Source organism: Haliotis asinina, chromosome 7, assembly GCF_037392515.1.
Source record: "Haliotis asinina isolate JCU_RB_2024 chromosome 7, JCU_Hal_asi_v2, whole genome shotgun sequence".
NCBI lineage: Eukaryota > Metazoa > Mollusca > Gastropoda > Lepetellida > Haliotidae > Haliotis > Haliotis asinina.
The window spans coordinates 14925842-14991849 of NC_090286.1; the positions used below are offsets into that span (position 1 = coordinate 14925842).

The 66008-nt window shown below is 43.0% G+C and overlaps 2 protein-coding genes across 2 annotated transcripts; one reads left to right on the top strand and one right to left on the bottom strand.

Annotated features, from left to right (window-relative positions):
* Positions 1 to 3771: 3771 nt before the first annotated feature.
* LOC137291424 (uncharacterized) lies at positions 3772 to 34016 on the top strand. The gene is made up of 2 exons (XM_067822760.1): positions 3772 to 3819; positions 29335 to 34016. The coding sequence occupies exon 2, from the start codon at positions 29335 to 29337 to the stop codon at positions 30793 to 30795; it is 1461 nt and encodes a 486-aa protein (XP_067678861.1). The 5' UTR covers positions 3772 to 3819; the 3' UTR covers positions 30796 to 34016.
* Positions 34017 to 61022: 27006 nt separating this feature from the next.
* Positions 61023 to 63521, bottom strand: LOC137291331 (unconventional myosin-XVB-like). The gene is made up of 2 exons (XM_067822635.1): positions 63468 to 63521; positions 61023 to 61412 (listed from the first exon to the last, which is right to left on the bottom strand). The coding sequence occupies exons 1-2, from the start codon at positions 63519 to 63521 to the stop codon at positions 61023 to 61025; spliced, it is 444 nt and encodes a 147-aa protein (XP_067678736.1).
* Positions 63522 to 66008: the final 2487 nt, after the last annotated feature.

The window sequence follows — 66008 nt, forward strand, 5'->3', positions numbered from 1 at the left end:
GAGTGGGAAGTGAATGGTGATGATAAATTAAACGAGGTGACTGGGAAATGGACGGTGATGATAAAGTTAGAGTGTTGACTGGGAAATGAACAGTGATGATAAAGTTAGAGTGTTGACTGGGAAAGGAATTGTGATGATAAAGTAAACGAGGCGAGTGGGAAATGAATGGTGATGATAAAGTAAAGAAGGTGACCGGGAAATGAACGGTGATGATAAAAGTAAACAAGGTGACCGGGAAGTGAATGGTGATGAGAAAATAAGCGAGGTGAGTGGGAAGTGAATGGTGATGATAAAGTAAGCGAGGTGAGCGGGAAATGAACGGTGATAATAAAGTTAGAGTGCTGACGGGGAAATGAATGGTGATGATTAAGTAAAGAAGGTGACCGGGAAATGAACAGTGATGATAAAGTAAACGAGGTGAGTGGGAAATGAACGGTGATGATAAAGTGAACGAGTTGACTGGGAAATGAATGGTGATGATAAATTAAACGAGGTGACTGGGAAATGAACATCAGTGAAGAAACAATCATGATGGCAGTGGATAGCGATGAAATAGTAGATGCGGTGAATCAACTCTAGGACTGGACAGCTAGGACCAGGAGACTCTTCACGTGAATTAACTCATCCATGCCGGTATGCTTCAGGGCAGTCCTAGTCAGAGCTACAGTTGTACAGGCTCAGTTTCAACTTCAAAGTTCACATCTTCGCAGCCTACTCCTTCATCATTTCAAAATCTGGAATCCTTCCAGGACAGCATAACCTGGCTATGGAAAATTTGGAGAAACAGGGATTTACGACATCGGAGTGGCGTGGAACCTTATGCTACCCATTACCTATCGTTATCTACCCAGATCTGGGTGCACTGACCCGATCAACATGAACGAAATGTATCAAATGAAAACCTCATTACGTCATTGCAGGAACCGTCTCTGTGAATAAATTATGCCGATATCTATGCCAAATCCCCTTTAAATTCTTGTACGTTCCTAAATACTAAAAAACACTGATGGATAATATCCTGTTTAACAGATGAAGTAGGTTTGGGAAGTTTGGAAATGGGCCTGGACATTCCTATGTCGACTGTCTGACGGTGTCAGTGATAGCACACGTGTGCTGCCCGTTACTGCAGGTAGTGACTGAAGTGTGTTGTGTGGGGGTAGATAGGCAAAAGTGATATGCTGGAGATAAGACTATGTCGTTCGTCAAAGTTGTGCATAAATATCCACAGCTCTCACACTCCTCACGTCACTTTTTATCCATGCGCCAGAAAAAAACGTCGCAGGTTTTCCTATCCCGATAGCGTGTTGTGTGTAGGTGATTTGAGTGCAGTTCTGCAGTGGAAAACGGAATAAAACGATTTTAAAGTCTCCGTCATTAAGACGAAATGTTTACGTGCTGAATAAACACATTGCCCCATTCAGAAGAGTAATGGCGCTATCGTCCACACATGTGGCTATACTTGATAGATTACGACTTATAGAAATGCAGAAAGCAGATAAACCAACACATCATGGAATGAAAAAAGTGGGGTTTTTTTTAAACCTTTCACAGTTTGTTTTGATAAATATTCGTCATGTTCTCAAACCTGTCATGGTGTATTCATTGATATCACAGATTATTTCTCCATACAACGCCCCAGTCTTCAGTCAGTCAGTGAGCATTACAATGGTGAAAGAGTAGAGACCCTTCAACGGCCACATTATATACGTCCTTCAAATATTATTCTGGTCTAAAACTAAACAAAGACAAATTATGGTATCATTAAATGATCTTTTGTGTGTAAAACACATTCAGCAGTATTCGGCGACAGTATTTAATGGATAACAAGAAGAATAACAACGCAACTCGTGATATACTGGCACATGAATGACATTGGAGACATTGTCCTGCATTCGATAACCAGTGAAGAATGGACTGGAAGATTTTACCACTATCTGGGCAGCACATATTGTTCAATATAAGTAGCCACCCCAAGCAGTGATACAGGCCAGAACCCTGCGTCGAACTGACGTCTTAATTATAGATCCGACGCCATTCCTCTGCCAAAGTGCCGAAGTGTTCCTCGTGAGGAAATGATTTTCGCGTTTCCAACACGATGTCCCAGTTGGTCAAAGGTTCTCAGATGGGGACAGATCGGGCGACCTCGTCCGTCAGACTTGAAGAGGTGGAACCTGCTTTGGTCACTAAAGAGCATTCTACGCCAGTTTCGCTGCTGTCGGTGTGGCACGTCTTGCCAGTCAGTCTTCTCGTTGGATAATGACCTTCAGTCTACCACTCCTTGGTTTGTCTACAGTACTGCCAGTCTGTCGTAAACGTTTGGCAGGTCTAGCGATGGTGGATTTGCAGCATTTCATGGTCCTAGCCACATGCTCTTGTATTGCCACTAGCTGTGGCATTGCTCTCTCCCTCTGCCCAACGTATAAAAGAGGCATGTCAATCATGTCAGTCCTGGTTATCAATCAATTGACATGATGAAAGAGAACAAACCTGGGCAATTTTGTACCCTAATTTGATACGGGTAACACTGTGCACATTTTCCAATTTTCGCATGTAAATTCGTTTTCGTTCACTAAATACGAAATGCACGTAAACGTCTTCACTGGGAATAGACATGTTGTGTTCGAGAGAAATATTTTTAGCTATTTTCGAACAGATTGACAACTATTTTGAAACTAAACAATCATTTTCATAATGGTGGGGTTTCTTTAAGACACTAGTTTACTACTCACTGGTGATGTAGAAACATATGCAATGCACTGGTGCTTTGGACACATTTTCTACATACTGGTGATGTGGACACATTTTCTACATACTGGTGATGAGGACACATATACTATTTACTGGTGATGTGGACACATTTTAGTTACTGTCGAAGTGACCACCTGCTATTACCGTTGGTGTGGACACATTCTATTTACTCGTGATGTAAACACCTGCCATTTAACGTTAATGTGGGCTGATATACTATTTTCCGGGATGAGGAAACATGCTATGTAAAGGTAATGTGGACGCATATACAACTTACTGGTGATGTGGACACATGCTATTTACTGGTGATGTGGACACATGTGTTACTTGCCGTTGATGTCCACATGCACTATTTGATGAAATGATTGTAAAGATGTCATGACGATAAATATCTGTGAGAATAATTGAGCGGGTACTGGGCTACTGCTGTGCAGATAAGTGAACGTGAGTCAGGTGGATAGTAAGGATGTTCAGTGGGTAGTGAATGGCTGTTAGATGGGTAGTGAGAGAGTGTTAGGTGGGTAGTGAGGATGTGAGGTTGGTACTGGGAGTGTGTTAAGTGAGTAGTGAGCGGGTGCCAGGTGGACAGGGAGCGGTTGGTTGCCAAGTGGGTAGTGAGAGCGAGTGTTAGGTGGGTAGTGAGAAAGAGTGTCAGGTAGGTAGTGAGCGATTGTCAGGTGCTTAATGAACAGGTTTTTGTCATCGCCGCCATTGTGAACTGATACGTTATTGCGTATTGTGTCAGTGAATTCAGATTGTCTGTTAGATAGGTGAGATGAACGTCAGCATGTGGATGCATCTCTAGTTACCACTTCACTTCCTTTAATCATCATCGTACATTCCCTCCTCCCCCCTCCCCTCCACACACACACACGACCAGCGTGGCAGCAGTAGGGGCACTGTAGTCAACAATTACCTGTAACCAGAACCACCCACCAGCTGGTCCAGATGGTGTTATGTAAACTAGAGTTACCTCCCTTCTATCTATTCCTGGTTTCTGCGACTGATTTTGGTCGAGAAAATGGCGTCTTGAAGTTCTAAGACAAGACGGATGAAGTGATACTGTCTAAGGTAAGTTTGACTGTCTGGGGCTTCCCTTCACACATCAGCCAACATCTACCATCAAACATTTCCTAGATTGGACTTCTGTTTGACAAATAAACATGTAACACCCGAATAGTGACCCAATGGGCCATCTTTGTTTACAAACAAAACTCAGGAAAAAGTTTGTAAAGTCTGCAAGTGCTAGCTCCAGTAGCCTCCCATCGCGATTCCAAATGTCCCATCATTTAATGAGCGTTAGTTGAATCTGGGGTAAATACAAGCGCAGATGTCTGCTAATTCAAACATAGCAGGCCTTTCTTCCCTGTGTAACGCGAAATTTACTTTCCATCTACAACGAAAATACGGAATCGCTACAATAATCAGAATGTGATTATTTCGTATATGACATTGAAAATGTTTTAGACGAAGATTCACTCGAGTGAATGCAATCGCAAGAATGTTACGCAAACCATTGTGTTCGTCCGCCATTCTGCACGTGATTCTGTTGCACTGCAGAGGAACTTGAGACAAGATGACCTTCCAGTTGATGTGACCTTTCTAAAAATACGCACAAGGAGAAGAGTAGCTGATGATATTCTTGCGAGCACACGTGTTTTCTATAAACACGAAAGAGGGACTACGCAGGATGAATATACACTGGGGAACTATCTTGTGTGATGTTAGCACATATCCTTCGTATCGGCAAATCACAGGAAACAGTTTGACAACGCATGATATACATCCGCGAGCCCCACCATCTGTTAGATGTGGCTATTATAATGCAAGTTCGCAGGTACGCGCCATTAGAGGCTGTTATCATAAATGGCCCGACTGAAGTTGTAAATATCAATTTATTCTTGAGAACACGTGTTATGTGAGGTATTAGCCAGTAGATAGGGATCTCCTGGCGATCCACACACAGCGACTGACAACTTTCAAGGAACCACTTGGAAGACTGTTTATTATATTTATCGTTATTCTAAGCTGATCCTATCTGAGACCTGCTTTTAGCCAAGGTAGTAGTCATAATAACATGAGGAGATCTAGTCTCAGCTGATGACCAGGTCTTCCGTAAGCAGCAACTGAACGGAGCAGCTGCATGCGGTGTGTTCTGGCAGTCGGTGTACTGGTGATCCTGTGGGGACGTTAATGTGTATAGCTGAGGGGGGTCCTTGTCGCCCAGCTACTACAGACATATGTACCCCATTCTCAAACGAAGTCGAAATACAGAAACGTACCACGTACCCTAAATGGTGGACGAGTCCATATTCCACAACTCCAATCCCTTTCAACTAATTGTGAGTGGTATTGCGCATCGCGAAATATAACCATGTATGCTCCTTTGTTAAATATCGCAATGTAATGCATCTTATACAACAGAATGCCAGTTCTGATCAAGGAAAGGGTACAATGCAGAATGACCACGTCATCTTAAGTTTCTGTATTTTGATGTTGGTTAGTGAAGCTGTCTGTATACAAACAGCCGAAGACAACGCGCAGACGACGACCCCTTCAGCGGTAGCTTGATCTTACTATATGATTATTTATAAGTTGAAGTCATTTTCCAGACTCTGATTATTTCGTGTCAGAATCCATTTTATGGTGATTACAGACCCCTAGGACAAATTTGGTGAGTTCATGAGACCTCTACATTAAACAGTAGTTCAACTCTGTCACGGTTTGTCCTGTTGTTGAGGGAAGCCCATACCTGCAATGTCATTGACCCCTGACAAATGGGAACATCCGTGCTTCGGCTGATGCTGACTCCAAGAATCAAGCTCAATGGGAATCTATGAATCGAAACATCGTACCTTGAAGGGTCGCAACTCTGTGCCATTTTGGAGCACAGTCCTCTAATACATCACCCGTAAAGATCCGGGTTAGAACTGGTCTTCAGCAACCCATGCTTGTCCTTAGAGGCGACTAACGGGATCGGATGATCAGGCTCGCTCGCTGACGTGGTTAACACGTCATCGTATCCCAATTTGCCTCGATGCAAATGGTGATAGTCACTGGATTGTTGGGTCCAGACACGATTATTTACAGGTCGCCGCCATGTAGATAGATTTTGCTGTGTGCGGCGTAAGACAGGAACCCAACCCCTAAATCACACGAAACACTGTCATCTGTTATTTATAGGAAAGCCTGTTTCCACGTATACATACGTATGACGTTTTCATGATATTAAGGAGCATTGCTTCACTGTGCGAAATAAACATAATAATATGGCTTAGGGGTAGTGACAATGTTAATGGATAAGCATATTCAATGAACACACAGCCCACATCCATCCGCCCACACCCTGTTAATCCATAAATTAAGAACGGTCCCTGAAAACACTCAGTGTTCATGCTTTCAAGTACAAGTGTTCAGATATACCTTGTTTTCGTGTACATGTATTTGGAATAGAAAAAAATGTTTGATGCGAACGAGGTGTACATGGAATGACAACTTTATCAGGGTGCGGAACACTCCTCTGCGAGCATGGGTCTGCGAGGCCAGATGTGTGTGCGTGTGGGGGACCTCACAGGCCTGCACGACATTCTCCTCAAGTATTACATACGTACAGATTGCTACCCCGGTGTGGCGTGCGGCAGAGGTATGGAGCAACCATGTGCTGCGCGTCTCTCCGCCGGTAACAATGTTAGGTAACACACACGCCATTTCGCTTGCCTGGCTCACTGGTTGAAGAGGTTCTTTAAGTGTTTCTCTTTTTTCAGGTTACAATAGAATACATGAGACTTGCCCATGTTTTGTTCAGGTGTCTGTTTCAAATGTATGCAAAATGGAGGTAGCAAAGTGAGTTTTGTTATCTCTATGGCGCTATTGATTGTCAATGAGGTGATGCCGCCAGTCACCGCTTCTCTGGCGCCTGGAATCAGGGGAGAGTGCATGGGTTCTGGAGGCAGGGAATTTACAGATTTCTTAAAGATTCTAAATGTCACGAGTCCGGTAATTTCAGATCGTCTTGATCGATGGCAGCTATACTGGGCATATACTCGTGTTGTACACAACATATGTTCACTAAAGTTCAAACAAACCATCGTAAATCAGAAAATACGACTGCTTAATAAAAGAAGGCGTCATGTTTCCAATTCTTGGCCGCCAAGACTACTCCGCCATCACCTGTCCCTTGTTTCTGTGAAATGTGAGGGCAGGCGGAAGTTTGTTGTTGGTAGACAGGAGTTTCAGCTGATACGATTAATAAACCAATGGAGTTCGTACCACCTAACACAGGCGCACGTACGCTACGTCTGTGTCTGGATGTGTCTGAGATGGCTGTCGCTCGTTTTGAAATGAACTCAATCTTCCACAATAAAATTACTAGCGACTACCATTTTCCGCTCAAGCAGGGGAACACGGTGATCACCAAGGTGTTTGACCATAGGTTTTCACTATATATATAGGACTGTGTCAGATGACCTTCAGATACGGCACATTGAATGACACAGGGAGTGCACTCGCTGCGTAACTTACAAAACTACTTACGAGGACAGACGTTGTTGAGCTAGGGCAAGGTGACAGACTATTTCGTGAATGATATAAATGGAGCGGCAAGAGACACTAAGTATTTAAGTAGTGAAACAGTTTCCCTCTCTGGCGTTGCGTGTCAGCAGTACACTCCCTCTGTCGACGCACCTAGCGGGGATGCTGGGCCATTAAGAGACCTCAGCGCTGGTGATGTAACGATGCGAAAAATTGCCTAGAAAAAACATATTTTCGACACTTTCCTATGTGTACCATTTATCTATTTCACTGTCATTTCTTCATCGCTCTCTGAAAAAACTGCCACGTAATCCCGTATGACAGAGAGGTAATATGTCATCCCGACACCTCAGCGGAACCGACAGACAATGGCGTTTGTTTGCTGCTGTGTGGCAATGATGGGAAAACAGTCGAGTCAGAAAGGGACACACACTGATGCTATCAATCGTGAATGTTATAAGTCCTAAACTTGTGGCTTACTCAGGTTAGAGACAGGTATAAGTCATATGTCTCTTGTAATCGTCACTGAAGCAAACACAGCTTAATCATTTTGGACACAGAGAATGGTCTTTTTATTCTACTCAGACAAATGATACTATTTCTGTTGTACATTACTGGCTTTCTGGCATTTTTGTTTCCCGGTTATCAACTATATAATCTGTGGTAAAAAGAGCAAGGAGAAATCCATTTCCTGAAATTATCATGTGATCTCTGAAAGGAAGTCGTGAAAACATACGTTATGGCACGTCATGTATATAGGAGATCGTTCAATCGGCGGTCCAGTCTCACCGGCATGCTTAGCTGAAGGAAACTAATAGCTGAATGAGGGATTGCATTGTTTTGTTTTTTTCAAGTGCATTTGTATGTCATCAGATTTTATATATAATCTTACATACTTATTGTCACTGTCACTGCTTAGACTGAGGTGTTATTCGCCGGAAGTGCATTTTCAAATGCACATTTGCTAAGTTAAAATGTGGAAAAGAGGAATAATTATGCATGCCAACAACGTGTCCTTAGTAAGTGTGGCCTAGTTGCTTCGCACGTATGTCTGTAATAGGAGTAGTATTTCTACAGTATATCACTGGGGGTAGGTATATGGTATGTTACAAAACTCGAAATAACAAAGAGTCACGTGACGTCAGGCAAGACTCGGTGGGTTACGGTAGGTGTTGGGTTTGGTGGGGTGGAGGAAAGGGTTACCTGGCTATATCTGTGAGTACTCGACTATTACAGCATCACTCTAAAGAACAGACAGTCATTGGTCAACCAGTCACACTGCACTGAACAGAGGGGAATACAAGATTCATTAAGTTGTAATAGTAGGATTGGAAAGGGAAAGACTGAACGAAATCTCAGTAGTGTTCCTGTCTGACCATGACTGGTAAGACTGGATATGCATTGAAATATTAAGGGCTCATATTTGAATTCATTTACATTACATTTTAGGGGAAATATATTTGTGATGATATATTAATTGTCAGTATAATCAAGCCCCTCCCAAGTCAAGCAAGCAACACAACGCTGTGGTTACTGAACGCCGGGTTGCCGGCGAATAACCCTTCCACTCGTCACTTTGCCGATGGATTGCATCCTGGACTACAGTCCACAGATTCTAAGAGAGTATGAAAGATAACATCTACACAGTCGGACGTGAGGTAGCAAGGACCGACTGCTCATTCTGTATACTGGAGTACACTGAGTGTAATTGTCCAGTCAACAGACTTGGAGGCGCAAAGTCATTTCATTTCGGTCACGTACGGGAGGTGTATTTTCACAAGTTAAACTATTTACCGAGGCGTAATATATTGTAGATGAGAGACAATTTGGTTTTCGTCATTCCCATGCGATTCTTATTCACTAAACAATTGTTTTGTCGTCGCGATGTCTCGAATTGGTTTGAATTATTGAAACTTGCATGTATTGAAAGGACGACGGATCCTGTGTGCCTTCTCATCTACACTCGACAATTAATGCAATTTCATTAAGAAGTTGGCGTCTATGTTAATAAATACCTCTCTGCTCTGGCCCGAAACTCCATGACGCTAATATGGGTGACTGGACCGAGAAAATAAACTGCCGGGCAAAAGAAAGTACACAGGTTGTGTTTCTTCCAATAAGATTTAAATATCAAAACCTTATGATGAAATGGAAACTGTATGTTGAAGCACACGGCAATAGACGTGTTTTATCAACAAAATGACATTGTAATAATAAACAGTGACGTAGTGGCGACCACTACAGACGGTGCGTACGATGCTGGAAGGTCAAGGTCACTCGCCAGTAGCACGAAGTCGTCTGGTCACTGTGAATGGGCTCACGCGATGACCCAGTTATGTTGCAGCTGATGACATCACCGTCAGCATCCGATTGCATAGGTGGATAACCCGCTGATAGCGACCCTCGTGGGGTGTTGTGACTTAATGACGTCCACTTTTGGGTCGATCACATGTCTGGCCTGTCATAGTGACACGGTTAATCAGCCGAATTATGGTTTGTCTTGTGCAACCCAATGTCCTTGGAAAAAGCCATTTGTGACATTCTTTTAGTCCATTCTCGTGGCGCATACGTCAATATTGGAATTTTCCCGTGAGATTTTTGTCAAGTAATTGTTCAGTCTTCACGACAAACATGTTTTTTACCCTTCGTACAAAATTGCTCGTGCATGGAACAATAATCACAATTTTTGAAAACTTCATGCAAAGTACGTTTAAATGTTTTGGTTGCATTTTGAAAAAAAAGTATCATGGTAGTTGTGTTCTATACAATCAATGTTCTTCGATCATTTTACTCGTTAGAACGCATATTTGGGATTGCCGCAACAATAACACCTGTGTACTTTCTTTTGCTCGTCAGTTTATATTTGACCGATCCCCACTGGTGTAGGTATACATGTAAAGCACCTGCTCCCTGTCCCTAGGTGACCTATGGGCAGATAGATGAAGACCAGTACCCGCTTAGACCTGTGTCCAGCCAGTATTATGGACTTCTAGGTGCACACCACTACCGCCAAATACTTTCGGAAATCGAACTTTTTGTTTGGTGAAAGCACACATAGTGTTTTTTATAATTTTTTTCGCAAAGATGCTGCATGTTTTTGTGTCTGGATGACGTTTCTTTGTAGGTTCGTGCAATTTAGCGTATCTTCCTCCAGGCATGACAGACGTCTCTGTCAGGGGGTCTTAAGACGCCCACGTGTATATCTCAAGTTACTTATGTTCACTGATTAGTAGAGATCCCAGGGATTAGAAGAAATGGGATCAAAATTAAAAATTAAAAAGGTGTTGTATAAATGTTACAAACGTTGGCTTAGTGCACTTGTTGGGGAAATGAGGTACACAATGTTATCATGAAGTCTCGGTTGTTAATTAACTATTCGTGTCGTGAAGCGAGGCACACTACTGTTGTCTATGTTCATATTACGTCTAGTTTTAGATATAGAGGGTGAAAAACATTTTGAATCGCAAGACAGTTTAACTGTACTGTGTGGTGTAATGATCTAGATATGGTTGTTCTGATGGTGGTGGAGGTGTTGTGATAATGGTGTAGATGATGTTCATATGGTTGTGGTGGTAGTTGGTGTAGATGTGATTGTGGTGGTGGTCGGTGTAGATGTGGTTGTGATGACAGTGGTCGATGTAGATGTGGTTGTGATGGTGGACGGTGTAGATGTGGTTGTGATGGTGGTGGTCTGTGTAGATGTGGTTGTGATGACAGTGGTCGATGTAGATGTGGTTGTGATGGTGGTCGGTGTAGATGTGGTTGTGATGATGGTCGATGTAGATGTGGTTGTTGTGATGGTGGTCGGTGTAGATGTGGTTGTGATGGTGTTCGGTGTAGATGTGGTTGTGATGGTAGTCAGTGTAGTTGTGGTTCTGATGGCTGTCGGTGTAGATGTGGTTGTTGTGATGGTGATCAGTGTAGATGTGGTTGTGATGGTAGTCAGTGTAGATGTGGTTGTGATGGTTGTCGGTGTACATGTGGTTGTTGTGATGGTGGTCCGTGTAGGTATGGTTGTGATGGTGGTCGATGTAGATGTGGTTGTTGTGACAGTGGTCGGTGTAGATGTGGTTGTGATGGTGGTCGGTGTACGTGTGGTTGTGATGGTGGTCAGTGTAGATGTGGTTGTGATGGTGGTCGGTGTAGATGTGGATGTGATGGTGGTCGATGTAGATGTGGTTGTTGTGACAGTGGTCGATGTAGATGTGGTTGTTGTGACAGTGGTCGGTGTAAATGTGGTTGTGATGGTGGTCGGTGTAGATGTGGTTGCGATGGTGGTCAGTGTAGATGTGGTTGTGATGGTGGTCGGTGTAGATGTGGTTGTGATGGTGGTCGGTGTAGATGTGGTTGTGATGGTGGTCGGTGTAGATGTGGTTGTGATGGTGGTCGGTGTAGATGTGGTTGTTGTGACGGTGGTCGATGTAGATGTGGTTGTGATGGTGGTCGGTGTAGATGTGGTTGTGATGGTGGTCGGTGTAGATGTGGTGGTGATGGTGGTCGGTGTAGATGTGGTTGTGATGGTGGTGGTCGGTGAAGATGTGGTTGTTGTGACAGTGGTCGATGTAGATGTGGTTGTTTTGATGTGGTCAGTGTAGATGTGGTTGTTGTTGTGGTGGTGGTGGTGGTGGTCGGTGCAGATGTGGTTGTTGTGATTGTGGTCAGTGTAGATGTGGTTGTTGTAATTGTGGTCGGTGTAGATGTGGTTGTGATGATGGTCGGTGTAGATGTGGTTGTGATGGTGGTCGGTGTAGATGTGGTGGTGATGGTGGTCGGTGTAGATGTGGTTGTGATGGTGGTGGTCGGTGAAGATGTGGTTGTTGTGACAGTGGTCGATGTAGATGTGGTTGTTTTGATGTGGTCAGTGTAGATGTGGTTGTGGTTGTGGTGGTGGTGGTGGTGGTCGGTGCAGATGTGGTTGTTGTGATTGTGGTCAGTGTAGATGTGGTTGTTGTAATTGTGGTCGGTGTAGGTGTGGTTGTGATGGTGGTCGGTGTAGATGTGGTTGTTGTGATGGTGGTCGGTGTAGATGTGGTTGTGATGGTGGACGGTGTAGATGTGGTTGTTGTGATGGTGGTCGGTGTAGATGTGGTTGTTGTGACAGTGGTCGATGTAGATGTGGTTGTTTTGATGTGGTCAGTGTAGATGTGGTTGTGGTTGTGGTGGTGGTGGTGGTGGTCGGTGCAGATGTGGTTGTTGTGATTGTGGTCAGTGTAGATGTGGTTGTTGTAATTGTGGTCGGTGTAGGTGTGGTTGTGATGGTGGTCGGTGTAGATGTGGTTGTTGTGATGGTGGTCGGTGTAGATGTGGTTGTTGTGACAGTGGTCGGTGTAGGTGTGGTTGTGATGGTGGACGGTGTAGATGTGGTTGTTGTGATGGTGGTCGGTGTAGATGTGGTTGTTGTGATGGTGGTCGGTGTAGATGTGGTTGTTGTAATTGTGGTCGGTGTAGATGTGGTTATGATGGTGGTCGGTGTAGATGTGGTTGTTGTGATGGTGGTCGGTGTAGATGTGGTTGTTGTGATGGTGGTCGGTGTAGATGTGGTTGTTGTGACAGTGGTCGGTGTAGGTGTGGTTGTGATGGTGGACGGTGTAGATGTGGTTGTTGTGATGGTGGTCGGTGTAGATGTGGTTGTTGTGATGGTGGTCGGTGTAGATGTGGTTATGATGGTGGTCGGTGTAGATGTGGTTGTTGTGATGGTGGTCGGTGTAGATGTGGTTGTGACAGTGGTCGGTGTAGATGTGGTTGTTGTGATGGTGGTCGGTGTAGATGTGGTTGTGATGGTGGACGGTGTAGATGTGGTTGTTGTGATGGTGGTCGGTGTAGATGTGGTTGTTGTGATGGTGGTCGGTGTAGATGTGGTTGTTGTGACAGTGGTCGGTGTAGGTGTGGTTGTGATGGTGGACGGTGTAGATGTGGTTGTTGTGATGGTGGTCGGTGTAGATGTGGTTGTTGTGATGGTGGTCGGTGTAGATGTGGTTATGATGGTGGTCGGTGTAGATGTGGTTGTTGTGATGGTGGTCGGTGTAGATGTGGTTGTGACAGTGGTCGGTGTAGATGTGGTTGTTGTGACAGTGGTCGGTGTAGGTATGGTTGTGATGGTGGTGGTCGGTGAAGATGTGGTTGTTGTGACAGTGGTCGGTGTAGGTGTGGTTGTGATGATGGTCGGTGTAGATGTGGTTGTGATGGTGGTCAGTGTAGATGTGGTTGTGATGGTGGACGGTGAAGATGTGGTTGTGATGGTGGTGGTCGGTGAAGATGTGGTTGTTGTGACAGTGGTCGGTGTAGGTGTGGTTGTGATGATGGTCGGTGTAGATGTGGTTGTGATGGTGGTCAGTGTAGATGTGGTTGTGATGGTGGACGGTGTAGATGTGGTTGTTGTGATGGTGGTCGGTGTAGATGTGGTTGTGATGGTGGTCGGTGTAGATGTGGTTGTGATGGTGGTGGTCGGTGAAGATGTGGTTGTTGTGACAGTGGTCGGTGTAGGTGTGGTTGTGATGATGGTCGGTGTAGATGTGGTTGTGATGGTGGTCAGTGTAGATGTGGTTGTGATGGTGGACGGTGTAGATGTGGTTGTGATGGTGGTCAGTGTAGATGTGGTTGTTGTGATGTGGTCGGTGTAGATGTGGTTGTGATGGTGGTGGTCGGTGAAGATGTGGTTGTTGTGACAGTGGTCGGTGTAAATGTGGTTGTTTTGATGTGGTCAGTGTAGATGTGGTTGTGGTGGTTGTGATGGTGGTCGGTGTAGATGTGGTTGTTGTGATTGTGGTCAGTGTAGATGTGGTTGTTGTGATGGTCGAAGTAGATGTGGTTGTGATGGTGGTCGGTGTAGGTGTGGTTGCTGTGATGGTGGACGGTGTAGATGTGGTTGTGATGGTGGTCGGTGTAGATGTGGTTGTGATGGTGGTCGGTGTAGATGTGGTTGTGATGGTGGTCGGTGTAGGTGTGGTTGCTGTGATGGTGGACGGTGTAGATGTGGTTGTGATGGTGGTGGTCGGTGAAGATGTGGTTGTTGTGATTGTGGTCAGTGTAGATGTGGTTGTTGTGATGGTGGTCAGTGTAAATGTGGTTGTTGTGATTGTGGTCGGTGTAGATGTGATTGTGGTCAGTGTAGATGTGGTTGTTGTGATGGTGGTCGGTGTAAATGTGGTTGTTGTGATGGTGGTCAGTGTAGATGTGGTTGTTGTGGTGGCGGTCGGTGTAGGTGTGGTTGTGATGGTGGTCAGTGTAGATGTGGTTGCTGTGACAGTGGTCGGTGTAAATGTGGTTGTTGTGATGTGGTCGGTGTAGATGTGGTTGTGATGTGGTGGTGGTTGGTGAAGATGTGGTTGTTGTGATGGTGGTCGGTGTAGATGTGGTTGTTGTGATGGTGGTCAGTGTAGATGTGGTTGTTGTGACGGTGGTCGGTGTAGATGTGGTTGTGATGGTGGTGGTCGGTGAAGATGTGGTTGTTGTGATTGTGGTCAGTGTAGATGTGGTTGTTGTGATTGTGTACAGTGTAGATGTGGTTGTTGTGGTGGTGGTCGGTGTAGATGTGGTTGTGGTGGTGGCGGTCGGTGCAGATGTGGTTGCTGTGACAGTGGTCGGTGTAAATGTGGTTGTTATGATGTGGTCGGTGCAGATGTGGTTGTGATGTGGTGGTGGTTGGTGAAGATGTGGTTGTTGTGATGGTGGTCAGTGTAGATGTGGTTGTTGTGACGGTGGTCGGTGTAGATGTGGTTGTTGTGATGGTGGTCAGTGTAGATGTGGTTGTTGTGACAGTGGTCGGTGTAGATGTGGTTGTTGTTGTGAGAGTGGTCGTAGACTAACAGCTAGTCTCAGAAATGAACATATTTTACTGAAAAAACGTCCATAGTGAAAAAAAATATTATAATGAAATGGAGCCTTGAGACTTTATTTGGAAATCTAGACTTGCCACATTTTCTAGACTTGCGTGGGCTTTCTTGGATATTTATACTTCAGGGTCTGTACGACAGACTAAAGTGGTCGGTGTAGATGTGGTTGTGATGTGGTCAGTGTAGATGTGATTGTTGTGTTGATGGTCGGTGTAGATGTGGTTGTTGTGATGGTGGTCAGTGTAGATGTGGTTGTTGTGACGGTGGTCGGTGTAGATGTGGTTGTTGTGATGGTGGTCAGTGTAGATGTGGTTGTTGTGACAGTGGTCGGTGTAGATGTGGTTGTTGTTGTGACAGTGGTCGTAGACTAACAGCTAGTCTCGGAAATGAACATATTTTACTGAAAAAACGTCCATAGTGAAAAAAAAATATTATAATGAAATGGAGCCTTGAGACTTTCTTTGGAAATCTAGACTTGCCACATTTTCTAGACTTGCGTGGGCTTTCTTGGATATTTATACTTCAGGGTCTGTACGACAGACTATAGTGGTCAGTGTAGATGTGGTTGTGATGTGGTCGGTGTAGATGTGATTGTTGTGTTGGTGGTCGGTGTAAATGTGGGTGTTGTGACGGTGGTCGGTGTAGATGTGGTTGTGATGTCGGTGTAGATGTGGGTGTTGTGACAGTGGTCGGTGTAGATGTGGTTGTGATGTGGTCGGTGCAGATGTGATTGTTGTGTTGGTGGTTGGTGTTGATGTGGTTGTTGTGATGTGGTCGGTGTAGATGTGATTGTGATCGGTCGGTGTAGATCTGGTTGTTGTGATGTGGCCGGTGTAGATGTGGTTGTGATGTCGGTGTAGATGTGGGTGTTGTGACAGTGGTCGGTGTAGATGCGGTTGTGATGGTGGTCGGTGTAGATGTGGTTGTTGTGACAGTGGTCGGTGTAGATGCGGTTGTGATGGTGGTCGGTGTAGATGTGGTTGTTGTGACAGTGGTCGGTGTAGATGCGGTTGTGATGGTGGTCGGTGTAGATGTGGTTGTTGTGATGGTGGTCGGTGCAGATGCGGTTGTGATGGTGGTCGGTGTAGATGTGGTTGTTGTGATGGTGGTCGGTGTAGATGTGGTTGTTGTGATGGTGGTCGGTGTAGATGTGGTTGTTGTGATGGTGGTCGGTGCAGATGCGGTTGTTATAATGGTGAAGTAGATGTATTGGATGCATCTAAATCCCCAGTTGCTGTGCTCAGTTCAACTGGGAAGGACTCTCACAATTCTCAATTATGTATTTTTATTCTTAACCTACCTTTCTGGGAATGATGTTTACCTAGGTGTGTTGGAAGGTACTTCTGTTTGATACTATTACTAAATCGCTTGGTGTGAGGTTGTTAGTGGGGTTGTGGCGACATTAAGGTAATGTACAAGACTGAAACAGACGCGGCTGTGGTGACGTCACGGTCGTCTGTCTAGATCTGCTTCCAATCTCATCAAGGTCAATTTGCTCTGACAAAATTTTTTGTTACCTTGAATATTTTCTTACGTTACAGCTAATCGTCCAAATGCAATTAGCCAAAGAGTATGTCATAGAAATATTCCATTGTGTATTACAAACGCACAATGGCATCCCAATTCCTATTGCGTTAATTGACATTCTGATACAACACCAAACCATACCATATGTGTTAGACATGTCTTAGAAATAGACTGAATGCTGCTCTGTGCCAAGAGTAATTCTGCAGTGAAAAATACGGAGGCACCTCTATGTTAAGGCACCTCTGTACCCTATACAGGAGCTATTGGCAGATGAATTGATCGTCATCTACAGTACATTTTGATATGGTTAACAGGTACAAATTATGATATATTCTTTTACAAAATGTAATCCATTGTAAATTCTTTACTTTGATACAAAATATGTACAGAAATGTTAAAGCCACTGTATCTTATGACTTTGGTAGAAAATTAACTGACTATTTTGATAGCTCTTGTGGAGTTCGTCAAGGCTGTGTCCTCAGCCCTGTGCTGTTTTCTTTGTTTATATATTTGTCTGGACTAATATATATATATATATCCGGATGAATGCTAGACATTGTTGCATTGTTGTTTGCAAATGATCTGATTTGGTTGCTGACTCTGTTATTTAACTTCAACGTCGTCTTGACGCTTCACATATGTCCTCTTACAAACAGGGCATGGATAGAAATATTGAGAAAATGGTTGGATAATGGTTCTCCATTGGAAAATGTTTATAAGTATCTTGGACTCATGGTAACACCGAAATTAGTCTGGACTAGAGCATGTAAAAATCTCTTTGGACAAGCTAGTAAAGCACTCGGCTGAGTCATTAATGATGTGTTTTTCTGATGCATTTTATATTTTCGATAAGAAGATTGTTCCAATCCTTACATATGGCGCTGAGATCTGGGGTTTCCAAAAGAGGGAGAATGCTGAAATTGTACATCGTACGTTTTGACAGGTCATACACAAATGCTGTTGCTTATGGGGAAAGCGGACAACTCCTTGTCAAAACTTTGTAAAATATATCAAACCCGACTAACGTGATCGGGTAGTCAGGCTCGCTGACTGACACGTGTCATCGGATCCCATCACACATGCCATTGCGTAGATCGATGCGCATGCTTTTGATCTCCGGATTGTCTAGTCCAGGCGGAATATTGCCGCTATACTAGCATCCAACCAACCACTACATTAACAGGTTTTACGGACGGTGTGCGCTCATGTGTGAGTGAGTGAGTTTAGTTTTACACCGCACTCAGCAATATTCCAGCTATATGGCGGCGGTCTGTAAATAATCGAGTCTGGACCAGACAATCCAGTGATCAACAACACGAACATCGATCTGCGCAGTTGGGAACCGATGACATGTGTCAACCAAGTCAGTTAGTCTGACCACCTGATCCTGTTAGTCGCCTCTTACGACAAGCATAGTCGCCGTTCATGGCAAGCATAGGTTGCTGAAGGCCCATTCTACTCCGGGACCTTCACGGGTCGCGCTCATGTGTGCATACGTGCGCGTGTATGTGTGTTTGCGTTTGTGGTATGTAGAATGAAGGCAGTACTGCACTGCCGTACTCCATAAGGACCAGGGGGTTTCTTCATTACAGATGTAGGTATTGGGGGAGGTATCCTGAATTACAGTATTCTGTACAGAAGGGTGTGTGATGCGCACAGTGATTGTCCTGAACTACAAGAATCTGTACAGAGGGATTTTCCTGAACTACAAGAATCTGTAAAGAAGGGATGCGATGCAGTACAATACTTTTAACAGAAGGGATGTCCTGTACTACTGAAGGTTATTGAGCACAACTAAACCGTCAACCGACGTGGCTCTGTATATCGACTGCGTTCTTCAGACATGTTCAGTATGTACGGCTCCTTTAGGGATGACTTTCTATGGGGAACGTTCTTCATCAAGGACACCAATGAACGGACGGCTGTGGGAGTTGACGGGGCGTGTTGAACCAATGTGCACTAATTGAGAAAACCGTCCGTTCTCAGATAATTTCATTGCCGCAGAGTCTAAAATTATGCTGACAGATAAGTTTGAAATGTAAGGGAAGACGAGCAGTCTAGGTAAATAGATAACACACATTTAGTTTCGCGTTTTGAAATAAAGCCGACAAATGTTCACTTACAAAACATACTGAATTCAGCTTAGCATTGAAAAAATTACAAATTTCCCAATTTCGTTCCATGCTGTTTGCAAATGTTGACGAGGTGATTCACCAGAGGGCGCTATTATCGCAAAAGCCCGGATGAAAGAAATTGCCATATCACGTGCTTCCCCTAGGATGGCGACAGAGTAGAAAAGCGCTGCGTGTGTTCGGACAGGCTTAGATGATATCAAATATCTATCACATGGGCTTGTATCTCACCCGTGAACAAGTATTTAGTAGCTCGTCGCTTGAGCGTCTTTAAATTACCTGTAAACTGTTCATCGTATTTTTTACATCAGACGGATGACTCTTGTACAGAATTCAATCATTACTCATTTCCCGCCTTGAATACAAATTAGGCTTTTTATTGCTTCTTTTATAGACAGAGCACATGGCAGCGGCTTGTGCCCATGCGCATACTTCAGTCATGCGCAGTGTGGGTCAGTGCGAGGATATAACGTGTCGGAACTCAGGCCGTAATACAGCATCTGGAAAACACATAGGAAATGGTGTTAGTATTTAAGAAGTTAATGGGTATTGGCGCAACTTATTAGGGGCGCTTTATCCTACACCTACGTTTAAACAGTTCCCAAACTGCCGCATTACGACACAAACAGAGGACAGAGGTTGTCAGCTTCTACACTGCTACACGTTCAGTCTCAGAACAAAGAGATAAGACTTTCTAGCCCAGCTTCAATTAGTTTGCATTTATTCAGTATGCCAACAAAATAAACAAGTGTCACGTGGCGCTCGATTTCCAAGCGAAGTCCTCTCAGGAACCGCCTTCTGATAAAATGGAGCGTTATAAAATTAAAACCATGTAATGGATCCTTTGGGAAAAGGACATCATAGAAGCGATTCATTGTTCCGTGGCTGTTGCCGGGATCTCCCGGTGGTTTCGTCATACAGATACATTAGTACCTTTTCCAGGATCTCTAATTCATTTGATGTATTGTAATCAGTTTAGACAGCGCCGTAGTGTGAGACGTCCGATGGACGTCCAATGAACTGTATGATATATGTCTAAAGGGAAGCAATATTGGACTGTCGCAAATTCTACACCGCCCCTGTGTTTAATATGTCATGATCATTACGACACTTTGGCGACGATATTAATTGATAAAAATAATCTTCTCCGTAATTATGTAACACGCTCATTACTATTACCCGGCATGCATCACGTTGACGTCGAGGGGTCTCGGACCGCCTCCCTTGGTTCGGTGCGTTGCAAGATCAAAGCCAGGAAAAATGCTTCAGTGCGGGCTCACATGGTTTGTAAGCTAATTGCCCCCCTATATCGCACTTAGTTTGTAATAATGTATACTCCCTCATGTCATGCAGCTTCTCTGTTTAATAGATTTTTTCTGCTTGCAATATGATTAAGTAATCGATTTCCTGAAGATTTTTTTTATCACCGTCAAACTCCAAATGGTTACTCATTCAGCTGTTAGGACTTGATTAATTTACATAGACGTTTGTTTGGCTGTTTGTGCAGAAAACTAAATCGTCCATGGACTCAACCGTTCTTCATAATTAAAAAAGGGGGCCTTGGCGGTTAATGGTGGCTAATAGGGAACTAGGTAGAACTCAAATGACCGTATTGCTGTTACATCTCCGTGATGTTCCAATAACATACCTTCTCTCACACCTTCCCCACATACCTGGTCCTTTCTTCACACCTTCCCCACATGCCTGGTCCTTTCCTCACACCTTCATCACGTACCTGGCCCTTCTCTCACACCTTCATCACAGACCTGGTCATTCTCTCACACCTTCACAACATACCCGGTCCTTCTTCTCGTACATTTTCATCACAAACTTGGTCCTTCTTCTCACACCTTCATCACAGACCTGGCCCTTCTCTCAAGCCTTCATCACAGACCTGGTCCTTATCTCACCCCTTCATCACAGATCTGACCTTTCTCTCAAACCACCGTCACAAACGAGATCACCCGCTCCTACATCAGGTGATCATATCTAATACATTTCATTATGATTCGTAAATGTTTTCTGAAATGTCATAAATTATGTTAGTATATTCCCTGGGTAAAACAGACATGCAGCCCGACCTTTCAGTGTATATAATGTGTAATGCCTGACTCATCTCAGGAATGATATATTCCCTCAACCCGCTGACTTATATTTTCCCTGAACTTGAATCTGACTTCCATGAAAAATACGTTGTTGTAAAGTAAGGACACATGATATAGACACTGTAAGGACTGATGTGTAGTAAGGACACCTGGCATATACATTGTAAGGACCGCTCGGTAGTAAGGATACCTAATATAGACACTGAGAAGATTGATGTGTAGTAACGATACCTGCTATAGACACTGTAGGGCTTGATGTGTAGTAAGGACACATGATGTAGACACTGTAAGGATTGATGTGTAGTAGTGTAGTAAGGACACATGATATAGACACTGTAAGGGTTGATGTGTAGTAGTGGAGTAAGGACACCTGATATAGACACTGTAAGGGTTGATGTGTAGTAAGGGCATCTGGTATAGACACTGTATGGGCTGATGTGTATTAGGGACAACTGGTATCGACGCTACAAGAATTTATGTGGAATAAGGACACCTTTCCCAGACAACTAAGTCTCCACGTCAGTGGTTCAGTGCTAAATTTTGACCATGGTGCATGTGTCCAGTGTGTGTCACTGCTCAATTTCAATTTCTGTAAAGGAACACATCCGCTTAAGATCACATTGGCTCCCTAGAAATATGTTTAGGCATCTAATAAAGGTACTAGAGGTATGATTCATTCTCTCCCCCCCAAAAAATCGTTCCCTTTTGATATTCTTTGAAATCAGAAATCACGTGCACACGAGATCTCAGCCTTGGCACAGCCGTCGCCATCTTGATTGATCGTCGGCATGGCGACTCCACTCTGAGCGAAGATGGCTTCTTTGTTTGTCGACTTCAGTATGAGATTTGGAAATAAAATTTCTATTCTGTTTTAAGCATCATCCTTCTGTGGCGCTGTGAGTGCAAGTATGCCCATCATGGCGCCTGTTGGAAGACACGAGCTGAATGACTCGCAGACACTGCGATCTAATTTTGCGGGACAGGTCATGCAGAGACTTCTTTCAACATGGGATCATGTCCATGCAAGATGCGGCCATTTTACGGATGTGCGTCACGCAAATGTCTTTGTGTTTCAGGCGCTTCTGGGGAATTACTTCAGATTTAAGAGTGTTATGATGGAAAATTTGCCTGTATAGTTTTACGTTTAGAGATCATTTCCTGGAACAAGGATACTAGGTACATTTTGTTCAAATTAATGGCATTTTGGTTCCAGGCGACTCATCCGTGGCTATGCGAATGTAACTACGCCGCAGCAGAGTTTCATAAAGGGAATCACAAATATAATGTAATCGGCAATGAATACCTTGTAGGTCTATTACTCGCTCCCAGCCGGACCGTGGTCTGTTCGAGCTGCCGCTCAGTCCTTACAGCAATTTACAGACTAGTATGATAAAGGCATAAGAAAGGGGAATGTCAGCTTCAAGAAACCAGAAGCTAAGTGGCCACAAGTGATGACTCTGTGTGGAGGCATTAACATGGCGTCCGAGTGTTCATGCAAGTGGCAAGTGTTCAGTGCCATTGGTAGGATCCAGTTTTATTACAGAGGTTTCCTTTCAAATGGGAAATGGTCACATTGGTCTTAAAACTGCAACCATTTTTATCAAAATGCTAGAATAGTTCTCTCAGTTGATGATAGGTTTCGGGTTGGGAGGCCAGAAATGGACATTTGCCAGCAATGCTGGCAGTGTTAAAATGACCAGCCTGCTAGTGTATGCTGATGCAGGCGTCTTCTCCGACATGTCCTCTCTTCTTACTTCGCCGTCAGCTGGTTCAAAGTAGGACACTGTGGAAGATTTTCAGTTAATGTATTTCACGTGTCTTTACAGCAGCTATTACTTCACACTTATTTTTATACCGTGTATTTTAAGTCAGGCTCAAAACACTTAGGAAAGAAAGATCTACTTAAGATGGTTTTTCTTGTTACATGTCGCCCCTAATATTAATGGCCTATAGAGTGTCCCCCGTCGATAGTCAATATCAGTGTGAAGATCGCTGGGTTACTGATGTAGGCGTTCGTAATACTGTTCCTCATACAAGTATGACGTAAGGTGCATGTTGTGTTCAACTCAGTCGTTACTCAATGTAAGTAACATTGGGTCTCCACCATGGCTCAGGTCTGAGACCAGCAACCACCTGTCCCTTCCGCTATTTACCCCAATTGCTATATGTATTATTGGACAAAGTTCTACCAATATTTTATAATGGTATGTGTTATTGAAAACTGGAATTTTACAGACCAACTGACCACATTTCTCAATGTTAAACGTGTCAAGAGTCACAGTGATAACGAGTATTGGGCTTAATCCGTGACGAGTATCTCTAAAGTTAACAGAACCAAGGTGCAATACATGTGGCTGTCTTTACGGCTGTTTGTAGTTCCCAGTGGTCAAATCACGTGCGTGCCACGTATCCCTTCGTGGCATACTCACGACTGCCCATCGATTCCTTAGTCCATCTATATTACATAAACTGAGGTTTATAATAGCAGCATTATCGTAAGTTTTATCTGTAAACGCGATTATCTGCGATAGCTGGAATAGATATATAGTACGGATGGCAGTTACAAATCAGGGGATGACTGTCTAGTAAATTTTATCTATTAAAATTATCCAGTAGTACTATGCTGTTTTGTAACTGCACAGTGTAGAATATAATATTTAACAATGACATAGCGTTGTATATTTCTAAGTGTGTATCGTGATTAATGTAGTATGTATAACGAATCTACGTATAATGTTTATGTTCTTTGAAAGCTGATTAATAACTATAATTGTAACATGCTACTAATGAAATTATGATGTAACATCATCCTGTGACTGCTGTGTATTAAACTCCTTGTTTGTTTTATACAGGTGTTGAGTTGTGTTGAGTGTTGGTTGGTAGAGTCATATCTCTTGACAAGCGAGCCAATTCCCCGAACTCGCGATTTAATATATGCATACAGAGCCTGGAAGTAGTTAGACACTGTAGTATCACCAAACTGCCTCCTTCCATATGTAGGTGTGTCGCTCTCTGTTCATGTATTCCTTGTAAGTGTATCGCCTCTTCATTTTACCAATGCCAAGGTCAGGTTGATAGATGAATGTTGATATCATCCCTATAGGCAAAGGACAGTGGTCATCTGGGTTATTTATATCTGGTCACTGTCAAGGCTGGCAAAGTGACATCCCTGGCTGTAACCGTGTATTTCATGTATTCTAGTCAGGAGTTGTATGAGAGTTTTTATTACCTTTGTGAAAGGTCCTTACCAACCTACCTGTATGTGATGATAGTTTACATGGTCTGTGTGTCACAGGCAATACATGTACTTGTCTTTTCACTTGGTCACTTAAACACCCAAAATTTGGGCGAACGAAAACACAGATCAGTTCATTGCGTTATTGTATTTCTTAGTGAAAACTGATCAGCTGTTTTAAGTGACTGTGTCGTGCCTATGCATCATGCATCAGACACAACTCCCCACCCACCCACCTACCATCACTGCCATGATCAGTAAAGTGGTGCCTTTTGCTACTTACGGGTTTTTATGATTTCTTAGTTTCTCGGTTTCCATGGAAACGTTTCGGACTTACTCTCAAAAGTCAGAGGTGTGTTTCGTTTCCGGAGTAGAACTCCGTAAAACTTGGTGGATATTTGTGGCAGACTCCAAAGTGGTGCCTTTTGTTATTTACTTGTTTTTGTGATTTATTATTTTCTCGGTTCCATGAACACGTTGCGGACTTCGTTCCCGGAGCACAATTCGAAAACCATTTCATATCTTTCAAATGATCTTGGCAGATAAAGGAGACAGATCTTGAAATGGTGACGTTTTCTGTTTACAGATATATGGCATTTATATTTTTCATGAATTCCATGGAAACAATTCAGACTTGGTATAGAAACACAATAAGTAACTGTCAGACTATTTTTTTTCAAATATTTGAGGGGCGGGGGATATGTCGTCTTCTGATGACACTTGTTCATGATTGTTCGGAAGCAATCGTTTCAAGATTGAATGTATAGGAAGTTCTGGATTCATTAATCAATTTGTAACAAGGTATTCCAACGATCATCACACCGGACTAGATCTTACAATTAGAATAATTATGCCTCACGCTCGAGCAACCCTCGGAACAAATACAGGTCTTTTTCGAGCAAAGTACATTACTTTCCATAACAGACAAAAGTTATTGTAATTCTTAGATGTGTGCTCGTGTTTTCGCTTTATTCAAGTCGTGTACACAGGCCATAAAGACATCTGCATGCTTTGTGAAGGCGCGCCCAACACACTCATCTCGACCGTCTGACAGTCAGTCTGCAGTAGCTGAATTCCGCACAACCAGGTCTCGATCAATCCTGTTATCGCTGTAATTCCCCTATCCCATTCACGGGGTTAAATGATCCGTGCCAGATTAGTAATCCATCAGATGAATATTTACATGCTGTATTATTTATTTGATAGATTTTTTCCCCGGGAATTACATTATTGATGTGTTTTACACAAACACTGCTCAATGTATCAGGAATCAATTCATTGTTAACACTATAAAATTTAAATTTTAATTTGGTATTTGTTTCATCATCAAAGCCCCAGCTTGGTCCAACGAAGGCTCATACTGCTGGCTGACATGGCGGACGACGTTTTAACATGGGACACATATTTCCCCAATGCATTGTAACACCCAGAATAATGCAAAAGCTATAGATTCTCTGAAAAACTATTGAAAGGGAACATGGCAATAAAGCGCAATGAGTATCGCAGGTAATGGCAAAGAATGACTCATTTACACTGCCAAGCATGTCAAAGACCGCTTCTAATCGATCTCTACTGTGTACTGCATATTGATATAGAGGTATGCGTTTTCCGCATAGTCACAGCACGGAATCCTGGAACTTCTTTTCCAGAGACTCTATGAACTGTCATATTATACTTCTCTCAAATCACGAAACACGCTGCCTGATCAAAGGCATAGAAAACAATCACATTGTCGGCAGTGTGTAATAGTGCAATCGCTCGAGGCCAGAGGGATTCAATCGGTATGCAATTCAACTGCTAAATATATGGTGTTTTTTATACTATCGATATCAAAGAACAGCAAATGTTAGTTTTTGTTGACGTGATAATGTTGCGGGCTGTGTTGGCGTGCAACCTTAATCCAAGCGATAATTCTTTCGCAATGTAACAGACAATAAAACTAATTTGCAATATTTTCTCCTTTGATACAGCTGTGTAATAGTATTTAAAGACCGAAAACAAGTTGGAAATGAAGCATTAGTTATTAATGTCTACATGATAGGACCCCATAAACAGACGAAATATTCCCTATGTTCCATGTTGCGGCAGAACGGGTCGCCGGGGAGACGTTAACCCCCACCTCCAGGTCGCCATCTTCTTTTGATGTTCTCATCCCTCCCAGGAAACAGCTTTTGATCAAGCATATTAGCTTATTACACAAAGTTACGCCTATTAGCTGGTGGAGTTGCCGAAGTAGGTGTTGTGGGAGAAAATGCTTCTCCGATGTTACAGAAATACATCTGCAATGACAGCAGTTACCGGCGATGATTGTACCAGGAAATAGAATATCGGATATCTGACACAATAACCCAACAGAAGGACGGGGTTTTGCTACCTTAGCCTACTGCCTATCTTGACAGTACCAAGACGGCTCAGGGCAAGGAGAGAGCTGTAGACATGTCTTTCCTACCCAGTATGGCAGTTCTGACATGTCCTTCACAACTGATACACCTCAGATACCATCTTCCCCCAAACTCAGCACACTCCCTTACAACAGTGACAATTACGTGTCAGTGTACAGACACCCACCTTCCGTTGCAGCGTCAGATCTTCATGGGTATACGTGTGGCGTGAGACCCCTGGGTTAAGGTGAACTGACTAGTGTGTGGGCCTGGCCGGAGTTGTTGGAGTAGTGTCCATCAGTGGATTGCGATTTCTTATTACATAGAATCTGTATTGCACGTCATTAAGGCCTTCAAGGCACCACGTGCAGACTAAATGCAAGACATTATTTGCTGAACATAGGAAACTCAGGAAGAAAACCATTGCTTGATTTTATCAGATAACAGGGACCGTAATAACTTTCCGTCTGGGGATGTTGATATTGTGTACCCACATGACATCATCGCTTTATGTCGTGTATCTGAAAGGTTAGACTGTTATCGGTGTATTTTGATCTAATATTGAGTCGGAATTGTCCCTGTTGAACGACGAGTCAAGTCAAGGTGGTCAAAATACAACTGATTATGTCCCGATACTACTTTTACGTAGATTATCTCAAGGAATTATGAAGGAACTTGAAAATGTTACAAGTGTGATAGACCAACATGGCAGGAATCCTCAACTGCAACAAACTCATAGGTTACCTGTTTATGAGTTAACATTGCCGTATCATATAGTGACAATTTTTAATTAATTCAGAGCTTGTTATAGGAACGAAATGCAGTTCAAATGTTTGAGAAGACAGGTAACTTTGATTCGCCCGCAGAACAGTGTAAAGCAGAACATAAAGTACCGACACCTGAAAGGTGTCCACAATGTACAGGTTTGACATACGTGGAATCGGTCTTTAACCCAGGTAGGAATGGCCGCCCAAGAGATTCTCACTAGATATAAACACTGTGCATACATATATGGTATTTCATCGTGTAGAGGTGGAATTTCAAATTAAAACAGTCCCCATGGGCCAGTCTGACCACTCTTGTGAGAACACTTTCGACAGAAAAGCCCAACACAACACCGAGGCGACAGGGCAACATCGCAGGCGGCAATGGAAAAACCATGAACATTTTTACTGCAACACACTACCCATCTATCAAGTAATGACTACTCAAACAATTCTTTACATTACCCTTTAGCTTGTACAGATGGTTTCAATTTAAGGTTTGGTTACTTCTACATATTTGCTCTTGTGAGTGTACTGATACTGTTTGTGGTTGTATGTGTTTATCATTGAAGAACTTCAATGTCTCAAGGAGGAACGCCAGAACAGGGTGGGCAGCGAAGGTCAGATACAATATTAGGTTTACGATCAGATCCTTCGCTCCCTGGTCTTAGTGACACTTTGAAGAAGATGAGTGTAGTGCCCGAAGCATATTTTAAGGATTGTATGGTTTCCTATTGACAGTCGATGGGGAAATAGTCGGGTGAGAGTCAGGCTAGCCGTGAGGCTACTTAAGGTGGAGGTTTTCAGTTCCCACCTGATAGCAAATCTGTAGTTACCTTGCGCCACACCTCTAAATTGTCATCTTTGGCGAACTTGACGCTATGAGGCAGAGTGTCTCTTGTTAAGTGTGCTTATCATAAGGATGTCATATTTGAAACTATACGACGCTCTCTAGAGGGAAAGTTTGAGTCTTATGTCCACAGTCTACCACTGATTCATTGTTAGCTAGACTTGTAGGTCCTCATGTTAGTTGTGGGGAAAGATGGCAAGGTTCTGTAGTGTCAAACAGTTTGCAGAAAATGGCGTTTCTTCTTGAGGTTGAAGACCTATACTAGTATGCTAATGCTGGACAGAGTAGCAAGTAATCACCTAGTGAGACTAACCCGCTCCTTAGGAGTGTTTCTGGCAAGGTCTTAACTCAGATTTAACGGATGTATCTGGTCACAACTTTGACTACATCATTGACTGTATGAATAAACCGCATCTTACATGTAGTGGTAGCGTGTTAACTAAACAACTGTAACAATTACACATTAACCGTGAAGGTAGGATTATCATATGGTTCATTTCTAATATTTGTTCATTTTCATTTTAGCCATTGATTAGTGGAAGTTCTATGACATCACCATGCTTCTTTGTTAAAAACATACGATATTACGTCATCCATTGTTCAATACCTAGCACAGTAGTTACTGCACTTGATCTGGGATCAGCCTGTTACGACAGTCGTACGTCTGTTATATACTACAGACGTAGAGCAATAAATGTTTCAAGGTTTCGGCCCGTGGACATTAGAGCTCAGTGCTGTTATCCCTGGTCCATTTGACATTTCAGACGATTTTTCTTTAGTTTATTTTCTATTTGTAAACAATACTGTAATGAAGAAAGTGACTTGTGTATATTTGCAAACTTGGTCTCGTCGTTATCTGACTGAAAAAGTCTTTGATGCGACGTAAATTTCAACTCACTCACGCATTCTTTATTTCTTCTCTTAAAGTGGTAACGCATAGAAAACAGTCGAGCAAAGGAACGTACAAAGTGTTACAAAGTCGTAAGGCAACCCATGTCAAACACAACTAGCTATAGGATGTCTGTATCACATACGTGGAAATCCCACCCTCAAACGTGGCTGTATACTTTCCTCTGTTCGGCAGTATAGAATAAAACTACTCCACACTCGGATTATCTGTACCTCTGAATGAATGGTGAAAGGATGGGGTCTTCAACCATTATTTCACGATGGACAGAAAGTTCATAATTCTTCGTGGTGCGTTGCTTATTTTGTAACTATGTATTGCAGATGTACGCCGTACAGCGCCGCTATGTGAGAAAGTACCGACTGTCGGACTCGGACTACGATGACCACGATGACCATGAGGATGAGGAGGACGACGGGGAGTGTACCAAGTTCCTCACATCTTTCAAAAGAGACTGGAGCGGCGTCCCCGAGATGCTGCTGGAGGATATCTTCACCCTGCTGACCCCCAAGTACCGCCACGTGGCGTCCCAAGTGTGCAATTCATGGCGCGCCACGTTCTACTCTCCACGTGTGTGGGAGACTTTCACCTTGTTAGAGAAGACCCTAACACGCCGTATCTTCAACCTGTACAAGGGCTACCAGCGAGACCTTTGTTGCAGGAAGACCCAGGTGTGCCTGTTAAAGGTGGGAGCACACTTCAAGAGGATCATCATTACGCCGATCGACAATTTCTTCAGCCTGTATGAGTTTCTCAGAGTACTAAACTGTTTCTTTGAGTTTTATGACGACTTTCCAATGCCCAAACTGCACACATTCTTATTCACGTTCTCGTGCGAGAGCCGCGGTATTGCTGGTGTGAGAATCCATGGAACTGGTGGTAAAATCCTAGATATCCTGAAGTTGACGTTAAGAAACATCCCCACCCTGAAGTGCCTGAGACTGAACCAACTCCTCCTAGATGAATGTGAAGTTCCAGGCCTCATTGAGTCCATGATAGGCAGCTGCCACGACACCATGCGAAGATTGGAACTCCTCAACCTGTCCAAAGTCCCAGTGCCACTGCCAGAACTAGCCAGGTTCTCCAACCTGTTCCATCTGACCGTCAGTCCCCAGCACATGGACGAGGAAATGCTGCTGCTTCTGGGCGGGATGGGGCTGGTGTATCTTCACATTCTGCAGGACCCCTACACGTGCGACTGTGAGGCAGTGTCGTTCGAGGCATGGAAGCTACTGAAGGAAATTGCACCACAGTTAAGAGTCATTTTAGAGATACGAGGCCTGACAAAAAAGGATCTCCTGTTCCAACCAAGAGCTCCAGTTTCTGAGGTGCGCTTTTCTACGCCTTATTCGAAGATGACAGCAGACATCGCCAGTACAATCGTGGAGCACTACAGTAAGACTCTCGAAGTGATAGTACAGAAACACCTTCCAAGAATTCAAGGTCGTAGATCTTTCCACGACAGAGGAGACTCGCACTTCTTGTTTATCGTACAACATTGCCAGCATCTACGCACACTTGTGATTCGGGAGAGGTTGTCTAATGCCTCACTTATTTTACTGGCAAACAGAGGCAAGAGTCTAAAGTCGCTAATTGTTCGGCAGAATGCCCTTTTGAAGAAATGCGACTGGCCAAAGTCTCCAGACTGGTCAACAGATTTTCACAGACACCTGAAGAAGACAGCAAGGTCGTATGAAGATTCCAAAATAGAAGTAGCCAAAGTTATGGGTAAATCGTGGAGGCCATTGAGAGATGACGAGTTCATGAGGTTGTATTCTCGATAACGAATTGTTGTTTCTTCCGAAAGTGTGACCTACACCAGAACGTTGGTATGTGATATCGGGACTATGAACAATTGTGTATCTGATGGGGATGTTACTTAAGAAAGGAAAGATCACGGCTGCATGTCAATGTTTTCTTTTTTAACTAGACTTTTTGTAGTGTTATCGTGTGTAGCAATTATTATTATTACAGTTTGCTTTGAGCTATGTGCTTTCAATATTGATAATCAGTGGGTTAATTTATCTTTTATTTTATACAAGTATGTTGTATTTGAAGCCCGTTTTCCTCACGTAAGTGGGGAGAATATATGCATGAACTGACGTAAGCATCTACTTACCCGAGGCCATTGCAAGATTAAAAATGAAACGTTATTTTCCATAACTATTGTGACACAACTTTCGGTGTTTTATTTTGTACTATATATATCTGGTTCATGCCTTCATGTTACAGCTGCTACCTCAATTTCATCCCACAGCTATTTTTGTCTTTCTACCCAACCTTATAGTTGCAATCTTTGGAATGCTGTTGCTTCTCCTAAAACCAAATCTTTTACTCCTAGCCGATCCAGTGGTTGCAGTTTCCCCACGCTACAGCTTATGCTTCTCCTGTCCAATAGCGCAAGTACCACCAATCTGGAAATTGCAGTTTCTCCTACAACATCGCTGATGTTGCTCCCAGCCTACAGCAGATACCAAGAAAGACCTTACAGCTACGTACTACAGCTTGTGCCTGTCCCTTCTTACTGTTGTTACTACCACCCTATATGACAGTTCCTCCACCCCGCAACCTTACAGCCTAAACTCCTAACCTATACCACAATTATTACATATTTATATGCTGACACTGTCTCACACATCGGGGATGCGGTGGGCTGACACTGTCTCACACATCGGGGATGCGGTGGGCTGATACTATATCACACATCGGGGATGCGGTGGGCTGATACTATATCACACATCGGGGGTGCGGTGGGCAAGCTAAGGCGAGTGATCAAGCGAGGTTAAGGCGTCGGGATCGAACCCACCTGTATGTAAAAACCTCAGAGTCAGTTGTGTGTGCTGTGTTGTCACAACTCCTAATACAGAACCCTGTGCACCTAAAGCAACCCACGAATCTGTTGGTAAATGACCAAATGTGCACATGGTAGCCACATGAATATGTACAAACAGCTACTTGCGGTTGCAGCAACATGCAGTATTGTGGCTACAAGAGTGTTTAGTTCTGGTCCCCAGGGAGTTGAAATTGAAAATACGATGGGACGTTGAGACTGACGTCCTGTGATAAAGAGAAAAAACGAAACTCCTTTAAGCATCAGAGTTAGATATTGGTGCTATGCAAATAGTAGTATCGTCCCATCCATGTGGAAAAACGGGCCATCACACAACACAGTGAGGACCTGTACATTGAGATGTGCCCAACGGGCCATCACACAACACAGAGAGGACCTGTACATTGAGATGTGCCCCAACGGGCCGTCACACAACACAGTGAGGACCTGTACATCGAGATGTGCCCCAACGGGCCATCACACAACACAGTGAGGACCTGTAATTTGAGATGTACCCCAACGGGACATCACTAAACACGGTGAGGACCTGTAGAAATGAGCCCCAACACTTACAGTGATGACCTGTACATTGCGATGTACCCCCAACGGGAAATCACACAACACGGTGAGGACCTGCACATTATGTACATGGAGGTTTGCCCCAACGGGTCATCATCACATAACACAGTGAGGACCTGTACATTGTGTACATTGAGATGTGTCGCAACGGACCATCACACAGTTTTGACCTGTTTATTACTAAGTTTAAAAAAGCAGTTTAACATTTTGTGTCATACTGAACTCACATGACAGATCGGTATTTGGCCGCTGTGGTTTACGTTTAGCTTTACAGTAAGACACTGTCACACCTTAGCATATCTTTGTTTCTGCACCATACATGTACACTCTGCCCGTTTGTAATAGTTCAGAAGGACTGTTTAACACGGATTTTGTGTGTGTAACATTTTAATTACTGAGAAGTGGTGTCTAGGAATACACCCAATGGATGCGGTTTTGAACGCATAGCTCTCTTGTTTTCGTTAAACATCAGTTTAAAGGGCCCTTCTGTGTACATCTTCTTTCAGTATGTCCATGTTCTGCTCACCTTGCTTAATGTGGCGAGGTTTGTGAGGCAACTACACACTTCACTGACGAAAATGGACAAATAATAGGCCGTCAACTGGCAGTGATGTGGCAAGCAACATATGTCTTTGGGTTTCCACTGCCTTTTCCAGTTATTATATTTATGAGACAAACGGAGAAACATCTTGTGTTTTCCAGTTTCAGATTTTGACTATATTCCCAGGATTTTGAAACTAACTCACCTCGAAATGAGTTTCATAATTATTGAGTTATATGTTACAAATTGTTTCCAAGCTGTTGCTGGCTTGCCACGTTCAGTAACCATCTGTCTGCCACCATTGTGTCAAGCCCGTGAGTCAGTCCTGGAGTTGTATGGGACATGTTAACTTGCCCACATTGAAATTAGGAAACATAAAATGTACCTCTCAGCTGATTGGATTAAGTGTGTAACGTGCACTTTCCCCTCTTCCTCATTTATATAACAAGTACTTTTCACTGGGGATGTATTAATATCATTAATGTTGTTGTCCTGAGCAGCAATGGAAGCAACGCCTTGCCTAATCAATTACAGTGGAATATAGGTTTGAGGCATTTAATGCATAGAAAATAGAGTCAATACTGATGTGAGGCATGAAGTTTAGAATTGTCCGAACTTTTCAGAGCCAAAATACTGCCATTCAGCGGCGCCGTGCTGACCATGTCCTGGATTCCACTGATCTACTGTGCAACGTTTTGCCAATGCATTTGCATAATGTATGAATTTCTGTTGTCGCCCCTACATATACTGCTGTTTTATACGTGATTTTCAGTTTTTGTTCTTTTTGTGATAGTTCGGCTGCTTCAACAAATACCAGCGTAGTTCGATCAACGTGCCTGAGCCGATGAAACTAATGTAAACGCCTCTTAAGTCGTATAATGTACATGGCCACTGTATGTGGAGTTGTACATGTCTGTGAGGGTGCAGCGAGCGAAGGTGTGGCCATGTACAGTGTGACATCACACACCATCAGCAGTCCACGATCCTGTGATATAAATGCACTGTATCTATTCCAATGATTGTTGTATATCTGAAATAAAACCTGCGCAGCCTACCCTGACGTGTTCGTGGTCTTGTGTATTGTTGTTGACTCTAGAGACGCCTATAGCTCGATGAGATATGCATATCGAATTCACCCACTGACTCTTGTATCAGTTGAGGGCTCGTTGTGTCCTGTATGTCGAACTTACCCACTGATTCGAGATTCCTCTGATGTGTTTTGTCAATATGTAATTCACGTATAGTGTACGCGGATATGGGATAACATGTTCTTTGGAAAGTGCTGTGTACATTGTTGGTGGATCCAACCCGCGATTCGAAACAACACAAGCAGACCAAGGTACTTAATCGCAGCACACTAAACCTACCAACCTACTGGGACCCCGTAACCTTCAAAACAGTCCATTGTCCATTATGTTAAAAATGGCATTCATCGGGCTTCCTGCTCCTGAAACAGATATAGTAACTGTTACATTATGTCATATGATCAAACTGTACCAGACTGAACAAGCCCTTTAACATGACGGCAGTTTTTCCAGGAATTCCCTATTCTTAATCAGAGCGTTGCCCGTCTCCTTGTACCGTCATTTTACGTTCATTTACATGTTACAAAAGTCTGAGTGTTGGGACACTGTCTGTGAAGACTGTTTCCGGTCGACAGCTGTCAGTCAACCTCTGAGTCTCCCAGATTATTACTTGTAGGTTATACTCCTGCTATCAGTGCTACTAAGTAGCCAATGTCGTCAGTATCTTCTTTCAGTTAGATCCCGGCATAGGCAAACGGTTGTAGCGGAATTTAGGTTGGTCAAGTTGTGTTCACCTCAAATGTATGCGAGAATACTGACGATATGGCACAGCTGCCGATCATACCAGGCACAAGAACGCTGAATGAGTGGGTGAGTTTAGTTTTACGCCGCACTGAGCACTTTTCCCGTTATGTGACATGGGTCTGTAAATATTCGCATCTGGACCAGATAGATCAACAGCGTGTGCATCGATCCGCTCAACTGGGACAGGATGACGTGTCAATCAAGTCAGCGAGGATGACCACCCGTTAGTTGTCTCTTACGACAAGCATGCTTTGGTTGAGATCATTTCTAAACCGGATCTTCACGGGTACTTATCATAATTACACAAATACGTCATGGCTGGTGGGTGTTGATTCATGTAGCAATAGTCCAGCATTATCAAGACGGACTGTCAATAACCGGCCAGACAAACCTGCATTATCAAGACGGACTGTCAATAACCGGCCAGACAAACCTGCATTATCAAGACGGACTGTCAATAACCGGCCAGACAAACCAGCATTATCAAGACGGACTGTCAATAACCGGTCAGACAAACCAGCATTATCAAGACGGACTGTCAATAACCGGCCAGACAAACCTGCATTATCAAGACGGACTGTCAATAACCGGCCAGACAAACCTGCATTATCAAGACGGACTGTCAATAACCGGCCAGACAAACCGGCATTATCAAGACGGACTGTCAATAACCGGCCAGACAAACCTGCATTATCAAGACGGACTGTCAATAACCGGCCAGACAAACCAGCATTATCAAGACGGACTGTCAATAACCGGCCAGACAAACCTGCATTATCAAGACGGACTGTCAATAACCGGCCAGACAAACCTGCATTATCAAGACGGACTGTCAATAACCGGCCAGACAAACCAGCATTATCAAGACGGACTGTCAATAACCGGCCAGACAAACCTGCATTATCAAGACGGACTGTCAATAACCGGCCAGACAAACCAGTAAGGCGGACATAACCATCGTGGAACCACCAACAATTGCCACACTATGGTCAGTGAATGAGTAAGTTAGTTTAGTTTTACGCCGCACTCAGCAATATTCCGGCCATATGGCGGCGGTCTGTAAATAATCGAGTCTGGACCAGACAATGCAGTGACCAACAACATGAGCATCGATCTGCGCAGTTGGGAACCGATGACATGTGTCAACCAAGTCAGCGAGCATGACCACCCGATCCCGTTAGTCGCCTCTTACGACAAGCATAGTCTCCGTTTATGGCAAGTGGGTTGCTGAAGACCCATTCTATCCCGGGCTTCAAGGACTCACACTATGGTCAAGCTGTTCATCGAACTGAGATCGTAACGAGCCAACGTCAGTGTTGGAACATACTGGCAATCTTACCCATTCACACAGCTTGAGAAACCAGCAGCCGACACACTATTGTCTTTATAGATGCAGATTAAAACTTTGACTTCGATGCAGATTTGACGTTTGAAATTCCGTGTGAAATAACGCTTTGTGAGTGCATAGTTACACAGCTTAACTTGACACCGAAGTTATAAAACCTCCCAGTATTGACGGCTGACAGGCCGGGTCTAAAGTTTAAGTAGTATTGATCTCGGGTAGTGGAAGATTAAGTATTCAACAAACAGTCGAACCAAACATGCATGGAAAACACAAACAATACCCATTTTGTCAACAGTTGAGACAGAGTATCCGGGATGAATATAACACCTGTATATTTGTGCCCGTCAATCAGCCACTTCACACTGCTTACTTTAACACCCTTGTAAGTGCTGGTTCAGTTGTGTGGACTATGGACTCTCTTGCTTGGTAACTGGTCGATGTGCACAGTGGACTACGGGGAATTATAGAGGACCTGAGAGCGGTGGCCTGTCGGGGACTGTCTGAGGGACCCTCCAGGTCCGACACCAAGACCCCACCACCCATCAGCTCTACACATATCACTATGTTGTATGTTATCCAGTCAAATTGTATAACAAAGTGAAGTCATTAATAATAAATGATATATCAATATGGAAGCTACTGTATAAATAGTCTGCGTGTTGTGTAACGGTAGACGGTGCCCAGTGATCAGGAGGCTGTTTTCGCGGACGCCAGAGAAGAGATTTGGAGTTTATTCTGGCAGCAGGGAGTGTGTGTGTGAGAGATGAGCCTGGTATTGATTGATGCCTTTGTCTCAGCTGCAGCAGCCCGCTACACCGTCTCGTCGTGTTTACCTGACTAGGTGAGGCAATTAATACCGAGCAGCGCACGATTAATTGTCATTGATTAGATGTTATCAAATTAATAACGTACGTGACCTTACGCTGGCACGTGGTGTGCACGTGCACGTCAATTTCAGTGATGCTGTTCTAGCTTGACGAAGTAAATTTCAGCTAAACAGTCAGATTTGAAGGCTATTACATCACGACTGGCGAAAAGTCCCATCTGGTTTGACCGATCTACAACGTCTGACAGAGACAACAAAAGACCGTCCATAGATGTAGTCCACAATGGCGTCCACTATACTAACCAGTGAGCAACCAACACAAAGACGTTCACAGTACTAGCACCTGAGTATCCATAGTGCAACACAAGACTGTACGCAGAACCAACATAGAGTATTCATTGTACCAACTAAGAGTACTGATATTGCCAGCATAAAGGAGTTCATAATATCAACACAAAGGCGTCCATAGTCAGCCTCAACACAAAGGCGTCCATAGTCAGCCTCAACACAAAGGCGTCCATAGTCAGCCTCAACACAAAGGCGTCCATAGTCAGCCTCAACACAAAGGCGTCCATAGCAGCAAAACAAAGGAGACCATAGTATCAACACAAGAGTCTCCCTAGTATCAACACAAGGGAGGTCATGATATCAGCACAAAGGAGTCCATAGCGTCAAAATAAAAGAGTCCAAAGAATCATACAAAGGAGTCCATAATAGTATTGACACCATGACACGCATCTTATGAACACAATGGCATCCATAGTATCAACATAAATTCGTACATAGTATTAACACAAAGTAGCCCTTAGTTTCAAAACAAATTGTCATAGTATGAACACAATGACGTCAATTGTATGCACTTAAAAGTGTCCATCATATAAAAAAAATGGCGTCCGTAGTATCAACACAAAGTAGGTCCATAGTATCAACACATTGGTGTACATAGTATTGATTTCGATTTCATAATATTTACTCCTACACACAAGTGCGCGTCACACTCACTTTTTCAACGTTTAGATAGAGATTTCACTGAGAGGCACAATGGCAAATGTTTTAAGTACGATTCAACCCTAACATATGGCTGATTAAGTCGGTAACATGACACTTCCCGTTCAGATGCGATGATCCAAAATCCTACACAGAAAAAGTAAGGTTAAACGTAAGATATGGTGTAAATGTGGTCCAATTTAATCGCGTGCTAGTAATATTTCTCACCGACATAATTTGTCATATGACAACTTGTGCGAAGCGCGATGTTTCTGGATATTTTGAGTTTAGGTGTTTGATGTAACAAAAGTCGCCACCACAGATATTAGTAAAGACGCTTTAGCAACTGCAAGCCGCTCAATGGAGTGCTTACGGAAGTGTCTGACGACGGACGTCAACTGACAACTGACAGCTCGACCGTAACATGGCCGCCCCGATGTGTGTTGTTTGATATCACCTTGACATAGTTCTTCAGTTTCAACTTGTCGGACTTGGAGGGTATGGTATGCTCAATGGAAAGACGCTATCCTAACCGGACGGCATGCTACGTATGGTATGGTATACAAGTATACAGTCTTGGACACTGTAATATGCCTCATGTAAGAATATACGTGATCCCGTGCCATGAATAATTGACAGTGATTGTGAAAACTGTTCAAGGGATATGCATGCCTTCTTTCATTAACATGTAACGTGCATAGACGCTCGACACTAGACGCCGCTCGTCCTGTACAGTCCATCAAACTGTCCAGAGTTCCCTACTTAAGTCAGATCTACGGTAGAGAACAATCGCGGTCACGTCAATAGTGGTCGGTTAACCAATCATGACTCAACCTGCGTCTTGTTTCTGTACTGCTACACTCGCGCTGGTAATCAGTACTTAATGTCCGACATTCTTCAAAAATATAACTGCAAGCCAGACTCCGTGGCACAATTGTTCCATCCCGCTATTTTAATGCTGACTCAAAATATAATTCATTACAACATGAAATAAGGGAGAAACTGATGTTCCTGAGATCATTTGACATCGACTGGCGAGGAATAAGTAAGACATATACGGTGCACAATCCATTCTAGATTGCAAAAGTGGACATAATCTGCATTTGAAAGCTATTTTCAATGTCAGTGATTGTTTTGTGGGTACTGAGCGAGGGCCAGATTTGAGGCAGCAGGAGCGTTCCAGATTCAGATGGAAATGCCCACAAACGTGAAGAGAAGCAAACACTTATCTCCACGTCATCTCCACTTACTCGGTGAACGTGTCGTGAACAGACAAACTAACTGTACTTACATGGTGAACATATCGTGAACAGACAAACTAACTGTACTTATATGGTGAACGTGTCGTGAACATACAAACTAACTGTACTTACATGGTGAACATATCGTGAACAGACAAACTAACTGTACTTACATGGTGAACGTATCGCGAACATACAAACTAACATTACTTACATGGTGAGCGTATTGTGAACAGACAAACTAGCTGTAATTATACGGTGAACGTGTCGTGAACACACATACTGTATTACATGGTGAACGTATCGTGAACACACAAACTAACTGTACTTACATGGTGAACGTATCTTGAACAAACTCACTGTACTTACACGGTGAACACATCGTGAACACACAAAATAACTGTACTTATATGGTGAACGTGTCGTGAACAAACTCACTGTATTTACATGGTGAACATATCGTGAACAAACTAACTGTACCTACACGGTAAACGTGTCGTGAACAGACAGACTACCGGTACTAACATGCTGAATGCATCATGAACAAACTAACTGCCTTACATGGTGAAGGTATCATGAACATTCAAACTATCTGTAATTACATGGTGAACGCATCATGAACAAACTAACTGTACCTACATGGTGAACGTGTCATGAACAGACAAACTAACTGTACTAACATGGTGAACGCATCATGAACAAACTAACTGCACTTACATGGTGAACATATTGTGAGCATGCAAACTGACTGCACTTACACTGTGAACGTATCGTGAACGGACAAACCACCTACACATGGTGAACATGTTGTGAACATACACACTAACTGCACTTACATGGTTGAGGTGTCATGAACCTACATACTACCTGCACTTAGATGGTGAGCGAGTCATGAACATGCTACGCAACCGTACTTACATGGTGAACATGTCATGAACAAACTAGCTGCACTTATACCGTGAACGTTAACATACGAATTAACTGCACTTACACGGTGAACGTGTCATGAAGATACAAACTAAATGTACTTACACAATGAACGTATCGTAAACATACAAACTAACGGCACTTACATGGTGAACGTGTCATGAACATACAAACTAATTGCACTTATACGGTGAACGTGTTGTCAAGATTCTTACAAACTTTGCGATAGTCTTGTGAATATAAACACGAAATGCACTTACAGATTTTGAGATAGATAACCATATTCAACTAATTTAAGTTTTTAGTCAGTCTATGTATATCTTCAATTTTCAGTGTGTAATTTGTCTCAAGAGGCACGTACACTTACACGATTTACCAAGCTGATTCACAACTATAAAGAAACAACTCGACAGAATTGTTTTTGGCATTTATTGTTATGGAGAATATTTTGATGTCATGTACACTCTGATTTGCCCAATGTAATACGTACACGTAAAGGACTTATATTATGGACACAAACCCATATTAGCGATAAAGCTTGTGCTTGTAAAAATATGAGATCTTATGGTGAAATGTCCTTTTTTTATAAATATTCGACATGAAGATAAGTCCGGTACTTCTATATGGCTCTGAAATATAGGGACTACAACAACATGACAGAATTGACAGACTTTATATACTTGCAAAAAGGTTCTTTGGCGTAAAACCGAACACATGTAATATGATGGCTTATTGAGAATTAGCCATGTTCAGTCGCATGCAAATTTTATCATAAAGAATGAAAGATATGCATTTCAGATCTTAGTCGGAATCATAACAAGAAAAATGCGTTTTTTACTATAATCAATGGAAATCGGACATACGTAGTGCGGAGTTCTTAGCAAAACTCGACATAAAGAAGTTTCGATTAGCTCTCTCTCGTTTTCGTTGCTCTTCCCATGATTTTTTTATTGAAACTAGCACGTATGCAGGTATAGAAAGAGAAAACAGAATGTGTCAGTTATGTCGTATGAATATTGTTGAGGACGAACTACATTTCCTTCTAATCTGTCCTGTTTATACGACTTTACGAACAAACTACCTAAAGCCATTATATTATAAGCATCCAAGAGTAAAAAGATCCATTTCACAATCAACAGATACTGCTTCATCTCTTTTACAGAATCTGGCAATGTACATCTACTCACACAAACATATTTCACTTGAGTAATTACTACACATAGGGTTGGAAACGTGAGAGCACAATCCACTGAAGAAATGGGTGTATACTTTTGATGGTGGCGATGTTTTTTTTAACATGAAAATATTTTTCGAACCAAAGCGAGGAAAGTATGTTGCCAACCTTTGCTCGCTTCGCTCGCATGTAAGAAGACTGGTCATTTTCTCTATGCTGCGCAACCCATTTGCGCTACAGTTTGCCTGTGATCTACTACGCATCGAGTTTAAGACATGTGATTGTTATAGAAAATAATTCATAAATGGCCTGTTTAAGTATTGATTGATTGGTTGATTGATGATTGATTGATTGAAAGTCATCTAGAGTTTTTCGCTTTCTGTCCCGTAGTGTACGTCCACACGTCACTTGCTGTAACAGTTTCACTTCCAACTATACCTCAAGAAGTTCAGAAGTAAACTTTCATAATGTTCGACGCATCAGTTAACACGCACAAGTTTGTCGGCACCAGAAAATGGCAGCATGTCTCGAGGCAGCATGTAATGGATCCTTTGATCGACGAAGTGGTTAAACTTCGATCATAATGAAATTACATTTATTTTGTTTTCTTGTAAAGTCGTGTAATGAACCGTCCTTTCACTAATACCAACATTAAACAAGCTTCCTCCTGGCGGGCGGCGTTTCAGCCTTATAATTAATACAACGATTGCTGGTTGAATAAATCACCTGATTTTCAAACTCCATTTTAGAAATTCAGAAAGAGAGAGTGAAACCTGAGGTCATAGCTGCCACTCTCCATGTCATAACTGACTGTATGCATGACAAGATGAAAGCCAGCATATAAACGACAGTGATCCAGGCACTCTCGGCTTCACTGACCCTACGACAGTAATGGGAGAGAACACTGTGTTTTGTTTCTACTTTCACTGGTAATAGCGTATTTGACATGCAAATAGCACTACAAAATATTCTGGTGTTAAAGTTCAATAGATCATTACATATGCATGTTTCAAGTGTTTCGCAAAACGTCGATAAAATGCTAGATGATAAGAGTGTTGTCAGTGCTGAATTTGGATGGAGCTGACTGAATTTTGTCAGTTATTTAAGCTGACGAATTTAGTTCATAGTTTCCATTGCAAAGACTTTGAGCAATCTTGGCCCCGGGTTGTTCTCCCATCTTTCCTAGATCTACTACACAGTCATCAAAGTCCGTGAGTTCTTCCAATTCCCAGTTGTTAACAACCACAGTATTACTTTGGGAAATATAACTACAGAACAAATGAAATGCCATTCACTTTAGGAGTTTCAATTAAAGCACCTAGATGTTCCAGGAGGCAATATACGAGTGTGCATCCGACACGGCTCAGTCTCCCACAACGCAATCTGGCCGCGACCATTCCTTCAGCTAGACAAGATGAACTCTCATTTATAACATTGTACCATCACACACATTCACAACGTCCAGACACAGAACTAAGACAGAAGTGCGTCCTTGTTTGTACAAATATTAGTGGAGAATATTGAAATTTCTTTTCAACCATGTCCCGCAAACATAGACATGATCTAATAACAAATGGAGATTGATAACTCAGGGACAGTTTCACGGGGACCATCACATGAAGCTACTAAGGAGATATGTATATATACATGTATATAGTCATGGCTTCCTGAAGAACCCCCGCGGATCCATGGGATGGGTGATGGGTTGTAAGGGAGGGTTGTAAACAACAATGTCTGAACAAACGCACGTGGTGTGATGTTGTCTCGGTATGCTTCACACTAGCGAAGAGACGTTTTAAGATTAGATAGTGCCATAAGATGAGCGTTTTATCGCCCATCTCCTTTCAATACTATCCATACAATGTGAGCTCTGTTAAAAAACAACAACTATTTATTAAGACTTAATATTTTTGTCATTCAATAGTGATATACATTGTCGAGTTATGTACCTGGTATGGAGAGGGTGGAATTTAGTAGGTCACAAACTGTCTGCAGATAGGTTCCACGGTTAAATCAAGGACGTATTTGCCGCCTCGGTATGTCGTGTATGACGTTCCTGTCTGTGCCTCCAGTAAGGACAAAAACATTCTGTATTCACAGAATTGTTAAACCATTTTTCTTAAGAATGTATGACTATGCGAATAGTCCCATAAACAGTCCTTTATGTCGGTGTTCTAATGTCAGCAATTACCGTTAGCAATACGTAACAGTACGCAGATCTTGCAGAGAATTCGCTCATCAGTGCTGGAAGGCTAATAACTCGAAAGGCAAATCTCACATTCCGCCTGAGCGCATTTACTTAGCAATAGATTTGACACTCATTGTGGAAGACGCTGTATGACAGATTCGTGACAGTATTCCAAATAATATCAACAATGACTATGATCGACCAGAAATGTCATTTAACTTCAAATGGCCCCAAATGTGTTTAATAGTTAATAATCGTTGAGCAGGAGCTAGCATACACGCAAGGCATGTTTGCTTCAATGTCTCTCTTCCTTGGAGTAGAAAACACAGCAGTAAAAAGCATCCGTTGTCGTAGTAGAAGCTGTAGTCACAGCAGTTGGCGGCGCAAGATCGCTCCATGCTGTTACTTCTCCGCCAGGCACTCACCAGACGTGGCCAAATTGTTTGGGAAATTGATCCATCAAGAACGGTAAAGAAGGGACCTCTTAGCAATCTCAAAGAGACTTTTTGTCAGAGACACAACTGCTTAATGCTGTATGTGTTACGTAAAAAGATCTTAACGGGATTCTGAGTTAATCGGCCGATAGCTTCAACTTGTGACATATGTCAGTATTCTCTGCACGCAAGATGGCAGTAAAGTGTTGCTGACAGAGCATGGAATAAAGGTTACGTCTGGTGTTTGGAAACAGATTTTAAATGACTTGTATTCTATATGTACCATTTATTCCAGTTGTTCCGTGGTGTAGTGAACATCTCTGTAGCGTGTCTTTGACGTGGAAATCTAATCATGTGTGAATTGCAGTATTGGCTGATATCGTTTGAAGACGTTGGTTGCACTGTCTTTTGGTTCCCAAAAACGTGGTGATGGAGAGTTGCATGTGCTGTACGCGGTGCTGACTTCCTAAATAACTGTTGTCAGCGTCCCTACCACCCTGGAGAACGTGCCGTTAGGAAACAATAAGAGCGAAATACGGGAATAGAGGACAATGATTGTTTTTTAAAATGTAATAAACTGACCCGTAAAGGAATGGAAAGAAATGTTGCCCTTCGAAAAGATTATTGCCAGGTTACCACTGAAGACAGAAGGTGTAAATCTTGTGCCAGTGGGGGATGAGATGAGTGGAAGGTCGTTCAGTTGGTTATATTGAATGCAATCATTGGCATATTTTAGTCGAGGGGTGTTCGGAAGTTGACGGTGATAAGTGAGCACCAGCTATAGCTTGAGTATACTCGGTTATACCTATAGGTGCGGTCGTCATACAAGACTGACCAACAATAAGGATGTTAAAATATCTATAGTACAGATATAAAAACAACGTCATTGCCCTGGACATGGGATATACATGTGAGCACAGACGCAGGCTAGGGGATCTCCGACTAGGGCTATGACTGTTATCAATTAATAACAGTAATTAATGAGAAGCGACGTGGTAGAACAGGTCAATATACAATGGCGATTAGAGTCTCATAGATGATGGTTGTTCAGAGTTGAAGATATAGGTATGAGGGACATCCATGAACAGGAACTAGTCTTTGGAAGTAAATGTTCATTCGGACAATATCTGTCCCGAATCAATCGCCGTGTCAAAGCATAAAAGGAATGTGACTACTGCTGACTGAATAGGCTTTCAACTTCACCAGACACCCGTAAAGATCCGGTTAGAATTGATCTTCAGTAACCTGTGCTTGTCGTCGTCAGAGCCCTGACATGATTGACAAATGTGATAGGTTCCAAACTGCGTAGATCGATCCTCACGCTTTTGATCACTGAATTGTCTGGTCCAGACTCGAGAGGTACAGACCGCGGTCATATATCTTGAATACTGTTGAGTGCGGCGTAAAACCAATCTCACTCACTCATACTCACTACTTCAGGCAGAATAGGCATGTCATTACTTCTAACAGAATAGGCATGCATCATTCAGACACGTACACTCATAGATACGCCTATTAAGGTGCTACTTCCATTCACATAGAGACACACATAGATATTCCTACTTAATGTGCTCCATAATTGCATACAGACATACATCGATAATGTTACAGGCATGATATGTAATATACTTTTTTAATGTCGTGTTGCCAGCGCGAAAATAACTTTTAAACAAAGAAATCCTTATCGTGAATTACATCACATTCTCAAGATCACAGACGTGTGTGGACGGTAGTAACGGTTGTTGATAATCAATGTGAATAGACGTTATGTCGGGGACTGGTTAATCGAGCGTACTTTCTTAAGAAAACGTGTGAACGTAATTATGTGTGAGTTCTTCAGGGGACAAACTAGCGCTGCTTGCGCTGGACATTTTGTATTCAGTGTACCCTTTGCGTGAATATCCCCGATTTCGATTTCCTATTTACCAATTATTCCATACCGCGTTTTACGCCATGTACACTGGCCACCACAGACGTACCACGGTGCAGTAACTAGGACTGTAAGAACCACACAGCGTTGATTCACCTGGATATATTCAAGCAATGTTACAAAGGCCAGTCGTAGCTGGAAGCTGTCAGCGGTAACCACTGTCCAATATGGTTGGTTGCCGGAAACCTGCTGACCTATTCCATAGGGCCATGGTAGACAATGTGCCTCGCCCTCACACACCAGCTGCCTGGACACAAGCAGATATTCTATTATGGCATCACGCAGCTGTCGTGTTTTTGTGAACAATTTCAACTCAAATCTAAAATTGTACTGCGCTCTCGACACTGATTTATCGAATCTAGTATGGCTCTGGGCTGGTAGACGATTCAATTTGTCTGGGGAAAAAATGAGATGAATTGGCCCCAAAACTTTGTGAGTGGAAAATGATATTTCCAATCAATAAAATGTTCCTGAGGATGTAGAATCCAAGACAGCCGAGGTCACCATTACGTCCATTTTCAACTGGGCGCTACTGGACACGTGGGTATTGGTGGTGTCATAATACTTTCACAGATAGGGCACCACTGGACATTTGGATATTGATGGAATCACAATACTGGCACATACAGGGGTGGTGGTAGATACGTGGGTGTTGGTGGTGTCATATCTCTGGCACAGGTGTGCTTCAGGACACATGAGTATTGATGGTGTCATAATACTGGCACAGATAGGTGAGCTACAGGACGCGTGAGTATTGATGGTGTCATAATATCGGCACATACAGTGCTGGTGCAGGACACTTGGGTATTGATGCTGTAATAATACTGGTACAAACAGTTGTCCTACAGGACATATGGGTATTGATGGTGTCATAGCAGAGTCACATACGGGATACTGCAGGACACGTGGGTATCGGGGGTGTCATAATACTACACGTACAATGGTGTTGCAGGACACGTTGGTATTAGTGGTGTCATAACAGTGTCACATACGGGGTGCTGCAGGACACGTGGGTATTGTGCGTGTCATAATACTGGCATATACGGAGGTGTTGCAGGACACGTGGAGGTTGATGGTGCCATAATACTGGCACATACACGGGTGCTGGTTGACACGTGGATGTTAATGGTGTCATTACAGTGTCACATACGGGGTGCTGCAGGGCACGTGGGTATTGATGGTGTCATAACATTGACACATACGAGATTCTTGCAGGACACGTGGATGTTGATGGTGCCATGGTACTGGCACATACGGGGGTGTTGCAGGACACGTGGAGGTTGATCGTGTCATAATACTGGCACATACGGGGGTGATGCAGGACACGTGGATGTTGATTGCGCCATAATGCTGGCACATACGGGAGTGTTGCAGGACACGTGGGTATTGATTGTGCCGTAATACCGGGCCATACACGGGTTCTGGTTGACACGTGGATGTTGATGGTGTCATAAAGCTGGCGCATGCAGGGGGTGCTGCAGGACACGTGGGTGTTTGTGGTGTACAGGAATCATACAGATGAGACAGTTATTTTACAGAGGTTGATGTTACAGAAAAGTGCTTTGTTAATGTTACAGAGGCCATGCAACTGGTTTACTGATGCTACAGAGGAGTTATAAGTGCTTTACTTAGGTCAATTTACTGTTTAAACTGACGTACCAGAAGCCAAGCAGCTGTTTTATTGATGTTACACGGGAGTGATAACTGTTTAATTACCAGGGCGACTGTTTCAGTCATATCAAAGGGCGATACAACTGTTCCACTGATGCTACAGAAGGTATCATAATACTGTACAGAAGGGAAATAAATGTTTCAATGATTTTATGGCAACGTGATAACTAGTTCACCGATGTCTCAGAAGGGGATAACTCGTTATTAAATGTTCCAAGTTTAGACATGACAATGTAATTTAATGCATCCTGTAAAAGGGGATAAGATTTGCAGTAAGTCTCCTTCATTACCTACGAGGTCAAACATGTCTGGGTTCATTGTTTTCATGCTATGCCCTAGAGCACAATATCAATTTACCATGGTGGCGTGACGTCACAATGCTGTAACGTCATATTTCTTCGGTGCGTTCAACATGTGGCGATGATGGATAGCATGCTCGTGCCCATATCACTCGTGCTTTAATATCGATATAGCTCTCGCTCCGGGAATGCCAACATTTAAGCACTCGTGCTTTAATATCGATATAGCTCTAGCTCCGGGAATGCCAACATTTAGGCACTCGTGTCGTAAACATAGTATGACATGGACACTCATACAACATCCTCTATTTCTGCAATGGCGCTATTCTAGCCAAGGTTGATCCCTGAGGAACAGGCAAGGCAGTGTTTTGCTTAAGCTAGTTAGTAATCTTATCACAAGTGGGATCCACGCCATGTCACGAGCCAAGTCTAGTAAGAACTCTTCACACTACACACTGACAGGATAAAGATCTGCAATACGTCCATCATCAGGGTCTCTAGAGACCTCTTGCTTTCTGCGTTAGATTATCCCTGGGGTCCCACTCACCAACACAACCATTAATCCCATGCATTCCCTGTGCCAGTTATATCACCATGTCGACAGAAACAGGGTTATATCATTAGATAGTCTTACACTTTACCTTTCTGTGGTTGGAGACGGTCTGGGTGGGAGAACTACAGTGCAGCAGAACACGGCAGTATTGTTCTATCAGTGTTCCTGTATGTCCTGATCACCGACGGAACAACACTCCTTTGTTGCCTTGCTGTAGCTGTCCTATGTATACTTTCAACGGATTGTCATGGAAAAAAGATAAGAGTTCGAAATTCTCTCACCTTTTAAGATGCAGTTGAGGCTGAAAACAGAGATACTTTTGTTGAAACAAAAATGAAATACTGACGTATATGAGCATAGACTTGACATAGGTTGGTAATGGTGTGATTATCCACCCATTCACTCCCTCGCTAGGTGATACCTAATAGCACGCATACACGTCCACGAGCACCTCAGTGTAATCCCACGTCTTCTTTAAGACAGCTAACACATTATGGCGACATCAGTGCAAAGATACCTATCACATATCTTTAACAAAAATGGTGTTTATGAGATCAGATATTTAATGGTTATACAGCAGTCAGTGGCTGATATCGGATATGAACTAAAAGTCTAGTTCATCAGGATTTTATTACACCGGAAATATGCCGAGTATTCAAAATGGCGTCGGATGAAGAGTCGAGGGAGCTGGCAACTGCGAGTCACCGCGGTACGGGACTCGTCGATTATGGGAGGCTTGAAGCTCAAGTGATGTCAAATGTTTCATGGTCATTTTATAGCGTCATAAAATAAACTTACATATGTTTAATTGCAGACGATATGTTTTTTCCTTTAACTATGTGCTTTTTGCATCCACTCCCTGGCAGTTGTATATGTCGGTTCCCATAAACCAGCAACGTCAGATACAGATGCAGCAGACTCAGCACCAGTCGTTGCTGCCAGATATCTGGTTTTCTAGGTCCCCCATGAGATTCTGCTATAATTCAACACGATTTGTTGATAAAGATTATGCGTGGCCAGAAAACGTCACTACCTCTCACATTTCCAGCTCTGATAACGACTACTGCCAAATGCCATTCAGATTAATCAGTCCCGTTCCCGCATGTGTATACTGTGCACGAGCTACCAGATAAGATGTTTTATGATAAATGGAACTGCTTTACTTGCATTATACATTGCATTAGCATACATAAATAAAGTACATTCACGCTAATCTCCACTTTGCACTTTGGTGCAACTGCTTTCCAGGAGATATTGAGAACACTGACACCTCACCATGCTGTCCATTGACCAATCAAAGTTTCAGTATGATTGGATGTAGTTACACTGTACTGATGTATGCCAGTGATGCTGCACGCCGTGAAACAACGCAATCAAACCATTGTTTCTGGTCCACATACTAGCTAGCCATCAACAGGTTAGACTCACTTAAATCTCTCACTATATACGTGGTTATATCGAAGATGAATTTCTCCACTAACCCGGGGGAACCACCTGCAAGCCTTGTGAAGATGAGCTGCACGAGGGTCATGCATCCAAATGCTGATAGCTGTGCAATAGCTATGTTATGGTGTAAAGTTTTGTTAAGAATTGGCCAGGTTTCACTGAGTTTAACCATTTACTGAACTCATGACAATAATCTTTTCAAAGTTACGAATTTGTATTACAATACAACAGTTCTTGTGTAAACAGAATCTGTACACAGTATGGAATATTTTGCATAATCAAGTTTAGGACAGTTGTCTGAAGTACGTAGATCAGATGGTTTTGCACTATTCTTTTCTATTCACTAGTCTAAACCTTTGGTGGGTAGTTTAGATGAAATTCTGTGTTTTTAATCCTTCAGGCTGCTACTGTAATTTTGTAACAATGACGAATGGTCTATGAAGTTCTAATATGTCACCCTCAAGGTGCCGTATGAAACCGTTTAAGACTATTTCACTTCAAATTCAACAATACTATAGACATTAAATGAAACATATCTGTCTTCCTATCGTGTCTCCGTTATACCGTGTTATCCAGCATGTTGTACATACCGTACTGACTTTCTGCTACTGGGACCAACTTGTACATCATTACGCTGATGTGTTTCTAATATTCAGATTGATCAGAAGATAGCCGAGGTTCTATATGGATCGCGTGATCCCACAATGAATGTCTGCATCCATAACGAAGGTGCAGGCGTATTGTTTAGACCGGAGTGTCCAGCGGCCTGCCATCAGATGGTCAGCAAACTGTGCCCCCTCACGCCCTGCTCTTCCCCTTCTTGTCAGACTGACCTTTCAATCTAGTGAGACATCTCACCAAACTTCTCTAAATTAAAGGAAATCATTGCCTCTCTGTCCAAATGACAACGAATGTCAGCAAGCGAAAGGAAATGTGCAGCCATCAAACGACTAATGGTTGACAGACTCCGACAGCCTTTTATTGACAAAGAAGGTCAAAATTATAGAACTTGAGGGAAATGGATCGACGGTACTGGCGATAATCCCAGTTATTTTACTTGTTTTCACTGTATAATTCAATTGCAAGCTGGAAAGGTCACTAAGACGTTCTACAACATCTATCTGTAATGGCTAGCATTTTTGTCTTCTTGATTTCCGTTTTTACCAGACCTGTTTTTCTGGCCCAGACTCGCGGCGCCATGTAGTGGCAGTGACGACCACCTCTTTGACTCCTTAGCCGTGAGTGGTGTACAACGCTAACTCTACATTTACACACAACTGGTGACGCTAACATAGACCGGGAGACGTGCTGGCGAGGCACCAACAACTCCAACGGTGCTGTCACATAATACTGATAGCATGCGACAACGTTTTAGCACACGATGTACACGCCAAGACGTGTTCCCCATGATAGTGAGCGGAAAGCCATTAGTCATTTGTCGATACCGAGATCATATATTGAAGAACACTGTATATGCCAACAGTGCTTGTCGGCTTGACTCGTGAGATTTTTCACTTGATATAATGCTACTTGTTGGGTCCTAAATTGAATCACGAAGATTAACCTGGACATAGGTTAGAACAGAACACAATTGTAAAATCAGAATACACCACACGCGACCAATGCATCAACGAGAAATTGTACTGAAACACGCAATTAGGTGTACCGTCGAAAAAGCCAATGCAATGGGTCAGATATCTGGTAGCAGTAATACAAAATACCAGCGTTTTGTATTAGTGTCCGTGCACTCTCAAATGTCAGGATTTTGTCACAGTCGACAGTCTTGAATGAGACACCCCCAGAGAGAGTATTGGAAGCACATAGAGAAGCACTTCATCTTAGGTAAGCATTCATTCCACACTGTACAAATAGCAAGTCAGGTAGCATCGAATCCTCTGTATAAGTATAGGCAAACTTCCAGTGTCATGAACACTCGCGCCATCGCATGTAGGTTACAAAATTCACAAACTAAACACTCCATGTGATTACGATGCAATGTGTTAAATTGCATTGTCTCTGTTGAGATTGAGAGTTCAATGAATATAGCTAGTTCCTACATTTAGACATGGAGTCAAGAAATGTATGGAAATAGTCTGGAAAGAACAAGAACATCCGAAATATTCCAGCGTAGTCTGAACCAACGAGTTCGGGAACATCCAGAACATTTAAGCGCTGTGTGACCTAGCAAGTTCAAGTACATCTGGAACATTCCAGTGTAGTCTGACCCAGAGAGTTGCAGAAGACCTAGGATATTCCAGTGTAGTCTGACCCAGCGAGTTCCAGAAGACCCAGGATATTCCAGTTTAGTCTGACCCAGCGAGTTCCAAAAGACCAAGGATATTCCAGTGTAGTCTGGCCCAGCGAGTTCCAAAAGACCAAGGATTTTTCAGTATCGTCTGACCCAGCGACTTGCAGAAGACCCAGGATATTCCAGTGTAGTCTGACCCAGAGAGTTCCAGAAAACCCAGGATATTCCAGTGTAGTCTGACCCAGCGAGATCCAGAAGACCCAGGATATTCCAGACCTGTCTGACCCAGCGAGTTCCAGAAGACCAAGTTTATTTCAGAGTAGCAGTCTGACCCAGCGAGTTGCAGAAGACCAAGGATATTCCAGTGTAGTCTGGCCCAGCGAGTTCCAGAAGACCGAGGATATTCCAGTATAGTCTGACCCAGAGAGTTCCAGAAGACCAAGGATTTTTCAGTGTCGTCGGACCCAGCGAGTTCCAGAAGACCCAGGATATTCCAGTGCCGTCTGACCCAGCGAGTTCCAGAGGACCCAGGATATTCCAGTGTAATCTGGCCCAGCGAGTTGCAGAAGACCAAGGATATTCCAGTGTAGTCTGACCCAGCGAGTTGCAGAAGACCTAGGATATTTCAGTGTAGTCTGACTCAGAGAGTTCCACAAAACCCAGGATATCTCAGTGTGGTCTGACCCAGCGATTTCCAGAAGGCCCAGGATATTCCAGTGTAGTCTGGCCCAGCGAGTTGCAGAAGACCCAGGATTTTTCAGTGTAGTCTGACCCAGCGAGTTCCAGAAGACCAAGGATATTCCAGTGTAGTCTGACCCAGCGAGATCCAGAAGACCCAGGATATTCCAGACATGTCTGACCCAGCGAGTTCCAGAAGACCCAGGATATTTCAGTGTAGTAGTCTGACCCAGCGAGTTGCAGAAGGCCCAGGATATTCCAATGTGGTCTGACCCAGCGAGTTGCAGAAGACCAAGGATATTCCAGTGTACTCTGACCCAGCGAGCTCCAGAAGACTCGGGATATTCCAGTGTAGTCTGACCCAGCGAGTTGCAGAAAACCCAGGATATTCCAGACTTGTCTGACCCAGCGAGTTCCAGAAGACCCAGGATATTTCGGTGTAGTAGTCTGACCCAGAGAGTTCCAGAAGGCCCAGGATATTCCAATGTGGTCTGACCCAGCGAGTTGCAGAAGACCAAGGATTTTTCAGTGTAGTCTAACCCAGCGAGTTGCAGAAGACCAAGGATATTCCAGTGTGGTCTGACCCAGCGAGTTCCAGAAGACCCAGGATATTTCAGTGTAGTAGTCTGACCCAGCGAGTTCCAGCAGACCCATGATAATCCAGTATAGTCTGATCCAGTGAGTTCAAGTACACCTGGAACATTCAAGTGTGGTCTGACCCAGCGAATTCAAGAAGACCCGGAATATTCCAGACTGAGTGTTGTCTGACCCAGCGAGTTAGGAATATCCGGAACAGAAATTAACTACTTTACGGATGTATTAAAAGGTGCGCCATTCTTGATCAGTCAAAAGTCCAAGGGAACCAGCGGATATGTGAAGGGCACGTTTAACCCGGATAGTCCGAGGCCTGCTGTGGACTTGACCACTATAGCAGTGGGACTTGTATTATCATCAGTGTATCTATTGCTATAATCACACTGTTTCAATAGTGGATTGTATAATGGAGAATTCTCCTCTGTTTTCCGTTGCCAACGGATCATGACATTCTGTGGAAAAGCATAATCCAAGTTCAGAATAAAACCGACTTGAGTTACCGTGAGATGTGCCTTGTGGTTACTGCTATATTTTAAAACAATTATAGACCTTCTGTAGCTCAGTGCCTCCGTATGGATCCGAGAAAAATAACTTTGATTCTTTGTGAGCAAATGTCTAGATTAACATCGTGACACAGTTTGGATATCAACACGTAACAACATTTTACTAGTGCTTCATTCTGCTGCCACTGTCGATCATTCGGGAATATGGTACTCTACATACATACACCCACGGAGCAGAGAACACACACAAAGTGACCACAACCTGTGCTCTCTGCTCTGTGTGTTGTTTGGTTTTAAATTACAAGAAGAATGGCGTGTTGATGTAGGTGGTCTTTCAACATTTGTAAACATAATATTGGATCCAAACCTGTAGGGGTTTGTTTGTCCGTGATGAAAACCAAAGTGCAGTATTATGACAGTTCTCCTCCAGACGTCTTGACTACCCTTGTGGACGTATCTGTACACAGACTATTGTTCTGAAATAACCTCATCTGACTGTGTGATATATAGCTTGCTCACCTCCAGAGGGATAACAGTTAAACACGCAAAATTGAAAAACGTAAATAACAATAGAGTGTTTCTCCTGTAACCCCTAACGGAATTCATCCCCGTGTAAGCCATTTCTCCGTCACTGTATCACCAGGACAGCAATAACACATCGCAATAATTAGATTGTAGAAATTTCAAATTACCTTCTATGGTAATATCAGTCATCTAATGTCCCAGTAGAGATTAGCCAATCAGAGAACAAGAGAAAGCACTTATGTAGCTGTTCGGTATAAACTCGATTGGATCCAAGAGGGACGTGTTCGTTGTGGAACAACATCAAGAACAATCCTTGACGCCGGGATACAGTGGTGTAGGTCAATGTTGTCTCCCGGACCCCATGTCTCATTGCATGGCAATGGTGTATGCATGTATAAGTAGTGTAGCTGGATGAGTAGTGAGAAATGTACAAGTTTACAGACTCACCAGGCGCCCTGGCATTTTCAGTTTCTCTATTTGTTTCAGAGAAGATATATTCAGGAGTTAATATGGGTTTTTTTTTGTTTGGTTGGGTTTTTTTTAAATTTAGATAGTTGTGGGCTTTCCCTGTGGTCAGCTGTATAGAGCCTGGTGTGCATTTTCTACTGATGTCTGTCTGCAAAATATGAATGGCCATGATGCTGTAGACCATTAATCCCAGATGACGCCTTTATGAATACAGACTACTGACCGAGCTCCAATGTTATTGTAATGTTGTGGAATACTTCTGGTATCTGACACGCGAGGCCTGTTCCTGAATTGCATAACAGCATTATTCTTGTATTTACGACTTGCCGTTTATATTTTTCTTCAAATTTCTCTGTCGTACATGCATAGCAAAATAATGCGTTACTTTACAAAGCATAATACTTAAAGTTCATTACAGTTCATTAAAGTTGAATCATGTTTCTTCAGTATAACTTCCTTTCTCAGGTAGGGGTTCGTCCCACGAAAGTGTCATAAGGTGTTCGTAACTCCGCGAATTGGAGCGGGTGTCTGCACCACCACGTTTACCCACATCACGTAATATGTGATCATTCTGCAAGATAAGCAGTATAAACAATGACCTGTCACGTCAGCCTAGCAACAGGGTTGCTTGGGCCATCGAATAATGCGCAAGTTCCTCACCGTGATCTATCAGCTCCTATAGGTATGTGGAGAGATTTCAGTAGTTGTTGGTGAAAACTAATTCTGACTGTACATAGGACCAGTATGTCAATCGAGACTGGCTCATACCGTAGTTTGATCCAATCAGAAGGTCGGGCTCGCTTGAAGAATTTATAGGACACAAGTCCGAGCTTAAAAGTTGTCTCTAATCAATGTGCCTATGGTATTCCCATTTACGATATCCATTTCTTAACTCTATGATTTGATATGTATTCCTACCAAAGTTCATACGGTAGGTAGAAATGTGCTAGAGACAGACCAGTGTACGCGACAGGCCTCACAATCAGTTCGATGTCTTTCACGAAACCTATGTCTGCCCGAAGTTCAGAATTTTCACGAATTTCTGCACTTTTGAAAATTTGCTTTGTCATTACCAGTACAGGACAACGAATAGTAAGTTATGATTGTGAACGTGTTATGGGCAGGGACGAGGCTTGTGGCTCCCAAATCGATTTTGAGTATCATTTCTTGCCAATATCGTGGTTTGTGATATCAGGTCAATACTAAATTGATAGAATCGGGACCCCATGTAAATAAATATGACCGATTCTGATTTCGTTTTGTGAAGATCGGAATAGTATCGATATGTATAATAAAGTACAATCTTCACATAACATATATCGTTGGCTTCTATGTTAGATACTGTTCATACTTTATTTCATTTGCTGAAAATCAAATATTCTCAAAAGGCCTATCTATTGATACTGCTAAAAGTTTCAGTTATTCTTCTAAAACCATGTTTTTAATATTTCAGCATTTCTATGAAGGTAGAACATTGCATTGAATTGACTCCGCGCTGGTGAAAGGGAACATGTCTTCAAAGTTGAAGTTGCGGGTAGTGCAATAGTGCATTACTGGAATACTTGAAAGAGTAAGATACGTGTGTGTTTCCTTACAATGATGATATCATTTGTTAAGAATTGCTGTTAAAACAGAAGTTAATTACTGGAAGTGGAGGCATAGTGAAATAGTGCAGTTTTTTAACAATGTCTCCGGTGCTAGCATCATATGGATTAGCTCAGTGGTCGTGTAACGTCATAGAGGAAGACGGGGCCAAGTGGGATGGGCTTATATCTGTCAGGATTGGGTTTTTGTACCAACTGATCATTTTTAAACAAATAAGGGTTACACAGTGGTTTGTGCTTAACGTATGCTTCTGTAAACGGGCACATGGACAGGCAGGCTCGAATGTTGTTCAGCGATATTTGGCGATATTTCAGATTTATCAAACAGTGTCTGGACCAACCAGTAGCTCAGATCTAGGCGATTTAATGCATGTTCGTTGAACTATTTTCGGTTTGCAAGTACTACCATGTGTGGGTTACTCATATGGCACTGGCCAGGGTGGACCACATCTAGTCTGCACGCACTATCAAGTGTGAAAACACAGTTTACTCACATGTCACTGGCCAAGGTGGACCACATTTAGTCTGCATGCAATAACAAGTGTGAAAACACTTATAGTTTACTCACATGTGACTGGCCAGGGTGGATCACAACTAGTCTGCGTGCTTACCAAGTGTGAAAACACTTATAGTTTACTCACATGGCACGGACCAGGGTGGACCACAACTGGTCTGCGTTCTTACCAAGTGTGAAAACACTTACAGTTTACTCACGTGGCACGGACCAGGGTGGAACAACTAGTAAGCGTGCTTACCAAGTGTGAAAACATTTATAGTTTACTCACATGGCACGGACCAGGGTGGACCACAACTAGTCTGCGTGCTTACCAAGTGTGAAAACACTTACAGTTTACTCACATGGCACGGACCAGGATGGACCACATCTAGTCTGCGTGCAATAACAAGTGTGAAAACACTTATGTTTTTCTCACATGGCACTGACCAGGGTGGACCACATCTAGTCTGCGTGCTTACCAAGTGTGAAAACACTTACAGTTTACTCACGCGGCACTGGCCAGGGTGGATCACTCGTAGCTTGTACATACTGACCAGGGTAGACCTTGTACATTGTCACCAGTGCCGGTGTGTAGCGTCTGACTGTGTTCAGATTCAGCCGTGCTACAGACACAGATCACGGCGACCTGTCATCCTGCAACAAACATTCGCTGATTAAAACGTTTATTAGCACTCTTGTCCACAGTCTCGTAGCACTCGGAGACCGGGATTATCGCGCTCAAGCATTAGAAAATGTATTGAATCGGTACAGAATCCAGACAAAGGAAAAATTATATTGTAAGTGCTTTTTATACCATAATGTAAATTATTGATGTATTTTTTTCAGACAATGAAATAATGCTGACAACAATTATATGTTTCTACATGATGAAGTACAGAAAAATGACCGAAAAAGGGAAAAAACCCAACTGTGTGAAATGATTTGCAGCCATGTTTGTGTACAGCAACACCAGACAATACCTACGTCAACGTCCTGGGAATGCTAGTTAATAGTCCACTGAGCAACCAGACATTCCATTGAAATATGGACCTTTAAAGTAGTTGCTGCTGGGTGACCCCTTTTGCATATTTATCGAAGTTTATCTGATTGGCTTATTTCATCGACAACGCAATGCAAGACATGACAAAGGATGTCTGTAGTTCGGGAAGAGCTTTCTCCTGTCAGCTATTATTGTGATAACTGAATACATTCATTGCATGCATAGACATCTTGCTCAGGTACCATCTCTTTACGTTTCTGCAAATATACTTGATAGATGTGGGATTTCTCACAGATCACACCGACGGAACTTGGTTAGACGTTGTTACTGGATGAGTAGACATGGTGGAGGATAAGAAAGCTGCCATAATAATATTCTGATAAATGTCTTGTTTTAGGGGTTTTTTTCTGAAAAAGGGATAATACTATCAGAAAAGCTGTTATTTACAAACTTTTCACATCTTATCCCCTGTAAATACAAGAACACCCACATCGTGTCCTGCATGGCGCACCCCGATCAAGAGTTGTTTAATTCAGACATCAACTATGTTATCTTTCAAGGGTCTGGTGTTTAGCCACCTTCTCCAGCTGTTGTACCAACAATGACTGGTAGTAAACTAAAATGGCCACCGTCAGTATCAGAACAGCAACAGCAGCAGCAGCAGCATCTGTCTGTCGTCTGCCTGTCATTCAGCCAGCCATTTGTAAGTTTCGTTCCAGGTAAGTCTATGATCAGTACAAAGTTTGTTCTCAATGTCAGCATAACTCCGTCACTGTTATGGTCCTAGTGTCGCGTCCCTTTGGTCCCGATCATCTGTCAGCGTCAACTTTCTCCCGCTCAGCTGGGGTGAGAGATTACAGGTCTAGTAGGAGATGGGATTTATATCTACCCTTAAATCTGCCAGGGAAGTTGATGATGCTCAAGCACATCATCTAGCGTGATGCATCGTATTATAAAGTGGGACAACTTTGCGAAGCCCGCTCATAAGTTTCTCCTAAAGAAGGTTGTGCTTTTATGTTCATTAAGGCTAGCATTTTGCCTTGTTCTAGCTCTCGGAAGGATTTGCGTGCTAAGTGACAATATACATAGCATCTCGGCCGCCTAATGATGCAGATAGCCTGCGGGAGTAAGGTAATAGTTACTTGTGTGGATTTCTATCTCTTCGGACATCGCCTTCACTGTATATATACGGTCGACGACCAGGAAACAACGTGGGCGCATGTTCTGCAGGCCAGCTCGCCAGATATACGCTATTGAATTAACGTTCCTATATGGCCGTCAGTTTAAAGACCGAAGAACACGAAGTTGGGAAACGTTTAAGAGGATTACCGCGAGTTATGTGTTGTGGATGACTGAACTTGTTTGAGGATTCAAATAGATAAGGGATGTGCTCGATACTGCCTACAGGGTATCAGCTGCCTGGCTACTGCAGTGATCAAAGTGCTCATATGTAGCCGGCTATATGGTGGCTGGCCACTGGTCACTGATGTGAGGCAAATATAGCTGCAGTTTGATAATGCATAGCATAAGTTAAACGGGAAAATGAACTTACTTGCTTATATATTTTGGTCATGTGGTCTTATTATGGTAAAATAAAATTTTGTCATTGAAAACGGCAGATGGCTTGATTGCAGCTGCAGACAATGGCTACAGCTGGTGGACAACCACAGTAGCGTTAGAGAGAATGTAGTTGCTACCGACAAGTACAGAACAAGTACAGAAATTGGCTGCAGCTCGTTGACTACTACAGATATTGACTACAAACCGTCGACTACTACAGAAAGTAGTTGCAGTCCGTCGAATACTACAGACATAGGCTGCAGGCCATCGACTACTAATATTGACTACAGCCTATAGACTACAGACATTGTTTACATGCCGCAGACTACCACAGACATTGGCTACAGCCCGTCAGCTACTACAAAAACTGACCGCAACCTGTCCACTGCTACAGAAACTGGCTTCAGCGGCTTTTCAGACAGTAGTTTCAGCTTCAGCAGATAATGACTGCGGATTATGGCCAACTCCAACCTATAGCTACACCCGCTGCAGACAGTGGTTACAGCTATTTTAAACAATAATTACAGCTATTGCACACAATATACACGGATAAAGGGCGGGAACTAGAACAAGGACCACAGCTGCGACGGGCAGTGGTTGCATCCATTCTAGTAGTTGATTTTCACCAAGTCAACGCGAAACAGCGGATCGTACCTACAGCCATTGTGTCATACTCACACACATACCCTTAACAGCCCCCAAGCAGCTGTCGCTATTACGACGGGCCATGAAGAAGTGGTCCTGCCATTAGGATGAAAACGCGAGCCGCTACCTTGCTGTAGGCACGAAAACTGACCACTTACCAAACTAACAAGTAAACTAACTGTCAAGGCCCGGAGGTGTCTGATGAAATGACATCTAAGTTAGTATACAAACTGAGCTAGCAGTGAGGCGACAGAGCAAGACATTGAGATAATACCTGCTCCAGGTGTATGTATGGCAGAGATAGAATGGAGTGAAGATTATGATTTATTCAATGCGACTTAAGTGGACACATTGAGGGTCATTCTTGGCCTGTCAGTATCGGCATCATATGGCTAATGTTTACCTGTCAACAATAACCTATGAGGCTCTAGTCTGAATGTAAAACTTCTTCACAGGCGTGTTCCTTGGATATCCAGGATATGTAACAGATGCTTATTGACATTTTTTTGCGAGCACACTCAATTTATAACTTATCTCAGAACGTCGGCAAGGGTTTTTGTATTTATATCATCACATGTCAGCACGCAAGTTACCGAATGCGAAGGTGTTTACTTCATCAGTGAACAAACGTGAAAATTCAGTACGCAAGCAAACCAAGGACCACACATCATATTGTTAGCCAGATGCATATGCTATGTGTGTACTGTATACCAATAAGCCTTCTTAAAATCACACAGGTAACCATCTTAGATACACGTCGCCCATTCTTCAAATGATGGAAGGGCTGGTGCCTGTCAGATCCAAGATATCATATGTGTCCCCAGCACATGTTGTCAGGCTAGGGTTTAGCATCACCTATGTTTCTCTCTAGGCCTAAGCTCGTTGTTTCTCTAATCCATCTGTGTGGCCTTGTGTCCCTTACCCTTCTGTGTGACCTTGTGTCCCTTACCCTTCTGTGTGGCCTTGTGTCCCTTACCCTTCTGTGAGGCCTTGTGTCCCTTACCCTTCTGTGAGGCCTTGTGTCCCTTACCCTTCTGTGTGGCCTTGTGTCCCTTACCCTTCTGTGTGGCCTTGTGTCCCTTACCCTTCTGTGTGGCCTTGTGTCCCTTACCCTTCTGTGTGGCCTTGTGTCCCTTACCCTTCTGTGAGGCCTTGTGTCCCTTACCCTTCTGTGAGGCCTTGTGTCCCTTACCCTTCTGTGAGGCCTTGTGTCCCTTACCCTTCTGTGTGACCTTGTGTCCCTTACCCTTCTGTGAGGCCACACAGAAAGGTAAGAGATACTGGAGCCAAGTGTATTGAAAAGTATTCAGTTTGATATAATTTTATGTGGGACAACACTGTCTAAATTTATAACTAGTATTTCTTGAACACAAAAGATACTAGATGTATATGTATTTTTCTTTTTAATTATACCATTTGTTTCTGTATTTCCAGTCACGTGATGGGCCTCCTTTCACAAAGCAGTACAGCTTGTTCAGCTTGACCTGATCAAGTGAATACTAATGCATTGAGTGACTGTGTCATAAATGGTTGGATCTATTACCGTGAAGGGTGCGCCTTTGTCAGCTGATTGTCAACATGTCCGAACAACCGAGACAAGGTTGCCGTTTGACATCTCAGTGTCGAGGAATAGTCAGCAATGTCTTAACTTTAAAAAGGAAGATAACGACGGTCTAATGCTTCCGATGCGTGCATGCTTCATAAGAACGCGCCATTAATAACATTCTCTGCTCCCCTGTGTAATGAAATTATCTCGACCTGCCGCGTGTGCCACTTGACCTCTCGGGTCATGTATATGTAGAGTAGTTGAGGTCAAGCTGAGCGTGCTGTAAGGTGATCGTAACTCAGTAAGGTAATCTTGATGCGGTGTTAAAGAATGGGAGTTAAGTTTAACCTTAGTTAAGGTTGCTTCGTGAAAGGATCCCCTGGAAACTACCCAAAAAACATGACGTCATCAAGAGAATTTCCATGCATTCTCGAATGTGATGCGTCAAAAACAGGTGCACCACACATTTCAGTCTCATCACATTGCAAAGCATTCACTCTTGGCAGTTTTCGATATGTTTTGTTCAGACGAAAACACTAAAGGACTTATCATGTGAAGAAATGCAGGAAGAACGCAAACAAGGCCTGACTAGACACCATACATAATACAATTGGTCTGACGTACTTGAAGGCCGGCCTTATCGAGATGATTCCGAATTGGAGTAACATACCATCTCTAGATGTTGCTGTCTATAAAAAGCCTAATGATAAAATCACAAAAGATAAGAATTACTGGTTACATAAACATTCTTCACTTAATGTTTGCAATTATATGATATGATAAACGAATAGTCACAATCTCTGTGGTATGTGTATATTGTCAGTACAAAGCGGGAAAGTAGCATGTGTGAAATAGGCAGTGATATCACGTCTGACATCTCTTCTGTTGTCTATATCACAAACATTTTGAACAAGAAAATCAGTTTGTGTAATTATAGCTGTTTATACTTAAGTTAGTTACTAAACTGTAAGCAAGGGGTATTAGGGCTAAAGAGAATTCACGATATACGACGGCGATTGTCTGCAAAACATACGTGTCAAAATAACAAATGTAATGACCTCTTATTTGAACAGCTTACAACTTACGCTCAAATTCGTCTTCCTCGGCACTGTTCGTCTTGATCGGAACAAGCAAATAAATAACCTTTTTAATCAAAGACAGACTTTCATATGACACACTAGGGTGTATATGTAAGTACCGTTAGTATTGCACGGACTATGTTCCTGATCAGACATTGGGCATTAAAAGGACATATATCAGGACAGTCCCAGTCGAATGTATACCGAGCTCATCGTTGATTTGTCACTGGCTCCTGTAAGTCTTATGACACGAGCATGTATTCCAGGAGAATAATGCTACATGCCAACATTTGCCTCACGAGGTATATTGGTATTGTCGTGCACACGCATCTCGTATGAGCCGACAGTACACCCTAACATTGATCGGTTATGGAGATGAACTAGACTTATGTAATATGTTCCAGGGAGAGTGTTAATGTGAGTGGTTCTGGTTGCATATTACAATTTTTGTTGTTGATAGCGAGAACCCATAATAAACATGTCTGCATGTCTGGAAACGTGTCTGCAAAGGTTTTGGAATGTTTTGTGCATTTCTCATGTGATGCCTTTGTATCCGAAGACATCACAGATGACAGTGTTCCTGGTGGCATGGGTACATCCTGGGATCTGTAAAGCGCCAACTGAACACTGTGCTCCAGATAGAGTTAATGATGCCCAGTGTCCAATGTGCCGTCCTTGCAGAAGGCGTTCCTGATGGCCTCATTACTTACCTTTGAGAAGTTAGTGGAAAATCCTGCCTTCCACATCCACTGAATATTCAACATTAGGTTGTCGTTTACTTAATACATGTCTTTATGAAAGAATGAATGTATTTTTCGGATTATCCACAAGTCAAACATACATTTATATATCCTCGTTGTAACACCTGTAAAGTGTTGGATCCTCCTGACATGTCGGGGACGCTGTGTGCTGTCCGTATTCCCGAAACATACTTCCAGTATAGACATACACACAAAACAAAATTTCGTTAAGTTTCCACTGTAGTTTCTGGGTTTCTGGCTCGTATGAACCGTTGGCTCATAACAAAACGACAAAATGATTGGAATCCATGTTGATTTTATGATGATAAGTACGCTTTAAACAAATACACTGATTTTCATTAAAAATACATGTCTTTCCAAGTATGGCCCTGGAATGTTTTACGTTGAATTTATTGGTCGTATGTGAACATTCAAATTATCATTTTGTGTGTTTTCACAATTCAAGGTCAATACAGAGTGTAACTTCCATGTCACTCTATGACAGCCAGCACTCTCCTCCTAATACCAACTGTCAGTCTCCTGAGCCTCGACGGGGCAGTCTACGCCATTCCTCGCATTTGGGGGATTTGTACAGGGGGGTCCTTTTGTTGCACGCGACGACAAATCATGTCCAAGATATGCTCCAAAGGGCTAGGACCGGGCTCATTCAATCATGAGATATGCCAGAGGGGTGCTTAACCAAGTTCTTTGTGTGCATATAATGCGTGTAGTACGCACAGAGACACGTAGGCATGTATCTTGAATAAAATACAGACATGATCAGGGGAGTGAGTGACTGAGTGAGTGAGTGAGTTTAGGCTAACGCTGCATTCAGCAATACTTCAGCTATAAAGGGGCGGTCTGTGAATGATCGAGTCTAAACCAGACAATCCAGTGATCAACAACATGAGTATCGATCTGCACAAATGGGAACCTATGACATGTATCAACCAAGTCAGCGAGCCTGACCACCCGTTCCCATTAGTCGCTTCTTATGACAAGCATGGGTTACTGAAGATCAATATTTTAACCCGGATATTTAAGGGTTTCATGATTCGGGGTCACATTACTTATCCCTGTAGTCGAGGTTCATGTCTGAAAATATCGTATATACAGCTGACTCCAGGTACGCAGTATAAACGGCAAATGATGTGCTATCTGCTGACACCAAGGAATGACCCAACACTCTCTGTAGTACGTAGTATAGACGGTAAATGATGTGTTATCTGCCTCCATGTCCTACTCGCTATGTGACAAGGAGGTCAATGTGGCCAGCCTCCGCCAAGCTGCACCCTCTCTGTGTGACATATGCAGATCATGCCGGAGCATGCACACGCCAGAACACTTTCTGATAAGCGCCCTATAGAAACATGTGTTACACAAAACAGATAAGTGCTCTTCACTTGCCACCAAAGTGATCGTTTCTAAAATCCCAAATGAAATTGTCCCCCTTTGAATTCATTTCCACGATCACATCAAAGTCGTGTGTTGGTGTATTATTCAAGTGGTAAAACATTGGTATTCTGTCCAGTTATGAATCACATGATTCCTCTCAACGCGTGCAACAGGAGCACCGCGCCGCCCATTTGTAGCAGGAAAGGGTACGACTCTTTGATTCTGAGCAATAAATTCTCATACATTTCAAAGATAGGAGCATTTTTCATCTTGTGAAGGAAGATTAGCGCGGCGTGGCAGCAGTGGTTTTCTGGGAGCAGCCCGGGGAGGTGGGGCCGATAGGGTCTTATCACCAGTCAGTAACCCAAAGACTGGGGACTCATTTCAGACTGCCGTAAAAAATATATGTTAACTTCACAGCTCTTTTGCGCTTCAACAGGTTGATTTAGGCCACGTGGGACCCCATGATCTATCTTTGGAGTCATAGGGACTATCAGTACCAGGCTGTCCCCGTGAAGGGTCACTATTCAGTGGACTAACGCATGTGAACATATATATAATGTGCTGTCAAATGTCAAATTTTCAGTTTCGAGTAGGCTAGCCGAACTTTTGCATGGAATGTCCCAGCAGAAACCGATCGGACATAACTTTGATGCGATTCTGCTCTGGCAGCATCTACCATTGTAGAATCTGAAAATAACTATGATGCTTGCACAATGCCACGATTTTCATCAGTATGGATTGTAACATTTAGCTCTCATTAAAGGACTCTATTCCTTTCGACAAACCTCCTTCAGCAAGACGATACATCAATTTTATGCCTTTTTCTTTGCTAGCACACCGACCGTATGCCAAGAATCTTTTCATTTCATCTGTATTCACGACTATATATTTAATTCTTCAGTCTCGTTAAGGTTTGCCGAATTCTCGCGAGACTTCAGAGACAATCCATTAACATTTCCCACGAGGCATGCTGCTCTTTCACTGTTCTGCGATAGTGTGTATGAATACTTGTGTGGGATGGCTAAATGGGGATTTGTCTGGATGCAATAGTCTGCTACCATCTTATAACAAGCGAAATGTACTGCATGGAAAGGAGATATGTTTGATTAGCAG

What these genes read in the sequence shown, in the direction of transcription:
- LOC137291331 (XM_067822635.1), bottom strand. Translation starts at nt 63,521, where the DNA reads ATGTTGAATATTCAGTGGATGTGGAAGGCAGGATTTTCCACTAACTTC. An exon ending in TTTCCACTAACTTCTCAAAG is followed by an intron (nt 61,413 to 63,467) that starts GTAAGTAATGAG and finishes ACTTGGCTCCAG; the next exon opens with TATCTCTTACCTTTCTGTGT.
- LOC137291424 (XM_067822760.1), top strand. Translation starts at nt 29,335, where the DNA reads ATGTACGCCGTACAGCGCCGCTATGTGAGAAAGTACCGACTGTCGGAC.